The sequence below is a fragment of the Battus philenor genome, unplaced genomic scaffold, assembly GCF_028537555.1.
Source record: "Battus philenor isolate CCGP_79_NKW_IND1 unplaced genomic scaffold, ilBatPhil1.0.hap1 SCAF_18, whole genome shotgun sequence".
Lineage (NCBI taxonomy): Eukaryota > Metazoa > Arthropoda > Insecta > Lepidoptera > Papilionidae > Battus > Battus philenor.
This window is the reverse complement of record NW_027181680.1, coordinates 1,291,847-1,350,142: the sequence shown is the minus strand read 5'-3', so window position 1 is coordinate 1,350,142 and position 58,296 is coordinate 1,291,847. Positions and strand designations below refer to the sequence as shown.

At 33.8% G+C, this 58,296-nt stretch overlaps 3 protein-coding genes across 6 annotated transcripts; 1 reads left to right on the top strand and 2 right to left on the bottom strand.

Annotated features, from left to right (window-relative positions):
* Positions 1–10,946: 10,946 nt before the first annotated feature.
* UGP (UDP-glucose pyrophosphorylase) lies at positions 10,947–42,277 on the bottom strand. 4 transcript variants are annotated; one of them, XM_068763868.1, is made up of 7 exons: positions 42,170–42,277; positions 40,269–40,295; positions 18,902–19,088; positions 16,918–17,150; positions 15,428–15,633; positions 14,263–15,037; positions 10,947–12,857 (listed from the first exon to the last, which is right to left on the bottom strand). In XM_068763868.1, the coding sequence occupies exons 1-7, from the start codon at positions 42,197–42,199 to the stop codon at positions 12,750–12,752; spliced, it is 1,566 nt and encodes a 521-aa protein (XP_068619969.1). In that variant the 5' UTR covers positions 42,200–42,277; the 3' UTR covers positions 10,947–12,749. The 4 variants fall into 4 exon arrangements, with proteins under 4 accessions (XP_068619969.1, XP_068619971.1, XP_068619972.1 ...); XM_068763870.1 differs by lacking the exon at positions 40,269–40,295; XM_068763871.1 differs by lacking the exons at positions 40,269–40,295; positions 42,170–42,277 and adding an exon at positions 31,759–31,956.
* A 2,674-nt stretch (positions 42,278–44,951) lies between these two features.
* ATPsynB (ATP synthase subunit b, mitochondrial) lies at positions 44,952–52,119 on the bottom strand. Its single transcript, XM_068763458.1, has 5 exons — positions 52,006–52,119; positions 50,044–50,188; positions 48,609–48,807; positions 46,913–47,101; positions 44,952–45,229 (listed from the first exon to the last, which is right to left on the bottom strand). Exons 1-5 carry the CDS (start codon positions 52,031–52,033, stop codon positions 45,053–45,055), a joined length of 738 nt encoding a protein of 245 aa, XP_068619559.1. The 5' UTR covers positions 52,034–52,119; the 3' UTR covers positions 44,952–45,052.
* A 1,112-nt stretch (positions 52,120–53,231) lies between these two features.
* Positions 53,232–55,829, top strand: Svip (small VCP interacting protein). Its single transcript, XM_068763664.1, has 3 exons — positions 53,232–53,343; positions 54,448–54,612; positions 55,100–55,829. Exons 1-3 carry the CDS (start codon positions 53,284–53,286, stop codon positions 55,112–55,114), a joined length of 240 nt encoding a protein of 79 aa, XP_068619765.1. The 5' UTR covers positions 53,232–53,283; the 3' UTR covers positions 55,115–55,829.
* The last annotated feature ends 2,467 nt before the right edge of the window (positions 55,830–58,296 follow it).

Sequence of the window (58,296 nt, the reverse complement as noted above, 5' to 3'; positions counted from 1 at the left end):
TAGTAATCAAAATGAAAGTAATATATTTATGAATAATTATTATAACCAAAAAACTTTTATCAGCACAGTAATGTAGACTAACCAGACCTCTATCACATTAATTTAAATTATTTTGACTATTTTGTTGATTATTCTCAAGCAGAAGTCATTTTAAATTCGGTAAAACATTAGAAATAATGCTCTGTATTCATTAATTTTTTTTTTAAATTTAACAGACAAAAATGACCATTAATTAAAAAATTAACAGCAACAATGGTTATCGAAAAAAATTTTTGAGGAAAAATGACCATTTTTCGACAGAACCGAGGCAAAATGACCATTCATCAATAAATTTGAACTAAACCCGAATAATTCTTTTTTCAAATGCATATACACTTTATACACATATAACACTAGACATACACAATTTCATTTCACCGGTGGTAGGCCCCTGGCAACGGGCCGTCTAGGTAGGTACCACCGCGGCGTATATACACCGAAACACAGTATTATATATAACTGTGTTTCGTTTCAATCGCCGTAGCTAGTGTTAATACTGGGCCATCGAGACGCTCCATCTCAAGTCTCAAAATGACGTGTAAGACAGTATTTTGTATATTCACAAAATGCCGTCTACACATCTATGGATGTATTGTATTTTAAATGTCTCAACCTTATTTATGAATAATATTATATCTAGTTATATTTAAACAACAGTGAGAATGTGTGTGTGTTTTAACTGTTAATTGAAATTGTCTGCATGTTCCAAGTTCAAATTCGTAAATGGAATTGTTTGATTTTACTGGTAAGCGATCTGGCGTTCTTCGTGTCGGACTTCAACATCGATGATTTGTTTTATCCTGACTTGGAACATGCAGAAACACAGGAGTAGTATTATTGGCAGAGTTAGAGATAAGAGTTAATAAAAGTGTACACAATTATTTATTTATTTATGCAGCTACAAAGATATTGTAATGAAATTAGTTTTTGAACGGATTCTCTGGTTCTCTTTATCCAGTATATAAAAGTTCTTAACGAAGGACACAAAAAAAAACTACCAACGATAATCCGCCAAAAAATAATTTTATTACAATAATGTCACTATTTTAAAGACACTACACTAATTATTATTTTGTACCAGTAGTACACCTAGGCAGGTACATAACCAAATATGCTTGTACACATTACCACAGATTATAGATTTATAATTAGTTTACATAGATACAATCGTTGGAAAGGAATCGTCTGGAGGGTATGTTTCCAATTCTATATATAATCCATATAAAACGTGAGGATGTGGGTAAGTCAGGTAAAAACTATACAAATATATAAAATTAGTATACATACGGATAGGGAACACCAACATATATTATCTATGATTACATTAATGTCATAGATAATATAAACATTAAACCGTTGGTGTTAAATTCTATTATTGAATGTATATGTTTTATCGGTGTTAGGTATATAGGTGACAATTCACTATTGTCTTTATAATCATTATTAAATTAAGATATACCCGAATTTTAATCTAACGTCAATCTGACATTTGTGTTTGACGTATAACCTAAAAATTTTAAAAGCGTAACACTAAATCTAAATTATACCTTATCTATTAGATGTAGCATTCATAGTTCATAGATGATGTGGTGAAGTTCACAGTTACTGTAATTTGGAGCGCATAATTATCATCACATTTTAATATTGGTGTGACGCAATGTCTTCTGTTCTACCATAAACAAGCCTAGATATTAAATAGATGATCTAAAAGTAAGAAATATCGTCTCTGAGGCAAAAGGAATTTGTAAAACACATTTTTAATCCTTAATATATATAGATAATAAGTAGATTTCTGATTAATTATCATGGCAACATTGTTTTAAATGCAACCGCCACAGATATTTATTTCTAACATGTCATTTTTAAATTAAAAACCCAAAAAAATGAAATATAATTAACTATAATGCTTAAATCTAATTTGATTAACAAGACAGTTAGAAATTCTGGTATTTCAGTGTGGTCAGAGTTAGAAATTTTATAATTAAAATATTACCAAATTGTGGAGTGCGTATGAAAACAATGTTGCAAATATATTAGAAGGTTTCAGGTGTAAATCACCTGGCCAACGTCTATCTACACCTGTGTCGCTCACTGTACAGTTAACTATATTATATTTAAGGTTATATAAGGTCGCGTAGACCATTTCGATGTCACGTCACTTACTGTGCATATTTATCACACTGTATATAAATTTAATGTTTCCTATAACTCTCGGAGCATAGTTGTGGACATCAAATATAGTTTTCTTTTTTCCTATTTGTGCTTCTCTTTGACGTACAAATCGAGATTTCATATCTGTCTCTATCTAAAATCCATCCATGTTGTATTAGTCTTTCTCAATCGGCTCCTTGTATGGGTTCAGATTTATTGCTTCACACATGCTCCGAGATATCACTACGTGTATATTGGTGTTTAAATATGTATCTGGTTGTAAACTGTAATTAACTTAAGTAAGAATGGCAGCTCAACTTATTGTTTTATCAATATGTAATTGCTATCGGATGCTGTGGTCGACGATACCGAAAGATCTAAGATGGAAAAGCCGTTAAAACTTTACGTTTAATTCTTGCTCAGTTCTATATTTCCGTCCCTTATTTTTATTATTTGTTTATAGCTAATCGAATTATTAGATTATTTAATCTTAATAATTTTCGTATAACATGGTAACACTTGATATAAAAGCGTACGAACCGAAACTACATTCACGTAATTTTTTTTTTCACAATTATTTTGCATCAACATTGTCAAGCACACCCGAAATAAAACATTTTTATATAAACTACAGGATATTAGATATGTCTCTTTTAGATATTGTTGGGCTGTGATGAAAATTGTAGTACTAAAAAGTCTTTTCAGTAGATATTTTAAAGAAAATACAGACAGACATTATAACTCTACAGAAATATACCTAATAGTTAATACTGGCAACAATAATCAATATGTCAAAAGCTTCTGTCACCGCAGTGACAGCTAGTCGTTCGAAATTTAAATTTCACATTTAATATTGACGTCAATTATTTCATCCGTAACTATATCTATTGTTTTTTTTTTGTAAAATCGAACGCTAATCTACATCTCATGGATAAATCATAAATGTAATATTAATAAAAAAAAAAACGGTAAATTTAAAATACAATGAAAAATAAACTTGTATGTAATAAATTATTTATAATTTTTAACAGACGCAATCTGTATCAATTTTAAAGCTATTTATAAACAGTTTCAGTGTTGCCAACGCATAAATTTCAACATTGTAGTGAAATAAATGACCGTGAATTTTTATTGTTTAAACTTATATTCATATGTTTGTTTTGAAGGACTGAATTGATATGTGTAAAAGGGATTTTAATAAAATTATACCCACCTGAATGTGTTTTTTATTTAATAAATCTCTATCTCTATATTTATCATTACATCTTACGGAAGTCATTTCAGATTATTATATATTATTACAAAGAATTTCATTCATTAATTCCTGTATATAAAAGAATTATATTTTATGTTAAGTAACCTTATATTTTTACTTGTAGCTCCCATTCTTGAATATACCAAAAATCGACTACCAAATTTAATGCAAAGAAAAATAATTGTCTTTCTTACTACCGACGCTCTTCGAGTAAATTCTAGGTTACAACAGAAAGACGTTGACATCGTCACAACAAGACATTCATATGCTTTGCGATTGTATAACACTTCATGAAACATGCCGCAGGTTTAAATAACAATGTAATACTGTATAGACCAGTGATTCCCAAAGTGGTCTATATCGACCCCTAGGGGTCTATGACAACCTGCAAGGGGTCTACGTTAGCGAAAAAAATTTGGGGGTCCACGATAGTGGATCTCAACACATACACTGTATGATAGTACCTATTTACTTACATCATACTATCTTATAATATCAAAACATTTACATTATTTATAAAAGTACCTATGAAGTAAAAAAATATTATATATGTTTATAAAATTGTGTAAGTTGTAGGATGTCGGTATTCGCTTTGTGGTCGCAATACATTTTGAACTTGTAAAAACCTGAGAGTCGCAGCATAAATGTATAAATAAACATGTGTTTTTACGTTAAGTTTTTAACACTAAACTTCACTACAGCTAGAAATTTACAGGAAATCAATATCAGGTAAGTAGGGGGTCTACCCAACACGGATAAAACATGGCAAGGGGTCGCCCACACAAAAAGTTTGGGAAACTCTGGTATAGAAAATGCATTTCAAATGGAAAAGTCATGGGGTTTTTACTTCAAATAGTGTTTCATTTCAGTCAGGATAGAAAACATGTCTGTACTCCTGAAACTAAATTCTCCTAAGGAACTTTAAACACCTATGCCTTTATATCAAATACAAGTTTCCAGAGGATGGGCAGCAGCATTTTCTGCTTACAATAATACCACACTGCGATCGCTAAACACTACGCCCATAAATAAATAAAATGTACCTAGCCACCTTAGAGTAAGAAGATGATGGAAGAAAGGCGAGGAAAGAAAGAACGTATAAAAGAGCAAAACGAAAGCTATTGTGAAGGACAAAAGTAAAGAATGAAAGATATTGTGACGCATGAAAGAGAGTGATAAATAAAGAAAAGACTGAAAAAAAATTTATTGAACAATAAAGTCCCTAATCCCAAAAAGTTCGGGGTACGAGAGGCCCCCAATAGCAGGGCCCACGGACTTTTTTCTTTAGTACATAAACACTCGACTAGAATTCCTGGAACACAGTATTCACGCCATGAACCCTACTGTCCCTACAACTGTCGTTTCGTTGACGCCCCGAGAGGTCAACAATAACCAGGAAGGCAGAAGTTAGAGATTGCTTCTTAAATACCGCTGCCAGGTAATTTATAGACAGTTCGATATCTTTATGTGAGTCAAATAAACAAAATGGCCATTTTAATACAGAGCTGCTATTGTAATCCGTAATTTATTTAATATCAGCGCTTACCAGCTGTAGTGAAATGTATAAAGCAAGGGACATACAATAGATCCCGCATAATTTGCCTTAATTACCTCACCTGCACCTTACTGATGCTCACCGTCAGCCCCGATCGGCTCGGTTGCGGAATTCATCCTTTTTTCCCTGCGGTATCATCTGTGTCGAATAAACGAAAGTTTCAGTACTGCTCAGTTAATATCGGTACGTTGATAAATGGCTTGAGTCCATTCGGACAGTTGTTTTTATATGGAAAAGTTAATTGTTCTTTTATATGGCTTCCAATGAAGACGTAAGTTGATATGATTGAAATTTGTTTGTCGTGGAAAAATACTAAAGTTTGTTCTAAATTTTATTTTTTACAAAACTTTCTATTCCGACAGACTGTGTTGTTGAAATTTATTTTCCAGTGGTATTCCGGTAGTATAAAATAATTTATGGAATATATTTCAGAATGATAAAACTATTTATTGATTGAATATGAAATGAATAAACTAACTTTGTGTTAGATAAAGGACTATGTTTCTTTATTGACACGGTCCAAGTTCGATCCTGCATGGAGTACTGCAGTCACCTCTTGAACGGTGCAGCCAAATATCATCTGGAAGCTTTGGACTCAGTTGGCCGAAGAGCCCGTAGGTTAGTTAACAACGAAAAGCTCTCAAATAGCAATCTACACACCCTTGAGCATCGTCGTCGAGTTGCCAGCTTATCGGTTTTTTATAGGATACACTTTGGAGAGTGCTCGAGTGCTTTTTTCGAACTGATTGAGCCATCTCTATTCCTTTATCGGACTACTAGACAAAGGCAAAAGTTTCACTCATACATCGTTGACATACACAAAAGTCGAACTAAACTGACAGCTAGTTTTTGGTGAGAGTCGCCGAGATTTGGAACGACCTGCCTAGGTCTATTTTTACTGATTCGTCGAACTCTGGCGCCTTTAAGAGTAGAGTAAACAGGTTTCTTATGGATGGACGTGTACCACCTTCGTCTTCATCTGCACTTTCCATCAGGTGAGATGGAAGACAAACGCCTATTCTATTACAACTATGTAAATTTGAAGAATGAAATGTGAAATGCGCGAAGTTCTAGATTATTACTACATTTGATAGATGTTTCAAAAAAAATTTAAATACTATATATGCTAGGATCACATAACAATACCTAATTTATTATTCTTCTTTGAATATAACCTTTTTTACTGATAAGAATCCTAAATACAAAAACAACAAAACACTTTTAAAGTAATTGCGCAATTAAAATATTGAGTTTTATTATTTATCCATTTTTTATCGCCACCCGAATCCGATCAAGTATTGACCGAATCCATAAGCTTATTTTTAATTACAATTTTTATAACCCATCTTATACTTTAACCTTTTAATTTTGTCAATCTATATAATAGGTGGTGCAAAAGTAATGTCATAATTTAAATCAGCAGCCATTTTGTTACATACTAAAAAATTAACTCTATTATTTAAAAAAACGTACTTGAAAGTACAAAGTTTATAGCATTAATTCGAGAAAATGATAACACTCAGTAGATGCAAAATTGCATTCGACTTATGGCATAATGAATTGTTTCTCGCAATTCATCTGGCTACAAATTGGCTATATGTTCTTCAATGTTAGCTTTTAAGGCTTGTGATGTGTGAATTGTTTGGATACAGTTTACGTGAGGCCAAACGCGTGATAGCCCAGATAATAAAGCATGACGACAAAATTCACAGACTAAAAATTTCTCACATAAGCAGTAAACAATAATTTCAAGTTAAAATGTGTATCGCACTATTACATATAGACGACTAATTCTCTATATATCTACGTAACAAATATCAAAGCGCAGTGACGTTTGGCGCCATTTTGTAAAAATTAAGTCGCGTTCACATTATGACATTACTTTTGCGCCACCTGTTAAGTATTGTACTTAATTCTTATATTTCCAATACTTATATGATAAGCCGTACGGCTTTTATCGTTATTATTTTAGTCTCTCAATTTATTTACCCCGTGTGCGTGCCATCTATTTAATAAAAGATTGGAATTATACGCACACCTATTATATATCTAATTATTAGTTGACTGTTGAAAGCATACGTGTTAATAACCATTGCGTGTATCAAATAGAATACAGAACCAACCAACAGTAACCAACAAGCATTGTACAGCATTTAACTATGTTTTAAATTATTTATCTCGTGCAATTTAAAACCTGAGAAAAATAATTAAAAATATAAATATATATGGATGATTTTCTCCATATTTATTATTATTTACTTTATAAAAAAAAAACAGTAACATAAGGCAGTAAGAAAATACAAACTTAGCAATATAAAATTAGTTACAATTGTTACTTTATATTTGCGCTGATAAATGCGCAGGCGGCAAAAAATGCGAATTACACAACTACCACCGTTAAAACACTCAACACGTGTTTTATCTCTCCACGGGGCATCCTCAGGAGTAATGTTACACCGATTAGTGCCAAACACGTGTGTTTGGCACTCTCTCAGTGCTGGCGGGCGGTGCACTTTATTTCACGACTACTGCTGCATGGCGGAAGTCTATATATTGGTCTTTTTCTTACTATAAATAATTTATTTACGCAGTATTTTAATTATGACATTTTACCTTTTTTAAATCTAAATTTATTATCTTGAATGCAGGGAGCTCAAAACACTAGAACCTTAGAAGCAGAAGGTAAATCAGGTATTTGATAATATAGGTTGGTATGTTATGTTAGGTCAGGGATGAGCAACCTGCGGCCCGCGGGCCGCATGCGGCCCTCGAGGCAAGGAAATTTTTTTTGTATTTTTTAATCAAGGCTTTACAGATAATCAAAGTGTCTAATTAGTTGTAAATCGATTGATTACAAACATAAAATACGTTTAGAACATGGTTTGAATCTTGTATATATACTTTATTTCTTTTTCATGGCCCAATGTTTATGAAACCGCGGCCCTCCGACCAAAAAAGGTTGCTCACCCCTGTGTTAGGTAAATAAAATAAAAACTGAAAATTATGATAAATATGTATAATTCTTAATGAATTAACATATTAAATAATAATGTAAAATGTTTTGTGATATTGGAGGAACGAGGCGAACGAAGTAAAGCGATGAATGAACGGTAGTATGTATGAAAAAGAATGAAAAAAAAATTTGGAATGAAAGATAGATCAAAAGAAGAATGATTGAAGAATACAGAAATAGGAACAGTAGGATAGGAAAGGAAAAGTACAGATAAATGAAAAGATAATGGAAAATTCATTTAAGAACATTTGAATTGTCATTTCAGCTCATAGATGCCACTGACAAAGGCCTCCTAGAAGATATCTATGAGGTATATACTATAATCGCCACGGTTGATAGATGGATAGGCAATCGCAGTGTGGTATTATGGTACGTTTGAATTGTAATATTGTATCCCAGGAATCAAACCCGCTCAGTTCTTACCGCTGAGATACCATCGCCGCTGCATTCGAATAATAAAAGTAAACAGACAAGTGAAAAATGAATTCGGTAAAATATAAAAACTTTTTTGTTTTCGACCTACACAAATTAGTTTTCTCATTACGCACGCAGATAACAAAAAGACAGGCCACCATCATAATTGGACTCGGTCTCGCAAATTAAAACGAGAGGGGCTTCCTCATTTCTACAGACACGTATAAATACTCTCGCTGCCCGTTCTGGGACATCAGACGCTTCGTGTCATCAGTAACCACAAGTCACAAAATCTCCAGATCTTCGAAGCAACTGTAACTTCTAGCAAAATGTACAAAGTCGTCATCATCGTTCTCCTGGCCGCCTGCCTGTGCCTTTACACTGAGGCTCAGCTAACCTTCACGTCCAGCTGGGGCGGCAAGCGCTCCATGCTGAACCCCATGCCATGCAGAAACGACGAGGCCATCTCCAACATTTACAAAATGATTCAGGTACGAAGATCATCACAGATGATGGTAACTCTATAAATCATTATCACCAAATAGTGTGCAAATGTGAGCGGCATCATCTAAATCAGTTTTTCAATTTCAAATATTTAGCCACTTCCGCACATGCAATGGTAGTCGTGCAATAAAAAGCACCGCCCGCCAGCCCGCTGATAAATGTGTATGCGGCAAACAATGCGAATCACACAACCGCCACCGCTAAATTACTCAACACGTGTTTCACCCCTCCACGGGGCATCTTCAGGAGTTATGTTACACCGATTAGTGCCAAACACAGAGTCCCATTAAATACTTCAAACCTTTTGTCATGCCCCACCTTCTTTCTGAAATTCTTACATCTCCGTAAATAACGCATATTTTTTTCAATATTAAAGCGAAAGGATTGAACTCGTGTAGAGTGCACCTTCGAATAAATAATCAAATTGCCCACTTGTGGGTCGCGGGAGACACGTTGGGAAACTATTTTAAGCCATAAGACATCCACAGCTGGACATAGGGCTCCCTGGAGATCTCTAATAAGACCAGTTGGAAGTGGCCTACATCCGTTCATATGTTCAGCTTATAGGAAGGTGTTCACCGTTCCAAAACCATAAAGATCTGATGATCTCTCAAGTATCTGTTTTACGCACATGTATCATATTTCTTGGACTTCTTGTAACATTTATGTTACATTTTGTAATGGTAATAATTTCGTTTTTTTTTTCAGAATGAAGCCGAAAGACTACTTCTTTGCCAGAAGCCCTGAACAATCGAAACAATGATATAAATCTAGACAATGGCAACACTTGTAAATTAATCCAACACTTGCATCGTATCATTTCGCATTCCATTATATTGTTAATATTATAATGTATATTATTGAAAATAAAAGTTTATAAATAAAAATTTCGGTTTTTTATTTAGAATCTGGTTTTATTTTATATCTGTGTAATTCTTTCGGTTTTTAAAATTTTGTAATAGTATTATGAAACATAAACACGGTTTTATTTTAACAGTGAATTTTTATCAGAAAGCATCTACCTGTTTTAGGTTATTACACAAGTGAGGAATATTTGAATAACAATATTCTTCGGGATAATCCGATTGTGGCAACAATATATATATGTATACATAAATATATATATATACATATATATATATATATATATAACATATATATATATATATATATATATAACATATATATATATATAACATATATATACACACATATATAAATATATACATATATATACACATATATAACATATATATGTATATACACATATATATGTATATATATAGCGTATGAAAATAAATAATCGACGCATGAATATAATAATTAATAAAGTCAACAATTTATATTATTAATTATATTAATAATGTTATATGATTCTCTAATTATAGCCTGACTATAAAATTTAAAAATTTGACTGGTACAATTACAGGCATATATATATATATATATATGCACTTTATTAATTATTTAATTTATAGAAAGAGAAAGAAATATGAATAAAATTTAATAGTTTGTTACAAATTATTTATTTAAAAATAACAAGGGGATGATAAAACACGCTCTTTTTCTTATATTATTATAAGAAGATTGTGTGAAACAGTTAATAAATAAATTTTTTAGTTCAACTCAACAAAAACGTCTTTAATAAATTTAACTAAGACGAATGACTTCACAAAAAAGACACGGATTTGGTATAAAAAAGAAACAATTTTAATTATCAGAACATTTATTTCAACTTTTATATAAATACATACATTGTAAACATAAATTAATTTTTAAAATATTTACAAAACGTGTTTACTGTATTTCTTTTACAATGAACAAAGGCTATTTACATTTCGAAAAAAAAAACTGCAAAATAATTTTGAAAATCGTGTGTGAATTATAAATTAAGTATATTTATTCCAAATAGTGTTGCGTGGTAGTAACTTGATCCCTTTGATTAAATAGAAGATTTTCTATCTTTCTTCCATCGGACAACAAGATGCACGGATCCACGACATTTCTCCGAGTTGAAATGCCTTCTATCCCGTAAAAAGCCTTTTGATACTAACTCTTATATTGCGAACAGCCAAGTTACGGAACCTACTTACCGGCGTCATTGTTCCCAGCTAAGTATAACTTAGAAAGCTTTAAGTTAAGAATGAATAGGTGTCTATGCATATAGCATCGTAGACCCCGTCATCGCTTACCATCAGATGAAAGGTCAAATGCTTTGCCAATAACCAACAAAAAAAAATTAAACAAGCAAAATTTATTATCTATATTTTTTACATATATTTTGTGATGAATTTTTGTGCATTTAGACGTAGTATGTATAAATTAATATTAAAAGTGATGATACGTAAGAACGAATAGTCGCATGGATATATATTTAAAGTGTTGGCTTAATATGGAAAAAGCTTTCGGCAACGGCGACTTTGTAGCGATCCATTCGCGAAGCGATCGCTGGCACAGTGCCCTTCTCTGTCGCAATTCACACACGATACTGTCGCGATGCAGTGGCGCGTAGGCGTCACTACTGCAGCGCGTTGGCGTCGCAACTGCAGCGCCATGGCGTCGCTACTGCAGCGCGTTGGCGTCGCTACTGCAGCGCGTTGGCGTCGCAACTGCAGCGCCATGGCGTCGCTACTGCAGCGCGTTGGCGTCGCTACTCTAGCGCGTTGGCATCGCTACTGCAGCGTGTTGCAAATGCGACTAACACGTATATATAGCGTTTACTAAACGCGCGACAGCGTCGTTACAAAATGTCGCCGTGAAAATCCTAAGATGACAAACTACAAAATTCTACTGTGATCAAAAATTAAAGTGAAATTTTCATTTAATACTCCCGGCATTAGTAAGGTAGGTTTTTTTTGGTAAGTTGGTAGGATTGTCTAAAACATTTGCCAAGAGTCTGTTTGTTGGAATATGGGCTCTGCCCAAATAATTTTGAAGGATGCTTTATGTTTCAAACGCGTCAAGTTTTGATCGATCGATGTCATACTGCATTGGTTCTTCGCGACTTTTTTTTGCCAAAAATTTTTCTCATATCGTTCCGCAACCACTGTGTTCGGCTGATTTGACACCGTGCGACTTTTGATTGAGGAGATAAAAACCGAAAAGAAGGTTTTAAAGGCTTTAACGGAAAAATACTATTTCGACTGTTTGAAGGACTGGAAAAAACGTTGGAAAAAATGTGTTTTATCGGATGGGGATTACTTTGAAGGTGATGAAATTGATTTGGAAGAATAAATAAAGAATTTACATTTTATAAACAAATTCACCTTACTTTTTGATCACAGTATTACTTCTTATCTTCAATTTTGAAATAAAGCATTCTCCATACTATTTGGAATATATCTTTACATATACATGATTATTCGATCTCTGGATTATTGTATATTATTACAAAATAAAAAAATAATTACATAAAATTATTCAACATTTCAAATAATTTTTAAACTAAATCAAATCACAACAAATTACAAAAAACCTTGTACTATTAAAGGAATATATAAAAAAGTTAGACAAAAGAAAAAAATTGCCAAATATAAAAAATAAATAGGCGGATTTGAAAACGATCAAAACCATTTCAATAAATAATAACAAATAAATGTCAATACATATATTATTATTTTATATATTGCTTCATCATTTAATCTTATTTTATCAATAAAAAAATAAAAAAATGACTTTCGTGGCTCCATCTCAGCAAAACATAATTTAAAAAAAATTATTATTGACACATGCCATTCAATTGTACACCCTATGTTTATTGAGAGTTCCATTTCAAATTTTACTAACAATGTACATACGTTGATTAGAATTCAAAGGTACTAGTGATCCAGGATACGAAGGTTGCCGGAAACGATTTTGTTCTCCAGGACTGCACCCGAAGGAATATCAATGCGGTCGCCATGATTTGCGATTATAATAACGGTACCCTGTAATAGAGTGACAATTAAGAAAAATCTTTGGAGACTGTCTCTTGTAGTTTCGAAGATATTGTTACAAAGCACGAGTTACAGAACCCTCTAAACAATAAATATGGAACCCTAGGACCAAAAAGTGAAACACGCGTGACCTTTAAGTTATTTATAGATTTTTGTGTACGGGTCTCGGAAATTCTAACCGAGTACTAACTCGAACTTGCTAGAACCTTCTCCGTAGTATAAATAGGTGTACTCCCCATGTCGCCAGTTCAGTGTTGTTTTTCGAGATATAAGATTTAGATTTACGGTCGGTGATACAAAGTGACTATTTAGTAAGTTATTAGTAGATGTTACGTTGTGAATTTTATTTGACATGACTCTGTATTTATACCAAATCTTAAATTTACGCTAACAAATCCTAGAACAAACTTTATTCACATAACCAATCACAATGCCCACTTTACAACCAATCAAAGGTATCGTTTGTGCGAGAGCGACGGAAGATATGTGCGACAGAGAAAGGTATATATAACGGTTTATATAAATACTAGCTGATCCCGCAAACGTTATTTTGCGAAAAAAAGTTTTAAATTAACAAATAAAAAATAAGGGTTGATCGTAGAGGGTTGATGAGATCATAGGGTTGTTTGTATTTTTGTATGTTGTATTATAAAAAAATAATAACAAAAAGTTTCGTCAAAAAATTAAAAAAAAAAATTTAAGGATGAACAACCCTTATCACTAAGGGGTATGGAAAATAGATAGTAGCCGATTCTCAGACCTACTGAATACGTATATAAAATTTGGTAAAAAAATCGGTCAAGTCGTTTCGGAGGAGTACGGTAACTAACATTGTGATATGGAAATTTTATATATTAGAAGAACGCTCCTACTTTTCGTTCAAGTGCTACATGGCCCCAACCTCATGTGCTCCAAGCGATGCTCAAACAGAGGCGGCAAATCCTAAAGAGCGATGGTATGTTCCTATACTTATATAATCTATATTTATTTCTAATACACCAAAAATAGTCATTTGTTTAACAAAGAATGGATTAGGTCTCTTCGTCTTCGTCGTTGCAGCCCGTAGCATCTATCTAATGCAACGCATGGACTTCCTCTGAAGATATATCTATGGGAGAATATACCATATTCGCCACGCTTGACAGGCGGGTTGGCAATCGCAGTGTGGTACTATGGTACGCAGAGGATGCTGTTGCCCATTAGCTGGGAAGTTGTTTCTGAGCAGTGACAATCCCAGATAATTAATACATGAAGTGTGATACATAAAATTGTATCCCAGAAATCGAATCCGCGATCTACGATCGCAAATCTCTGACCTCCACCGCTGGCCCCATCAAAACGTATCAAATACGGTAAAATGTAAATTGAATTAAACAGGCTGTATTAAATGTCTCACCTTAAGCGAAACTCCTCTGCCGAAGGTAACATCTCCAGACACAGTAAGATGGTCCAATTCAATCAGGTCCGGGATCGTAGCGAATCGGTTCAAGAACTCCTTGACCTTCGCAAAGTGGTTATCACCAAGCTTCACCAACGGAGTGGAAGGGAACATCCTCTGAGGTGACATCACAAGAGAGCCGTGGGAGAGGCTGTAGAGGTTTGACATGACGAGCAGGAGATCCGAAGTTTTCTTCACTGGAAGGAACCGGCTTCGAGGTACATTAACACCAATGCCACCTTCAAAACACTTCATAGCAGCTCCAACGGCTGTCTCCAACTGTATGACATGCAGACCGTCTCCCAAATGTTTATTGTTCACTATTATTTCCATGTTCAATGAGCCTTGATCCACAACTCTTTGGATAGCGTCGAGCTTAGCCCACAAGTTGTTTGTGTTGAAGAACTTGAACTGACTAACAGACTTGAAATCGTCCACATGCTCTTTGGGAACCTGGGCAATCTCAAGCAACCTCAACTTATCCTCGTACTGGATAAGAGTTCCACCCTTCACATCAGCTCTGGTCTTGTCTGTAACTTCCATCACGAATTCGGAGACAGACTTCTGAGGATCTGGGTTAAGAAGCAAGTTGAGGATATTTAAATCTACTGTCGCGCCCAAGTTGTCTATGTTGCTGATGAAGCAATAGGTTCTGCCTTCTTTAATGAACTTCTGAAGGAGACCAGAGTTGTAGAACGACTCGTAGAAGTCACCGTGGCCTGGTGGGTACCAACTGCGAAATTGAATAAAGTCAACATTATACAAAATTTCCGAAAGTACATTTAATAATCATTATCTTCGTCATATTGCCGACTAAAAGTTATCGCCACAATCCCTCATCCCACTACCTCCAAAGGCTGCGATCGCCAGTCACGTCTTGTCTGCGTGCAGATTATGACTCCTCCCAAAGGTCACCACAATGACCGGTCTTACGCTACCAGCACCCAGCAATTTTCCGTGACCTTGATTATGCAGACGGTCCACCTAAGAAGCCTACCCACGCCGTGTCACATCTGCCGCCGCCTACTTTTCCCACTGACATCCCAACAGTAGTAAAATTACAAAGCTGCCGACATATGTGGAATCTGGCCATTGAAACAAACACAAAACCAAGATTACTCACGCTTCGATGTCAGAGTGCACGTTGCCCTCCTTCGCAATGGGCAGCAAGGACTCTCTGTTAATTCTTGGATGACAGGATTGGTTAAATGTATGGATGTCCAATTTCAATCCCATGTACTTCCTGATCACCTTCTGGGTGTCTTCATCGGTGTTGAAAGAGTTCATCAGAACAAGGGGTACATTGCATTTATATGTTTTGTTCAGATGCTGAAACAGATTATATAAGTAAGATATATAGTATATATTTAACTTCTTTTTTTATACCAGTCTTGTTTTTGGGAGACTGCTGTAGTTGAGTGAACTTTTTTCCATTTGAAGTTAAGACTCATTGGTCATTGGTAGAAAAATTTTTGCAAATAGCAACACTTGATTTCTCCAAAGTTTACTTAGTCGATTACAGGAGTGCCAACGGCGAGACGGAGCACATCTCGACCAAATAATTTTTAAAAAATAAATTTTAATAAATGATTATTACGGTAAATAAATCATAAACAAAATAGCATTTGTACTTTTATTTCTACACATGTTTCAAAAGTGCAAAAATTTATGGCCCACCCTATATATAACTCTTAGATCCTGGGTAAAAAAAAAACTTGACAAAGGTCCAGAAAGACCGCAGAATACCCAGAAACGTAAAAGTTCGACTCTTGAGAAACCAGGTCTTTCCGAATGATCTATACGGCCCTGAGACCTGGACGCTGAGGATTTTGGATAGTCGGAAAATTAATGCCCTGGAAACGGATGCCAAGAATCTCGTGGACGGCTGTCCAGGCCAACGTTTCGATCCTCAAAGAAGTCAACATAAAAAGAGGCGTTATCGTTAATTTTCCAAATAAAATTCTCAAGTTGTTTGTACATGTCATCCGCAATGAGGACTCAATGGAACATTTGGTGGTGCTAGGAAAATTGGAAGGCACGCGATCACGAGCACCCTCTCCAGCAAGATGGGACAGATCCCATCAAAACTCACTAAATAAATGCTCTCACTCCGTAAAACATTGAGCTACATGGCAACGTATAGCCAGCAATTGGGACATCAGAACCGACGGAGACATGAACACTGACAAGAATGGGAGACGTAGAAGAATATAGGAGAAGACGATTTGATTCTAGTTGTCTCAAATTGAGATTTACTAACACACTTCTTATGAGTGTTGTCACTGTATCTGATTGTACATGTTCATAAATAACTAACTACCTTGCAGCGACTGTAAATGAATATACGAGGACTAAAACAGAAGTTATTATCATAATCATCATCTCAGAACTAGGACGTCCGCTGCTAATGATAGGCGACTCTAATAAATTTCCAGTAGGAGCAGGCTATATCATCAGCTTCTTCTGATGAACTTAACAAGGTCGTCTGTCCTTGTGGGTGGTTGTCGTACGGTGCGTTTGCCGAACCGTGGTCTCCATTCCAGGCACTAACTGCCATCTGCTCTACACATTATGTTACCTGAATACAGAAATATTAATCTGAGATATAAATACCTCAATCTGCTGCACAGTCAGATCCAGGAATGTGAGCTCGTTCCTCACTTGGATGACAGATTTTGGACCCTTGCAACCCATCGATGTCCCCAGACCACCGTTAAGTTTCACCACAACCAGCTTATCCAGCATGTGGTGAATGTTGTCGGTTGTGGGTGTCTCTAGACTCGCGTAGTCGATCACAGCTCCCTCTGGAAGCTTCTCGATCTTCTCCCATGTCACAGAAGGTCCCTCTGGAGAAGAATTTTTACATTATTTCTTTAAATATGCCGTAATCACACTGTAGAAAACATAATCAAGTCAAGCTTCATGACTCAGAAATCAAGTAAGATCAAGGTTTTAAAAACATTCTTTGAATAATTGACATGGTGGTACAAGATTCAGAATGCAGACTGCTTCCAATCGGTCAAAGATGATCCCAGGGGCCTGGAGGTGCTGGATTAATGAAATGGAACTGCCAACATATCCACTGGCAAGGTGGATTGAAGAACTTTACAAGGTCGTTGGAATTAGCTTGAAAATTAAGGGGGAGGCCATTCTCTATTAGTGGACGTTCTAGGACCAAAACAGTTTAAAAGTGTATCTTGGAAACCGCTGTATATATTGGTAGGAAGATCTTTAAAAAAATTTCCAGTACTGATTTAGTACGGAAAATTCGTTGTCTAAAGATAGAGATGCCAATTCACTGCAAATCGGCCTCCATTGACTTCTCGATGGCGATAAAGTGGCTTACATTGCCGACGTCAATTGACAATTCATTTTATATGATGACGCTTGTTAGATCACGTGGTGAACCAAGTGACTACATCTCTCCTCGTCTTCTACATCACTTAAGATCGTGACCTTATAAGCCTTGGTAGAGCAGATGACCTTCCACAACACCCTGTCTTCTGAAGTAAACATGCTCTAGACCAGGATTCACTTAACCTCTGATGGTATTTTCAGCAGCTACTTCACGTTTCATTCATTTACAATGACCACATGTGTACATCACGTAAATACCAAGAGAGCAGGCCTTGATATAATCTAGAATCATATTGTTTCTCTATAATGGCATTCCTTAACTAAAGCTACGATAGTTCCAACCTTGCCTTGATCCGATCCGAGTACTAGTCACCTCCTATATTATCTGATCTGTTCTTAAATATCTCGTGTGCGTCTTGTCAACCGCGTCCTCCCCCACTCACGTACCTCAGGCAGTGTCCAGCAGATCCTTAGACATTATAGTCACCTTATGAAGTGTGTATACGGCATGACGAGGAAGATAGACATGAAGATGTCTGTTCTCAAATATCTCGTGTGCGTCTTGTCAATCGCGTCCTCCCCCCGCTCACATACCTCAGGCAGTGTCCAGCAGATCCTTAGCCATTATAGTCACCTTATGAAGTGTGTATACGGCAGGATGAGGAAGATAGATATGAAGATGTCTGTTCTCAAATATCTCGTGTGCGTCTTGTCAATCGCGTCCTCCCCCCACTCACGTACCTCAGGCAGTGTCCAGCAGATCCTTAGACATTATAGTCACCTTATGAAGTGTGTATACGGCATGACGAGGAAGATAGACATGAAGATGTCTGTTCTCAAATATCTCCTGTGCGTCTAGTCAATCACGTTTTCACCTTCGTATTTCCACGCGCACTATACCAGTTTATCATCTCAGTATACAGCTGCATAACTTGATACTAGTATCTATCAAACTGGGCTCTTTGACATTCTGCTGATATATAAGTGATGAATTAATCAAAGTGGTGATGAATAATAAACGAAGGTTTTTAAAACCTTGATCTTACTGGATTTCTATCCACCTTGTGGTTAGATATCTTAAACTGTGATGGTCAGTCCGTGATCATCACTCTTGAACTTTAAAGCCCAGGTCATGTGTTCTACGCGCTGCGTGGCCTGGTGCCGATTGGAAGCTTCCTGCTTCGAGTGTCTTCCATTTTTATAGCATTAACGTTTATAAAATGACGTTTTTAATACATACGTTCTGCTAGGAATCTTCCGAAGAGATTCTTGAAGCCCTGGAACTCCTTGATCATCTGGGGATGTCTGGTCGTAGGCACCGTCGTGAGGAGGCGCTCCAGCTCAACTTCGACCCTGGCGAGAGCATCGCGTTTGGTTGCCTCTTTGAAGTCCCGCGAGCCTGATGGAGTCCGCTGGTGACTCCGGATCTGAAGGCAACGATTTTATTTTATTAACAAAATCAACATAAAATATTGTTAAGGAGGTTTTCGCATGCATTCGTATCTGAGAAGTCATCATCATTATTTCAACTGTAGGATTTCCACAACGGGACTTAGGCCTCCCATACAGCATCTTCGAACGACTTTACCAAAAAAGGCCCCACAACGCTTCGTCCTAAGTCGGTGACCTTGATACTTGACATATCTCATGTTTACTGCAAATCAATTTCGGAGGAAAGCTTCGATCGTAGCCCTTTCCGTCGCTTCTTAGTGACCTCGTGCCTTCTTATATGGCCTATCATAAGCGACGTCTTCAGACATTGCGGTATTTTTAACACAGTAGAATATTACTTAAGGAATAAAATAAAATAGTAATAGACATAACTGCAGTGATTGATGATGGATGAATGGAAAGGAATGGAAGAGAAAGATAGATAGAACGTTAGAGTGAAAGAACGGAAAGATAATATGAAGTATGGAAGAAGAGAATAGAAATAAGAAACAGATGTGAAATAATTAACAAAGATATTTAAAACGCTGTCCGCACAAAAATGGGGGGCGAATGGAGAAGTCCCCAATAGCAGAGACAATAAAAAACACAGTAGAACAATAATGCTGTATAATCTCTAAAAACTCATGACACTGTAGTATATCGTGACGTATTTGAGAAACAGACGCGGGTAGATACAATATTACATCAGAAACTCAATAGATAACAAAAGAATTTCAGATATCATTCGTCACACTTAAACGAGCGCCAACCGTATGATTATCGATTTAAATTTACGCGTGGATTAGATTATAGAAACACCTTACTACTATGATTTACGTAGTTAAATCACATATCAATTTATTTGGATCTAGTTTTGATATAGAATCAAAAACTAGACAAACAGGCTAGACTTATAAGATACAGTAACCTTAAATCTACAGGTTGAACGTGTTTTACGCATTTTTGTACATTTACTGTCAATGTTTGGTACACAATATCCAAAAATTCAATGTAACTATGCAGTAAGAAAAATTTTATATTTCGAATTCGGATCTTGACGAAAGTATGCCAGATAACGCGGCGACTGCCCCATCTCGTTTCTCGTCCGTAGAGCGAGCGATATTTGGTGTAAAGTTTATTTAAATTTAAAACTATCATACAAGAAATACTAAAATTAAACTAAGATACAGAAGAAAACTCGGATTTGAAACAAGTCAACTTTCTTTTTTTATGCGCTGCACAAACTACGCAGTTTCATTGGACATATAGCTTTTTACTTTTATTAACTATCCGAAATAAGTTGCGCTTTTTATATATAAACATTATTAATATATTTAAATATAAAGACGTCGAGGAGGATCAATTTTATATCGTGGAACTGATTTATAGGATAAATCGCATTACTCCACTCCCGTTTTCAATGTATTAAAATTAATTATTGTTTAATATACCGGAAGGTTTCGTATTACCAGAAGCAATTGGTGTGTCGCATTCCAACAAGACGCATGTATAGCTCTTTTATAAGCAAAAAGTTTGCAAGCTACACCTATTTCCTATCACGCCTAATGATAACTCCAAAAAATGTTTACTGTTATTTATTTTTTTCTTTTCAGATGCGATGTTAGACTAGATATCGCCATGATTATTAAATATCTGATAGAAATAATCAATGTAATGATGACTGAAGGAGTACATTTTTGCAAGTAATGTAAAATTTCCGTTTTTAAAGACACACACCTCATCAGAGATAACAACTTTCTAATATTTACAAAAATTATCACACGGGAAAACCCAAGCGACTTTGTCGTTTTTCCATTAACCTATGTTTATTAAATCCGCGATATTTTTTATAACTTTAGATTCTAAAGTTGGAGACCCATTCGTCTTTTGTTTTTTTTTTTATATATGGCCCCGTTTTGTACACCCTTCGTACTTTCCCTGTTATGGGTACATAAGGACTGTTTCTAGACAGACTTTATTATTTGCGTTCTTATCTTTTTCCTGCTCAATTTCATTTATTCATTCATTCTTCTCTATTCCTTTTATTCTTAAACTGGCACTGCTTGACGATGCCCCGTAGAGGGGTGAAACAAGGGTTCAGTGAATTAACGGTGGTAGTTGTGTAATTCGCATTGTTTGCCGCATGCGCATTTTGCACTTCATTGCACTACTACTACTACTTCTACATAGCTAAAGTAGCTATATATTAGTCATTTTCTTACCTTTTATCATGAAAAGGATGAAAGAATTCGTGAAGAATAAAAGAGAAAGATAATGAATCAATGACATTAGGAAAGAAAAAAGGTGATAACGTAAATCAAGAAATCTGTGAAAAAAAATGATTTTGTAAAAATAGTCCCTTTGTACTCGAGGAAACGCAAATACGAGAGAGCCATAAAAATTTCGATGTACCAGCAGTACCTTTTATTTTTGTATTCTCATAATAATTTTCAAAGGTAAGATCTAAAAGCGAAGATGGTTTCCTCATGTAAATTGTATTTATATTCAACCGTGGCAGTACGTGTTCGCGCATAAATTACAGCTGCACTTCGCTTTTAAAATCTGCATATCTGGGTTATTGTGCAAGCTCCTATTGCATTTTATCTACCTTCGTTCTAATAAGACCTAAAATATCCGTAATTTTTAAATTATATATAAAACGTTGCCAAAAGTTTTTATCGCTTGCGGATAGAGAGGTAAAAGTTGAAACTGACCTGCATCCAGCGTGAAACAAGTGAAAAGTGACATATAACTTTGTAGGGACACCAAATTGTAAAGATGCGTTTACATGCGACTCCTTTATCATTTTAGCCCTAGCACATTTACTGCTGAACATAGAACCGGTTGGAAACTGACTTCTACACTTACCTAGCAGATCCGTGGTCTTCGCTCCAGGACCGTAAGGTTTCAGGAGCCATCCGTTCTACGCGCTATGTGATCCTTCAACTTGTTAATCCACTAGGCTTTGTCGTTTACTTTAGTTCTTCTACCAATATCATTCATGATTCAATATCGTAGAGTAAACAAAAATATCGACTGTTTGCGTTAAATTATATCTCACAAATGTTACAAGACACGAGTTACAGAACCATCTAAACAATAAACACGGAACCCTAGGATCAAAAAGTGCCACAAACACGAGTGACCTTGAAGTTATTTATAGATTTTTGTACGGTTTTTTTTTTAAATTCAAACCGAGTACTATCTCGAACTTACTAGAACCTCCTCCGTAGTATAAATAGGTGTACTCCCCATGTCGACAGTTCAGTATTGTTTTTCGGGTTCAGTGTTGTTATACAAAGTGACTATTTGGTGTGATTTCTTAAAGCGTAGTTTGGACTAGGCGAAAGTATACTTTGCGAGTAGGGTGACCACCTGGTTTGTGAATAAGATTCCTTGTAAACCAGTGGTGTTTCATTACGAGTCAGAACCCACAGTACGTAACACTAAATCTTTGATGATCTTCAGAAGCGATTCCGCGGATAAAAGTTAGTCTTGATAAAATACTAACGTCACGATTGTTTTGTATCTGACAGTAATGATGACTGGAGAAATTGAAGATACATAGAATTTTGCAAGTCATATGTTTAAGACAAACCTCTCATCAAAGATAAACGTATTTGCAATGATTTATCAAATTACTGTCAAAAAACCCGTCTCATATCGTTGTGGGTTGTTCTCAGATTAATACTCGCTTAACCCATTAACGCCCGAAATGAAACTGCAGTATATTTTTCTATCGTTTTTCTATTTATTAATCCATAAGGGATAAAATATGATATATAAGAAGATAAAATGAAAAAAATATATTTACATATCAAGTTTTAGGGGTGTACTCAGCCGTGTACAATGGGCGCTTTAGGAGTGAAATTGTTTGAAACAAGGTCGTTCAACACATAGCGTTTTCAAACATATTTCGCAACGCCAGCGAATTCTTTGGTGACAGATAACACATCGCAATGGGTTTTCCATCCGTTCAGGATTATGACCATTATTGTTCCGACCCCCTAGTGCCGCTGAGGATGACGGACGTCTCTTAGTTTCCGTTGGACGTAAATAAGACCGTGCAATAATTCGTCTGAAAGATAACTGGTCCATGTAAGTTATCTCTTGTTTAGTTTTACTGAGCAAAACATGTAGTCGCCAAGCATTTGATATCGCCATATCTAACAAATAGGTAAATATAACCCACCACCACTTTTTTCCTTTTATTGAAATCCGATAAAGGCTGATAGACTGATCCATTTGGTCAACTCCACCCATTCCTTTATTATAGTTGACAAACATTTTAGGTATATTTACGTCAACCTTTTGCTTTCTGGTGTTACACCATCGTTTGACTTTGCCCAGAGGCTCTATGTCATCAAAATTAGTTCCCATTGTAACGACATTATTGTCCTTCCAACGTACCATAGTTATCTCATTCTTTGTATCAAAACTATAATCATATTCCGCCCTAGGCTTCTTCTTCATATCATATCGGTAATTTCATAAGTAGAACTATAGGTTGGCTGAGTTTTCCTCCATACAGATAAATGTACATCACATTTTTTGGCACGTTTTGCAGGAATAGGTCTTAGCGGCTCATCATCACTGTCGCTCAATTCCGAAACATCGTAGTCAGGATGACCTACCTCAATAGTCCCTGGAACGTCCATAGGGAATCTTGAAGCCGCCAAATTATCTTCATTACCTTCTTCCTCATCACTCACCACAGCCGGATCTGGTGGCACTAATACCATATCGTACTCTTCATCATTGCTTTCATCAGCCATAATTGATTCCAAGGCTTCCTCCAGTCTCTTATAACTGGTAAATACGTTCCGATTTGCCATTTCAACTTATAAGTAATAGTGTAAACAAAACGAAATTTTAGTACGAATCTTCCCGCTGTACCCGCTTGTGTACAACAAATGAAACAAACCCTACTTTACAAGTTTTGTAATAAACTTTAATTCTTATGTTATTATTACCAACACAAATAAATAGACTCCATAAAAATAAAAAAAGAAGTTGAAATATTTCACTATTTTTGATAAAAACCAACAAAATAATCTTACCTTGTATGTCGTGTCTGGACTCCGTATTTTATAACAAAATAAGTGACATTTGTTTTCGCGCCACCGCCTATTTTTATTTATTATATGGTAACTAGTGTCAACTAGATTTGTAATTACTAACTACTTTCAACACTTACCACAGATAAAATACATAATTTATCGATTAAGTAGTTGTACCTGTGCAGGTACAGAGGGCGGTAATGGGTTAAAAGAGGAGTTCAAACTGATTCTAGTTTCAATCAAATTGCTCTTCTGTTTCTTCTATGTCGTACAAAAACGATCAATGATCCTAAGTGTTAAAAATTTGTAAATATGGAAATAAATATTCCTGGGTAGATTTCTAAAGGATCTATCCTACTGTTATCGTTAAAGATCGGACCTTTTAACCCTTTTCACTCCAAGGCTGTTATGTAGCATCGATAAAATTTAATTGAATTACAGTATCTTGCGATTCTAGATTATGTTTCATTCATTCGTAGTAACAAAAATCTTTCTTGTTTTAAAATTTTCCGCAAAAAGAAGTATTACACAATGTCGAGTATCACTCGTAAGTGGAGCTTGTATAACAAAATCAGTGTCGAGTGACACTCGACATTGGAGTGGAAAGGGTTAAAGCTACAACAAATTTTGATACACAAAATCAAGTTCGACACAGTTTTAAGTCAGACAGACAGCTTCCGGAGGCTAATACAGACTCGTTTTAGCAATTTCATAGCATATTGTTCCTTGGCATATTACACTAGGATGACACTGCAAATATCAATCCTTAAATGCATAATGATGAAAAACTGCAACATACCACTTTGAATATACAGTCTACAGTAAATTCAGTGTTGTATATTTGCAACATAAGGTTTTTTTTTAATAAATAGATATAAAAAGTATTATAATTTCTTTTTCTATTCTTTCCTGAATTGAAGTGTGCTTGTCTATCTGCAAGATATATTTTTTTAAAAGTATAAATACGAGTCACGCATTTAAGGGTTAAGTCAATATTTGTAATCGAAAAAAAGCAGTGCGTGCTATTCACTGTAAGGGATCTCTTTACTAGATGTTTTAAATAAAGCTGGTATTCTTACTTGCGTCACAATATATCTGTAAGTGTTCCGTTCTTCCGGTGAAACATTCATTCAACAGTCTAGAATATCCGGTAAATTTTTAAAGTATCTATCCTGTTGGTATCATCAAAGATCGGAATTTTCTTTGCAATGTTACATCAGATATTGATACACAAAATTAAAAATGACAGTTTGCAATCGTTTTGTATATTGCTATACCATGTCTAATTCAGCATTTAGAAATCTCAATGTAATTTACTTTTGGACTGAAAAATACGCTGTAGTTTTACTAATATAACAAGAAAGAACGTATCAATCACAAGTAAGAAAAGGACCAATATTTAGCCACTTTCGCACATGCAGTGGTAGTCGTGCAACAAAGTGCACCGCCCGCCAGCCCGCTGATAAATGCGTATGCGGCAAACAATGCGAACTACACAACCGCTACCGTTAAACCACTCAACACGTATTTCACCCCTCCACGGGGCATCTTCAGGAGTTATGTTACATGAACTGCATGTGCGGAAGTGGCTAAATATTGGTCCTTTTCTTACTTAGGATGGACTTCCGCAAGATAACGCCTGATTCCATTAAAGTATCAATCACAAATTAGAGAAATAGTGCAGTTATCATCCTTTCAGCGGCTGGAAGTCCACATCTGGGCGTAGGCTTTCTTAGAGGACCGGTAGAAGGCGCCCTGCATCCTGCAGTAGGAGGACCTGATGCAGTTTTAATACTGACTATAGGGCCTAGACATTGGTCGACTTTAAACACAGCTTTCATTGCAATGTTTGAAATGTTATCCGATGAGATTGAATTCCATCTTCATCCCTAGTATTTCACTGGACTAAATTACCCTGGCCTCTGTACCGAATGGTTCTCGTGTCGCTACCATGAGGCCTATGCCATGCTGTGGGAATCCATCGGCTGAAAAGAAATCATGGCTGGATCGGCTTTCGAGGAACTACGGCAAATCTTCTCTTCCAATATCTCTTAATGTTTTAACACAAAAGTAAGATTAATGTATACATCTACGGTACAGAAACGGAATTTCTCAATTCTGGGCTCTTTTCCAAGCTTACAGCTGCTGAAAGAGCCATGGAGGAGGTTATGCTCGGGATTTCTCCAAGAGGTTGAATCAATTGAGTAGACAAAGGGATATAACTGACATATCTCAGCGTGCAAATCTGCTGTTGATTGCCGCTGTGGTCTCAAAGTATATCCTCGTCGCCACTCAAGAATCTTTCGGCTCCAACAACCATCAATTGCACGAACGCATGACTATGACTACGTAACTAAAATAAGTTAAAGAAGAAACGAGAAGTCTTCAATACAAACCCAAGATCGGAGAAAATCAGTCTCACTCGGCATCGCTCGCAAGGCCCGTGGACTCGATTTCTGCGTCGATACACAATTAATGTCTAATTAAATCAATTATTTAGTATCATTGGTGCAACTAGTACTTGGGCGTGTGGCCGGACGAGAACTGAACTCAGCACGATAAAGCGTACGCTATACTGTATGTTATCACGGCCGCCTATCACACCGTAGCGTAAGCATTTAGATATTTTCTTTTAATCATCGTAAATAAACACTTCACCGAATGATATGAAAATGAGTATTAATGTCATTAAAATAACTATAGTATACATTTGTCAGCTAAAATCTTTGTAGCTTTTATATCTATTTCCTGTCACAGTTTGTGTGATCATAAATATTTTTATTAGGATCCATATTCCACATACATTAGCGACGGTGCTTTTGTTTTTACATTTCTTCTTCTTTTCATCAGATGGACGCTTGCCACGACTGGTCCTGCGCTGCTTGCATCCAGTCACTTCACGCGGCTTTGTTCTTGGTTCAACTAGTTTTTCTTTTTCATTTCTAAATTTTTCCAAAAAAAAATTGCTTAACTTTTTTCAAATGATAGCGTTTACTTAGATTTATAAATCAAACACTATTAAAAAATAATTTGAAGTAAAATAATCATTGGTATTTTGTTCGTTTTTCACAACGCCCTACCAATGTCCAGTTTTTAAAATTACACTTACAGTTTTTACAATTCGTTCGATCACTTTCCTCATCACTACTCCATATATAGGGTGGGCCGAAAATATTTGCAAATAGCATCACTTGATTCCTCAAAAACCGTGAGAGTAAGGGGCGCGCGGGTGGCGGGGAATTGTGCGTCGTTTAATGCAATTTTAGTCACGATGGAGCGCTTCACGGGACAACAGCGTGCTTTTTGCATAAAACTTAATTAATTAAAACGTAATTCAAAAGTGCAAAAATTTAGGGCCCACCCTGTAGTTGATTTTTTCTGTTGAAATACGCCAGGCCAATAACTTCAAGCAGCACGGAGTCTTCAGACACAGATTTTAAACAATTATTAATTTTAATATGTTGTAATTCGAAATTTAAAAACGTTCTCTCTTACCTACTATATTATCACAAAGTATATTTCTAAAACCGTTGATTTTTAGATAGGATGTACCGTACATTTATTGACAGCAAATTAACTATACCTTTACCCCTAAAACTTTCACACCTATAACTAACCACTCTGAAGTCTTGTTTGATATATTATTAAACACTACGGTGTAAATGCAGCTGTTACAACTCACCACGGAATTTACATTTGATAAACTAATTTATATTAATACATATACTTCAATGTACGTACATTAGAGTAATAATTTAATGCGATTACATTTAACCAGTGTTTACTCTAGTGTTGATAAATTTGTTTTATTTTCATGTTATATTTTTAAAATGTTTAATTTACTCACAATTGATAACAGCGACATCTAGTTAAAACAAACAATATTGGATGAATTTTTAAAAATGGAATTCCACCGAATGAGGACAATATAACCGATATAAATGAGATCAATTTAATTTGCTGTGGGCAGACCAAGGGAAGTAACAGATAGCAGCTGGGACCTTGAGGATTTGGAGTAGAGACCAGAGACCAACCAGCGTAAGACCACAAGGTGGACAGACGATCTTAAGGTCATCGTAAAAGGCTGGGGGGACAATCTTCTTCCAACCGGTCCTATTGTAAATCTATGAGGAAGCTTATAATCAGCAGTGGTAGCTCAGCGGTGGAGGACTGAGATTTGCGATCGTATGTAGCGATTTCGATTCCCGGTATACAATCTTAAAATTCACACTTTGTGCATTAATTATATAGGATTGCCACTGCTCACAAACATATTTCCATAGGATCGACAGCAGCGCCTTCTGCGTACCATAATAGCACAAAGCAATCGCCAACCCTTACGCCAAGCGCGGAGAAAATGGTACATCCCCCATGTCTATAGGCTTAAGAGAGATATCCATCATGGATATCTACGGTCGCAAGTAAACGCATGTTTACAATTTTGGACGCCTACATTTATAGGTCACTATTAGTTACAAAAGTACAAAATAAGACTGTTGTACAACTCTATTTGGCAACAATACGGACACGTATTCAAGAAATGAAACGTCAAATGTATAGTGAGATATAATAATTTTGAACCGGTACAACAATGGTCTCCTCCCTTGCGAAAGAATCAAGCCTGTTCACTACATTCTATAAAGGTTTAATAAGATTATTTTATATTCGTATATTTATATTTAATCTGTTTACACATATTTATATGTACAGTACAGAGAATTAAAAAAAAACTAAGATACATAAGAATTTACGGTTCTTTAAAATGAAAATATAATGAAAATAATTATATTTTTTTGTATCTTATTAAAACCGGTCAATTTAACTCATTGTTATTTAAAATTCTCTTATATTTAATCATCAATTTAATTCCGTAATTGTTTTAAATGATATACGTGAGACAAATTTACAAAAAAATGTAAAAATAAATTAACTGTTTTTGTTTTTATTCATCCGTACCGGCGATTTCGTCCACGTAGAATTAAAAAAAAATTACTTTATATAATAATTTTTATCGTTAAAGAATTTTTCTAAAATAAAAATAACCTAGTTACTCCTTATTACATCAGGTACCTGCCAGTATAAGTCCCGCCAAAGATTAGCCGGAACAAACAAACAGGAAGACAGAAAAAAAAATGTAATTTTGTTATGTATACATAAATATAATTATATGGATGTCGTAAAAAAAACGGTTATTTTAATATTACGAATAGACACTCTCAACTTTATTTATTTACAAAGTTGACAGTGGATGTCACTTTTTGGCGGGAAACGTGTGTTAAAATTTCGCGTTCAAATTAATTGCATAAATAATTTTAGCAATTTCGGTTTTTCAATTTATTTTTCTATATTTACATTGTGATATATTTTATAAAATATGAAAATAAATTTAAATATATTGATGTCAACAAAAACAGTGATTTTTCCGAGAAATACAGATTAAAAAATATATATATATATAAGACTTGACTTTCTCGAACTTGAAAATCATTTTATGAGCAGTGTATGTTATTTTAAAAGGGCAACCCTGAAGATGTTCACAAAGTGCAAATTTCTATATTCACAAAAAAAATGTCAAAGAACATTTTTATGTATATATTCACATTTTCACTACTTAAATGTTAATTATATTAATATATATATGTGTGTGTGTGTGTGAATATATATATATATATATATATATTATATATTAATAATGTATTATTATTAAAAATATACCGTTCGTCATACTATATCTAAAACATTTATAGTCCGAACAGATGCTAGCCTCATTTTGTCGTCAATAACATCCTGTCCATCATGTCCATCCTGTGTCATGTTTCAAGATTTATTATTTGATTTATTAACACGTTATCTTTAAATAAATATATACTTATTGCTTTTGTTGTTTCCTATAGCTTACTGCAAAAGGTCTCCCACTATAATATCTACGAAAGGATATAGCATAATAGCTACGCCGGGCAGACGGAAAGGCGATCGCAGTTTATTATTGTACGTAGATGACGCTGATGCAATCCTATATAATTAACGCACAAAGTTTAAATTATATAAAATTGAATTGAAATAGAACCCGCGACCAACGACCGCAATTCTCAAACCTCCACCGCTGGGCAACTACTGACTTTTGCATCATTTTCCGTTAATCACTGTACCCATTATTATAACAGTAACTATGACCTTCAACCTGGAACAAAGTATTGTATAGGATACGTTTTAAATCTGTCATGACATTCGTTTTTTAAAATGAAGCACAGATGCCTATGGAAGACCAGTATGCTACAGTTCTCCAGTGGTCTCAGGTTGAAGTCATACACACAAGCACACACATACATACACGCATGCAATATTTCGTTCGATACCAAGAAATGTATCTTTAAATTCCTCTTAAGTAAGAAAAGGAGACAGAGTCTCTGTTTTTGGCACTAATCGGTGTAACATAACTCCTGAAGATGCCCCGTGGAGGGGTGAAACACGTGTTGAGTGAATTAACGGTGGCATTTGTCGGCGGGCTGGCGGGCGGAGCACTTTGCTGCATGACTACCACTGCATGTGCGGAAGTTGCTAAATATTGGTCCTTTTCTTACTTAGGATGGACTTCCGCAAGGTAACGCTTGATTCCATTAAATAAATTCCTCTTTTTCTTAAAAAAAAAGTTTATTCTGATTTGATTCGTTTTAACCACCCACTGTAAGCCATAGGACTCCACTAAAGATATCTATGGGAGTTATACAACAATCGCCATGTTAAGCAGGCGGGTTGGCGATTGCAATATGATATTACGGTACGCAGAAGACGCTGCTGCCCATATTCTGGAAACTTATTTATAAGCAGTGGCAATCCTATATAATTAATGCACAAAGTGTGAATTATTTAAGATTGCATCCCAGAAATCGAACCGGCGACTTACCATGGCAAGTCAGTCTTCTACAGCAAGCACTTTGATTTGATTAAAGTGTTACATCTCTTTTATTATTACTGATTCTTCTTGAGTCTGAGTCTTTTGCGTGAAGTAAATATGTTATTTCTATATTTACAAGTTTAATTATTGCGACATAATTTCCGTCAAATGTTTTGGCATTAATATTTATTAACAGAAAGTTAATATTTAAATATCGAACATTGATTTCGTTACTTCAGGATAAACCGTGGTTAAAAGCAATATCTAAATAATGTCCTAAAAATGTATACGAGTTTGACCTACAGAGGTCAAGAATACTAGCCGTTATCATATGTAATATAATGTAGATATGTAAATTTAAAATCATTACGGGTCTCCGCTCTGTTCTCAAAACAAATTCAAATTCAGATTCTAAAATTCTTTATTCAAAATACGATTCATTACATTTGTTGTTGACGTCAATTTTTTTTTTAATAATATAAGGAGGCGAACACATTTGTCTTCTATGAAATAGAACTCGAAGTAAAAAAAATTAGCAAACATAACCTAACGTAAGCTAATAAATAAATAGTATATTTGTGTTCTGCATTTGTACAACCGTAATAAAACATAACACAAGTCTAAGTAAACTATGATTTTATCTACAACTGGGTCGTACCAATAAAAGCAATTAAGATAAATTATTACGTAAATATACATTTACATATTTACCTTATTCAGCATATCCATGGTGAGAATGATGGAATTAAACGCAAATTAAAAAAAAATATCAATTCCACTGCGTCACTATCGTAATGTCAAAATGTGGCGGGAAAATGAAGTGTCAGATGGAACGCTCGCGGGCGCGTGTCGCGTCGACTAAACAATAAAACGGTCGACGCAATTACTTTATACGTACGACCATATTCATTATCATCGAGTGAATTGTGCCCGGAGTGATTAGCTACTGTCATGACTGTGCATCACGACGTGTGTAATCCGTGTAATTATTTTTTTTAAACAACTAACGTATATACAAGACGTTTTGTTGTTCCAAATTTAATTTTAGGTGAGTTTTTTTTTTAAATCGACTGTAGACAAAGCATTAGACGTCTGCCTCGCCTGGTGTTTGATCTACGATGCTACATAATTCACATCTATTCACTTTTGAAGACTTCAAAGTTATAGTGACCTGGAAACTGATGCAGGTAAGTTGTTCCATGTAAGAAAAGGACCAATGTCCTTTAGGACTTCCAATAGGAAGTGGCTAAATATTGGATATTGATTGACTCTGTGCTTGGCACTAATCTGTGACACATAACTCCTGAAGATGTCCCGTGGAGGGGTGAAACACATGTTGAGTGATTTAACGGTGGCAGTTGTGTGATTCGCATTGTTTGCCGCATACGCATTTACTACCACTTGACTACCACTGCATGTGCGAAAGTGGCTAAATATTGGTCCTTATCTTACTCAGGATGGACTTCCGCAAGGTAACGCCTGATTCCATTAAATAAAAAAAGTTGTTCCATACCTTAGCTGTTCGTAACATATAAGTACGTGAACACGTGCATCTTGTTCGATGTAAGAAACAACACATACAGTTTTTTTTTTAATTTTGTTTATTATGAATCATTATTATTTCACCACTAAACTGCACAGACTATATATTGAAGGTCTCGGGATGTCGCCATCACCGCATGATTGATCATCTTTGCTATTTCAAGGAGAAAGCCTTAACAGGCGTTTGTCAGACATGATAATAATAAATTATATTTGTGCTAATATTTTATATAAATCGCTCTAAGATAATCTTATACATAAAAGGATTAATATTGTTTGACTCTGTGTTTGGCACTAATCGGTGTAACGTAACTCCTGAATATGCCCCGTGGAGGGATGAAACACGTGTTGAGTAATTTGGCGATGGCGGTTGTGTGATTCGCATTGTTTGCCGCATACGCATTTATCAGCGGGCTGGCGGGCGGTGCACTTTGTTGCACGACTACCACTGCATGTGCGGAAGTGGCTAAATATTCGTCCTTTTCTTACGTATTAACTAGAATTTTTAGTTCAGTAGGTATATACAAAATTGATTTCTATTCCTAATTTAAATTTATATATTTAACAACGACAAAGTATTATCTTATTTATAACAACATAGTATACAACATTTTAATAAATATATTAAAACGTCATATATTTGACACGGCATATTCAAATCACATTTACCACTGCCTACCAAGATAGTTATGGACTATGAGATTTTACCATGCCTCACCTACGGATGCCAAACCTGGAAGTTTGATCTGAAGACTAGAAACAAAATACAAACCACTCAGATAAGAATGTAGAGAAGCAACTTGGATAACAAATTAAAATGCAAAATAAGGAACGCAGCCAAAAAAAAACGTGTAAAGCAGATGCACTTACCTATTCCTTCCAACGAAAGAGGAGCTGGGCAGATCACGAGGCAAGGTTCGGTGATAACAGGTGGATACAAAGGGTTATAAAATGGACGGAACCATGAGGTACCAGAGCAGGAAGAAGACCTAATGCCAGATGGGCTGACGAGATCGTGGCTACGGCAGGTCAAGGGTAGCTCATAGTTGCCAAAGACAGAGACAAATGTAAAGCTTTGGAGGAAGCTTTTACCCTGAGGGGGTCCATACAAACTTAGTACGAAATTATCAAAATTTCGATCGATACTGGTGGCTTCAAGTTGCCAAAGATAGAGAAAAATGAAAAGCTTTGGAGAAGGCATTTACCCCGGTCCATAAAAACTATGTACAAAAATATTAAAACTACTATTTAAAACTACTAATTTTAAGTCATTTGTATGAAATGAAATAAAGATTTATTATTATTTTTATTATATTTATAACTCTTGTACTAATAAATGTAATAATTTTCTTTCTATAAATATTTACGTAATATTTATTTCATTATTACTTCCTTTGCACGAGTTTTTAATGCCATTTTCTTGCACGCTTTTCTAAAAAACATACCTACGATATAGATTCGAAAAAGTTGGCTTTCCATATGTTTTATATAGAATTACTTTTTCATTGTCGATATATATCAAAAGTATATCAAAACATATATATATATTGGAACTCTCAGAGAGCTGTGGTACCTCAGTGGTAGAGAACTGATACTTGCGATCGTAGGTTGCGATTTCGATTCCTGGTATACAATCATATATAATGTACACTGTGCATTAATTATATAGGATTTTCCTTATGAGTAATATCACACTGCGATCACCAACTGGGCGTGTCTTTTATCTATCCAGAAGATTTAACCCCCCCCCCCCCCCTCCATAGATATATTTGTAAGAAGCCTTAAGAATCCATGAAAATTAATTCTTAAAAAATCATTGATGTACTTAATTTTTTTTATCTATTATTGCACAATTTCTAACAGTATGTTACAACATATGTCTCTTATCGCATCGCTATGTACTTATAACAAATGCAAATAATCATGACTCGACTATATTGGTAAACAATTATTATTTACGAGGGTGAATCAAAAAATTCTTGGAATCAATATTAAAAAATGCAAAGACTTAAATAATAATATTTTATTTTTCTACATATTCTCCCTCCAATGCAATGCATTTAGAATAACGCGTTTCTAACTTCCTTATTCCTTGTGAAAAAAAAAAATTATTTTCTTGACTCTCGAAAAACTCCTCTACGGCAGCTATAACCGCGTCATTATCGTGAAATTTTGTTCCACGAATTTCCTCTTTTAATTTAAGAAATAAGTGAAAATCAATTGGGGCTAAGTCCGGAGAATATAGTGGGTGGTCAAGGAGATTGAAGCCAGCACAGCGGATTGCGTTGAGCGCAACTTCTGATCGATGAGCAGGAGCGTTATCTTGAAGGAACAACACGCCCAACGACAGTTTTCCACGACGTTTTTCTTTAATCGCTTCACGCACTTTCGGGATTAAATTTGCATAATAGGGTCCAGTAATCGTCTGGCCTTTTGGCATGTAATCAATAAAAAGGATTCCTTCACTGTCCCAGAACACAGAGGCCATAACTTTGCCAGCGGTAGGAGCAACTCGAAATTTCTTAATGGATGGAGAGGATGGTCGTTTCCAAGACATGCTTTGTCTTTTAGTTTCAGGATCAAAATGGTGGACCCACGTTTCATCCATGGTGACAAGACGAGGGCAAAAGTTATCCGAATCACGCTGGAACATTTCGAGATTACGCTTGGAAATTTCCAAACGTCGCTTTTTGTTTTCGTCGGTTAACATTCGTGGCACCCATCTTGCAGACACTTTTTTGAACCCCAGTGAATCAATTAAAATGGATTGAACGCTACCAAAAGATATCTTTAGCATCTCAGATATATGTTTTATAGTCATTCTTCGTCTTCCAAAACCAGATTCTCAACCTTTTTGACATTTTCTTCTGTAACGGAGGTTGAAGGCCGCCCAGAACGCGGGTCATCTTTACAGCTTGATCTACCTCTTTTAAATTCAGCCACCCAGTACGCAACCGTAGAATAGGGTACAGCATCACCCCCTAATGTCTGCTGAATGTCCAAAAAAATTTCCTTCGTAGACATTTTTTTCAAACTGAGATATTTTATCACCGCACGTAACTCACTTTTATCCATAATTTTGACTTTTTAGCAACTCGTTGCACAAAAAATTAATTACATGCGAACGAACTGACAAAAACAAGTGACAGTCTGCATAAATATAGTGTGATAGACACTCTTTGATTTGAATATCGCACTTGATCCAAAAAGGTTTCATATATATGCACTTCTAAGAACTTTTTGATTCACCCTCGTATATAAGTGTTCCAATACTCTGTTACCTCAACGGACTATATAAAAAAACAATAACACTACTCTGAGAAAACACACAGAGACTCAAGGCTAATAAAATAAATATATTACCTGTTTATGGAATAAAAATAATATATTTTTAATCTGTAATAATATATTTATGACAATAATGCTACTGTTATATAGTCTGTGGTTTAAGTCGCCGCTTCAACCTATAGACGCCCATATGCCTCCCCAAAAGATATCTATGAGGAGATATACCATAATCGCCACACTTGGGAGGAAGGTTGGCAATCGCAGTGTGGTATTACTTGTGAATTATGTAAGGCTGCATCCTGGGAATCTAAGCAGCGACTTACGATCGCAAGTTTCAGTTCTCTGGTTGGTTCTTCAGGCTGATCATCAAACATTACTTAAGTAAGAAAGTGATTAATATATAGCTACTTCCGCTATGCAGCAGTAGTCGTACAATGAAGTGCACCGCCCGCCAGCTCGCATAGCCATAGTCCCATAAAAAAAAAAGTTAATTACATTCGATATTTAAAAATAAATATGTTTTACATACGGAAATCGCTACGCCGACAAAGTCAATGAAAACCGAGATACAAGGAATAATTACACCAATGATCAAATAACGTAATACGATACGAGCATAGTATATGTTTGTATATTTCATACATCCTTTTAAATACATATTACAAACCATTTATACCTCTGGTTAACCACAGACTATATTACAAAAATGTCAGATAAGTTGACATATATAGTGAATTTAAAACTCATTTTGATGTCAATAAATTTATGTTACATCCTATGTTTACATATAACGCATTGGCTACGGTTTCGGTGCAGACACAGGTAGACACGTTTCACGAGATATCTTAGACCTCTCATTTCATAGTTTCAAATTTAGAATTAAAATTATATTATTAAATAAATTTACATGTTTTTTTTTCTTTTTTATGGTTCCCGCTATTGGGGACCTGTCGTTTCAATTCCCGTGTGGGACAGGGACTTTTTATTTCTAATAATTTATTCATATATTTTTTTATTATTATCATTCTCCTCTTTCGTGTATCATATTATCTATCGTACTGTTTCTTTCGTTCTACAATTTTCCCAGTCTTTCTCTTTCATTCCATTAGTCATACATCCATCCTCAACCACTACATTCTAGGTTTCCTTACTATTTTATTTTGCAAAAATTTACATGTTTAATATTATAATGAATACACGTAATATTTTTTTAATTCATATTAAAGAGCAACTGTTGAGTTTTTGGCAGATTCATATATCAGCTTTTCGAACCGGTGGTAGCTTACTACGACATTTCAAAAGTACCTGTGAAAGCCTGTTTGAATAAAGGTATTTTGAATTTAAATTTGGATTAAATTTTCTCCATATATTGCCTAGTTCTGAATTCAAAATTATAAAATAGTGCTCGGAGCATATTTTCGTGCGGAAATTCATTAATTTCTAACGCTCCGATTGCTATCGGTTCGACCAATTAATAAACACGTTCGGAAATATTAACCGTTAAAATCGTAAAAAATTTTAAGATTTTTTTTAAAAAATCACACTTATCGTTTGATACGTGTGATTTTTTAACCAATTTTAACCAATTTACCAATTGTTTAATTGGTAATGGGAAAAGAATATTAGTTTTTACGATATGGATATAGAATTTTGTCTAAAACGTCTTCGTTTGAAAACATTAATAAAAAATCAAATGACCATGTAGCAGACACTTGAACTATATATTTCGTATATGGAATCTCACTCTGTGTTTGACACTGGTCAGTCTAACATCTCCTGAGGATGCCCCGTGGAGGGGTGAAACACGTGTAGAGTAGATTAACGGTGGTAGTTGTGTTTCGCATTGTTTGCCGCGCGCGCATTTATCAGCGGGCTGGCGGGCGGTGCACTTTGTTGCACGACTACTGCTGCATAGCTGAAGTAGCTGCATATTAGTCCCTTTCTTAGTTATATATCGATTTGCTAACTTCGAGTTCTGACCGACGTCACACTTAAAAGTTAAATTTGGACAATCGTTTTGTTACTTAGTTTTTGTTGAAGTTGATGCTGTTAGCCCGGGGGCTTTTACAGTTTCATCGGAACTAAGTTCACGGAGCGGAAGGGTCCGTGAACTTAAAAATAAAACAGAAGCTGGACAGACGCGTTCCAGTTGTACGATGACGTTCGCACGTAGTGAACCGCTCTACCCGAGTAGAGCTGTGTAGTGTTGATGTTGTGTATGCGGCTTGGGACGGCAGCGTGGACCACAGGCGAGCCAAGGATGGATCTAGATCCAACCTCGGTTCGCCCATGCTGTTAGCGGTTGGGGAGCGGACAGCCGCAACTAAGAACGGGTGTTATGGTTTGATGAGTTGTTTCGTTCTATTGTGAATGACGCGATGTCCTGTGCAGAGTGTCGCAGGTGAAGTGGTTGCTGGTGGTATACGGTTACCGCTTGCAGCGTTGTGAGTGTCTACAGCAGGTGTTGTGTTCAGTGAGAACCTTGTGGTGGGCGTGAGGAGTACGCCTTTGTGACATCTCTTGGCCTTTGCTAAGATACGGGGGAAGTAGCGAAAAGCATGAGAGAGTTTGGGTGAAAGACCGACTTAAAATAAGTCTCTGAGCGTGCCTTAAACAATTCTCGTACCGTTAAGAGTTTGTGGTCGCTATGAAGCTCTACATTACTGATGCCACTTCGCCCCGGTGGCTATGATGCGATTTTGGGGCGTAGAAAATGTTCACCTCGTTCATCATTCTCGTTGCCCGAGCCGAAGCGATGAGGTAATCTAACAGGTGGCGCAAAAGTAATGTCATAATGTGAACGCGCCTAAATTTTTTCAAATGGCGCCCAATGTCACTGCACTTTGACATTTATAACGTAGATATATAGAGAATTAGTTGTTAATACGCAATGGAGCGATACACGTCCACGTGAAATTATTGTTAATGCTTATTCGACAAATTTTTAGTTTGATTTTCGATGTCGAACTCCATGTACTTGAACAATCAAGCGTATGGCCGAGCCACATGCGAAGTGGATCTAAACACACCAAGACTTGTACCTTGAAAGCTAACATTGAAAAAAAGATACCGTTGCTTTTTGCTTTTACTCGGTTGAAGTTAATGCTGTTAGACCTAAGGCTTTTACGGCTTCATCAGAACTGAGTTCACGGAGCGGAAAGGTCCGTGAACTAAAAACTAAAGCTGGTAGGACGCCTACCAGTTGCACGGTGATGTTCGCACGTTACTAAAGCTCTTCGCGAATAGAGCTTTGAAGGGGTGTGTTGCTGGAGTGAGCTTGCGGGTTGGGACGGCAGCGTGGACTACAGGTGAGCAGAGGAGGGATCCGGATCCAACCACGATCCACCCACGCTGTTCGCGGTTAGAAGGCGGGCAGCCGCTCTAAAAAAACGGGTGGCTGTGTAAAACGCAGCGACCTGTGTGAAGTGTTGCAGGTGCAGTGGTTGCATCATCAGATGCCGAATGATTTGCAGTGTTGTGAATGTTTGCAACGGGTGTGGTGTGTGTTCTGTGGGAACCCTCTGATGGGCGTGAGGAGTACGTCTTTAGGACGCCTCTTGGTCTTAATTGAGGTGAAATATATAGTTAATTTCGAACTTCATATTTATACATTTTACATTATATCTAGTTTTAGCATTTCGCCGCTAAAGGTGCAGTCAGTCCGTTGCTCGAAGCATTACCTTAGGGAGAGCCGCCGCGGTGGTTGGTATATGGTCCGAGCAATACCTTAAAGAGAGCCGCGGTGCTATTTGTACGACAAAAGTCCCGTCCATCAAACGTACAGTAAAAAGTGAAATTGTAAAATAGTAAACGAATTTCACTACAAAAAGAAAACAAACATATAAGCCACATGTCTCCACTTAAGTTTTCATTTCGTTACATTTTATTCTAAAACATGCTCTAAAGCAATGGTTCCCAAACTTTTTTTTTATCCACGGACCCCTTTGTTTTCTAATAAACTGACTCATACATATATTAAGAATTTTAGAAATAATTATTTTTAATTAAAAACTGCATACTTTTTATTCATTTTTTATTTTATAAATAAACTGGTATCTCTATTATATTTATTTATTAAGCCTTGCAACACTCTCATATCCAAATAATTCTTTTATACTCTCAACATATTACATTATGATGGTCTGTAGAAAAAACTTTGGGAACCACTGCTAGAAACAATTCAAATTATCGACAATAAAAATAAAATAAACACATTAAGACACATGTTTAAAAACAAATAAACACCTGACAAAAAGTTAAAAGATACACCTTCACCATTTCTTCACCATTTGAAAACAAAAAAAAAAACCATATACCCATCAACCTTATTTTATATCATAATGAAATGAATTTTATCTACAACATATACTATATATGAAAATTTAGCTTACCCCTGGCCTCAGTCTGTTGTCAAAGGCCTGCAATATACAATTTTATTCTTATTTGCCAATTTTGATTTTATTTCCCAATAAAACAATATACAGGATGATTGGTTATGTGTCAAAACTTTTGAGGATTTATATACTACTTTTGCTGTCAAATAAATATGGTATTATTTATCCAAAACTCAACAGTTTCAGAAATAATAATATAGTTAGAATAATCAATTTCAAAATTTTTAATAAATACATATTAAAATTAATTATTGTTTACTATATCTGCAGACTTACTGCCAGAAATAATTAGTCTTCCTGTGTATTTTAAAGTGATCACTTTATACATGGTGATTAGAAACAGGTGTGAAATCTCAAAAGCTTTTTGATGACAACTGAGCTATACTTCTATTTAAAACTTTTATACCAATAACAAATCACCCTGTATAGTTTACACTAGACCAAATTTTTAATCCAGACAACATAGTTGAAATAAGTTTATTAATCTGAAATATCCTCAAAACTAAATTTCAATTTTGATTTCTTATGTAACTGTGAAGATCAGAAAATTAAAATCTATCCATATTAAGCAAACACAAACTTTAGGAAAATATCGATTGGAATATGTGATCATATGATAAATTTAAGATAAAAATTTAATAATCAATTAACAGTAAAGATTTATCTTATCTATAGATATAAGAAATTAAATTATAAATTAAAAACATATTTTTTAAATTTAGGAATAATATATTACACCCTTATTTTAAGGAATTGTAGACATGCATTCAGGAATTTAGTTTATTACTGTTCTAAAAGATAACAATTTTTAATGAAAGAAAGCACAAAAAGCTTCCCAAGTGTTTGTGCTAGTAAAATTGATGTTAAGAATAAATAATTTTAAAAATTTTGTGAATCCATGACAATGAGTGAGGATATCTCTGGTTGGAGTAACAGACTATGTATGTATGTACCTTTATTTTTTTTATATACTTAGGACATAACAATCATCTGTAAGTCCACTTGTCAGTGATAGAAACTATGGCTCACAATGATGTCTTTGTTCTGTATATTTAAACCACTGGTACTTCATCTCCTTTATAAACTAATGAATTATTTAAACAATTTTTATTACGAATATCATATTAAATTATGTTATGATAGTAGCAATTTTGACACAAAAATACATGAAAGTCCCTAAAAAAAAAGTTATATTTTTTTAATATGTATATTATCTGATTGCACATAAAATGTAGTCAAAAAATTATAGGTATAAATCTACTATACCAGCAACTACAAAATGGTGATATTTTTGGCATTGGATTGCCATGTATTAGTGACCAATAATATAATACAAAATGAAAAATAATGTGAATAAATAAATGAATCTATAGGTAAAATTAAAAAAAAATACTCTCAGTGGGTAGCTAAAATAATTTTTCACAATTACTTTACAAGTCTATTACTAGAATGATATTGATAATCTAAATAAATTTAAAAACAAAACAGAATTATATAATTACATTAAAAGATTAGATGTATACTTAAATACAGTAGCCAATTAATAATTAATGAGGGTAGAAAAACGTAATGTTTATGTACTTATAGTAATTATATAATATAATTGCGTCGTTTTAAAATGATACGTAGTTAAAACAAAATAAATAAATACATCGTCTATCAAATAAAGGTGTGTTCACGCACGTAATAATTGCGTGTCGGTCTAATAATGAAGATCAAACCTCTAATAAACAGAGCAATTTAAATGGTAAAATATCAACTGCTTTAGTAATAAGGGGTCTAAATGACCTCTACAATAAGTCAAGGTCGAAGAGATAACGAAGATATCTCATTATTGACAGTAAATTGATAACTGTAGAAGGGGTTCATGCACTCAATGTGATAATAATTCTCATTACCTTTTTATCTCCTTCCCGGCTATCAACCATTGCTGTTAGCAGTTAGTAGTTAAAACTATTTAGATAAATATTAATATAACAATAAAACAGTATAGACGCCGCTCGATGTATATTTGACAATCAGATGGCTGTCATAATGAAGTTTTCCCGCTAATTGCGTTTATGAGGCCTTATTTTCATTACTACTAAAAACATACGCAAATGTATTAATATTTAACAAAATAAATAATTTTAATAATATACATAAATAGCCATATTTATTTTATGTGTAAAATAAATAAATTATATATAGTTTTTGCAAGAATTTTTTGGCAAATGGTATGTCGTCTCTTCACAATCCGGCTTATTGATAATAGCAAAGTAAACATTGACAAATTGTTTTCTTTATACCTTGAAAAGCAATAGTTTTAAAAGTTTCACGTTTATGACTAGTGTTACTCATAACCAGAGATCGGAATAATAAATATGAGTTATTAAGAGAATAATTAATAAATGATACTGTTTATAGAATATACCTGCGCAGAAACAGGTGTGATTTGTCGTTGAACACTGGTAATGCACGTTCGAAATAAACTTCCTTACCTTACTTACCTTAGCTTAACGTCCTAAATACATTACTTTTAACATACAGACAGATCATACAACAACCAGTAAATATATTCTAGTAATGATAAGAACAAATCAAAGTTTACCGAGAGATATATAATTAAATATATGTAAGTTAATAGAAAACAGCAATAAAAATCAATACGAAAGAAAGATTAATAAAAAAAATAGATTTTTGACAATAATTATTGAGTATTTATTATTTTTATTGTATGTTAGCTGTGCCTGCTGTATCGTCCGTGTGGTATTTAATAAAAAAAATATTTATATATTTTCGTCTAAGATTTTTTTTTTAATAAAAGTGGCTTTAAGTTACTTTTTCTGACACCAGCTAACTGCTAGTATAAGTTCCATTAAAACCGATCCTGCCATTTCAGAGATTAGCCGGAACAAACAGACAGACAGACAGAGAAAATTTAAAAAAAAATTACATTTTAGTATATGTATATTCATGTGCATGTTGTAAAAAGCGATTATTATAATATTAAAAAGAATCTAAATTTGTTTATTGGTATAAATGAAATATTACAATATTAACGAAGCAATAAGAAAAAATCTATTTTCTACAGATCTATGAGAACTGCAAGTAAATAGACAGGCGATTGTTTATTTGTCATTAAAAAAGCTACAAAGTTACTTGGAGATATAACATAGCAGAGAATTGTTAGAAATATCATTTATATGCAATACATTCTTTAATATGAACATTATAACGGTGGTAAAAAATTATTTCGTAACTAAAAATGAGCGTTGTACTTCGTATAGTATATATTAGATCAGAAAGGCGTGCAAATTTCAATTTTATGTAACTTTTTATTTCCGCATAATTTTGAAGCATAATAATAGCAAGTCTGGGTTCCAACAAGATGGCGCGACATCTCATCCATTGCATTGAGCCTTTCGTTTGAAACGAAATGTTTAGTGATAAACTGATATCAGATATATATATATATATATATATATATATATATATATAGAGAATTTTTAAAGCAGAGTTTTTAATCGACGAGGATTGACCAACTCAGAAACATTAGCGAATAAATGTATACGTGGGATAACATGAGCGATGTACCATGGAGTTTTCACCAATTTGAAGTCTTGATTTAAGTATGCTTTTGATGGCACAGGCCTGTGACGTATTTTTTTTTTAAAAGAAATTAAAATCACTATGTTTTTATTATATTATAAACAATACTTTTACCTTCTAAGCTTGTAGTTTTTTTTATCTATGGTTTTTTAAAATTCGCACATCTTAATGGCTGTATAAATAAAAAAGTAACTATATCTCGAAAAACTAAGGATTTATTTATTACGTAAATGAAGTTTAGGTATATATATAGAATAATAGACATAGGCCACATCGGCAAATTTTTAAAGCCAGTAAAATTTTTTTACCTTAAACTTAACAGGGTTATATAAAGAATTTTTGTTTTCGCTCACATTTATATGAGCAGTACAGAAGCCAATGCCAAAGTCCAAAACACAAGAATTGAGAAAATTAATATTGTTTGATACATTAGTTTTTGAAATTCTTGGTTTATTAATTTAATTAGAAAAGTGTTCAGTCTTTTTTCGAGGTGTATACTGCAAAAAAACAAGACATGTAAAGGTTGTGTAAATAAAAACGTAAGTATTTATTGAAATAATGACAGCATCTTAAACATTTTAGGTCATACCTTTTTGCATCTGAAAAATATAAGAAATTTATGTAAAAAAATATTGATAAAAGGTTAACTTGTCCCTAATGACTTCTGAAATGATTATATAATATATTCAGAAACTATTAAAAAAGGCTTGTCTAACCTGGAGAAAAGTAACCAACAAATAAATCCTTTAATAACTAAGATAATTATTTATTTCATCAAAATTTCCAAAAATCAGATGATATAAAAAAATGGCTAACTATATTGACTTCTAAGCGGCTGTTATGCAAATTAAAAACATTTGATAAGATTTTAACATTAGCTATTTTCTATCAGACTTCAGTGTTATTATTGCAAAGAAAGGGAGATGTTGATGTGTGTTTATAGGTAAGTGGTTTTAAATAAATAAACACATATTCATTTCTGAATTAGAGGGAAATGTTTTAGGCCAAAGGCGACAAATTCGTAAATTCGGTTTCCTATAAATATATATGTCGGAAAATCCTGATGATGATATAAGACAAACACAAATAAAAAGGTTCATAATAAAATGAAATATAATATATCTACATCAACGTAACCATGATCACTTTATTATAATTTATCATTACACATGTATTCTAAAATTGCTTGTTCACTGTTTAGCAGCAAGAGCGGAAAGATCAGCAATGCACTGGTCCAAGGTCTGCTTCTCCAGTTGTGGGGTGATGGCGGAAGATACGTTTCTTACTATCCAGTCCACCACGTGCCTCTGGGACAGGCGACGTTCAAGGTTTGTCTTCTCCAATTGGAAGTCGAGACGGCGCTTGACCTGCGAAGCAAGTTTTAAATCATAATACAATAATGAAAATATACAAAACATGGCGTTTTTAAGAGAGCACTTGGGTATGATATTTCAAATATAATCAGTTCCAACTAGTTCTACTGGAGTTCTGTGGGGAAGCCTAGGTCCAACAGTGTACACAGCTGATAAACAGCTATGTCATTTCATTTGGCACATTATGGAAGAGTCAACCAGGTGCAGATCAGTTGCTTCTGGTTAGTAGATTGTCAGAAATAATGCTCTACAAAACCTAATCTAGCTGCATCTCATTTACGCCGTGCCTATTCATATGTCGGATATTTTATTAAACTTACATTTTAGTGTTAATTGACACTCAACATATTGATTTGTTGAAAGGCCAAAAAATAATTTTACTGTGGGATCTTGAATATCACCACTCACCACCAAGCACCTAAAGACAAAAGTCATCACTAAATTTGATCACAGTCTATGTGGTAACTATAAAAAAGTCAAATCTAAACCATTACCAGGTATTATTTCCATGGACAAAATTGACTTTAAACTAATTTACCACAAGGGTTATGTATTATTAGACTAAAAAGTATAATACTTAATACTGTGATGAAAAAGTAAGGTAAATTTGTTAATAAAATGTAAGTTCTTTATTTATTCTTTTAAATCAAATTCATAGCCAAAGTAATCCCCAAATGATAAGATTCACTTTTGCCCAAGCTTTTTCCAGTCAGAATAATCTATTCCGTCACAACCTTCAAGACCTGCAATTCGGATTTTATCACCTCAATCATGTCAAAACGGCCTCTCCACATTGGTTTTGTAGTAGTATGGAGCCAAGTCAGGCATATATGATGTTTGCAAAACGATTAACAGAAAATTAGCATTTGTGAAGTACCAATGTAGTATGACTTCGACCAATCAAGACTTGATATACAAAACATTCTTCAAAATGGTTTAGACTAAGCCAAATGATATTCAAACTTTTTACAATCAGACGCTTGGCAAAAGTTACATAGACAGTCCTACCAACCTGGAAAAAAAATTACATGCTATACTACCCTAGGAGTTTTAAACCACCTTACTTTTTTAATCATATTATAGTAAGATGTTTTATTAATACCTGTTAGATAATTAAGAATGCTCCCATATTTAAGTATTATGTGTATTGACAAAAATATAAATAGTAGCAACACTTTCCACTTTTGTCATATTATATATATCTCATTATATATTTCATTTTTTATGCAATATACAAACTTGCATTTTTCAAGATCAATTCATTTCATTATTTCAACCACCCCAAAATAATTCAAAGCATTTCCTAGTAATTTCGTAAGAAATTATTTTATACATCAGAATTTTTGATGATATTCCTTCTGGAAGCTTTTTATACTTTATTTTATAGTTAAAGTTTAAGTCAAACATCGCACTGTTATAAATAAACATACAACATAACATGATGTGAATTACACCAGTCTTGTCATTATCATCACCATGTAATCCGATAAACACCCACTGTAAGGTATAAGTCTCCCCCCAAAGTTCGACTCGATGACTGATATTATGCTACCCATATCCAGCTACTTCCCTGGACCTTGATTAAGTCAGTCTACCTAGTGAGGGGCTTACTCACACCAGGCTTCTTTTTTTAAGCAGTTCTTCGAGCAATGTTAATGCATTCCAATAGTTACAAACCTCAGTGTAAGCATGCATCAATCGCTCTCTGTATGCCGCCTCAAGTTGTAGCAGAACATTTTCCTTCTTCGCTTGGATGAGCAGCTCCTGTCCCTCAGCGCGCCACTGCGCCTTCTTCTCATCCTCAATAGCCTCCTCCAAAGCCTTTACACTTTGTACACGACCTTCATTCCAGTTTTCTTCTACGGCCTGAAAAATAAGATTGGAATTACAAGATTTAAGTTAGTAACATTGTAACCATCAGGTTGTCCATCCACAAGGAAGAAATATGACCTTGTGAAAATTTATGGGTGAGGCCTATGTCCAGCTGTGGATGTCCTATGGTAAAATGATAACGATAATAATGCTTATTTAACATGTATTAAACAAACTTTTACAGCTAAATTGTTGATCCAGGGTACAAAAATGTTTTTATTTAACAAAACACACTAGGCACTACCAGTTCGAGATTGAATTATGGAAAAGTAAAGTATTGAACTGAAATGCAAATACTAAAAAAGGTTACTCTAGGTATAAGTAAAAACTAATATAGTACGGGAACCAGAAAGTAATGTCGTTTCTGTTGTCATATTTTACATTTTGTACACTAGTTAGCAAAAGGTTGTTGATAATAAAGGTGAATATATTGTTGATTAGAAATAAAAACTTGTTAAAAATGTAGTCTTGGAATTTTAACTTAAGAAAGCGACATTACTTTTTGGTCACTAATATATAAACAATTATAATAATCCATCTTTTATGAATTAGGTTAAGATGTACCATATTTCAAAAACTTCATACACTGATAATATATTATAGATAGGGCATGACATTAACAATTTAAAATTTTATATTTATACATTAAAGATTGGCCAAGCTCTTTGAAAGTTGGATGCATTGTTCTAAATTTAAAATTTTTCATTTCATATATATATAATGATAATAAATATGGGACGTCCATAGAGTATTTACCAAGGCTGTGAAAAAATTTCTTTGCTAAAGTTTCAACTGCAAAGTCTCTAATAAATTTATAATAAACAGAATCAGATTTTTCAATAAAATAATACAAAAAATTATTGGACTACCATTTACTAAATCATAAATGCATATTGAAAGTGAATTGACGGAAAAGTTTGTTATTCAATAAAGGAATAATTAAATGATAAGAATCCCTGGAAGTGATGTCACTTGATTATTTTGATTTAATTTAGGCTATATCTGATGAAGTTCATATGTATAAATCTGTATTAAACTTTATTAAAATGTGTTGTTGTTGAGTTTATTTCTGCTTCTCCTCCACAATTATAACACCTTGAAGAAGCAGCATAAAAGTAAAAATAAATAAATAATTAGTTGACAATCAATAGTTTCTTAAAAGTTCCAATGTTGAATAATCAATTTTAACTTTAATTTTTTTTATCTTTAGCACTTTCGCTATTTCTTTTACTTGCCAGTTAATACTGGCAGGTATACTAATTTCAAAAATGTTAGTGAAATTAAATATTTCCTGTAAATATTTTGTTCTGTATGTTGAAATAATATGGAGAGTCAGCCTCAAAGAATAAGGATAACACGCTCTAGGTGATTTTCCACATGTGTATATGAGTGTTTAGCAAAATATAGGCCTTTTGGATGATGCCATTCTTGTCTTTCCCTGAACAAATACTTGTGACCAATTAATTACTACTACTAAAGAAATTAAATTACCAATACTTACATCAACTTCTTTGTCGAGCCATGCAGCAATTTTAGGTCCAAATCTAGTGGTGGCATAGTAGACCATCACGAAAATCGAGAGACCAGTATAATACTCATGTTCCATAACATAGATTTCCTTGCTGAACATGTATGTGGCTAGACCAACACCAAAAGTGTACGGGCCAGTCACACCTGTCTTTGAGTGGAAGAACTGGAACCTGTCAAATATCATTTATTTCTTATATTTAAACTTTACAAAATGAATACAGCGTGTTTAACTCTAACAAGAACTACCTCAGATGCACTTTCGTCCTATTTCTATACAGGATCTATGTAAACTGAGACATGCATCTGCAAGTGTCAAGTTCAATTTGGAATACAATCATAAATAATTCACACTTTGTTCTTTAATTATAAAAGATTGCCATTACACATTTCCAGAAGATGGGCAGCAGCATCCTATATGTACCATAATACCACATTAAAATAGCCAAACTGCTTGCCCAATGTGACCCATAGATATCTTTGAAGAAGGCCTGTACCTTGCAGTGGGCGTTTTTTAGCTAAAAAAGAGTAGTAAAGAGACAACACAAAATAATTAATTAAAATTGTATTACATGTGATATGTTTTAACCTAATATTTTTGAAACCAGCAATCATTTAAATATAGAACCTTTATTCAATTTATTTCTTCTTCAACAGAGCATCATTACTTCAGTTGTTAGATATCCATTGCTGGATGTAGATGTCTCCCAGATACTTCCAATAGAACTGGTTGGAAGCAGCCTGAACCCAGTGTCTTCTAATTACTTTAACCCTTTGCAGTCAACTACATTTTCGACCGAGTGAGGTGGCAAGTTGTCGTGATTTTCGCGAATGTGTCAGGCACATTGTAGGTACAATAAAATTACGAACCATCAACAGATTAGGAATCTTCTCAAGTACCAGTAAGGCATTCCTATCGCTTGGAACAAAGGTAAAGTTACATAAACACTAGTGTTCACGCGCTATCCTACCTGCGACTCAAATAGCCAAGGCCCTAGAGAGGCGCATTCCGACCCCAAAGCGTTAACATGGTGGTCTGACCATCTTCTAGAAGAACCTGTTATCTGAGCTTGCCACTCAGTCATAATTACTACTCATCACTAATTATTTAAAATTGTACTGATCAACATAAGTGGAGGTAAACAAGTCATATGCTACGAAGCAAAAATAAGAAATGAACCAAAAGGGTGTCCATTTGATATCCCAGTCATGGTCGCTAGAAGACAAGGTAAAAAAAAAGCTGAGGGTAACAGCTGATCAGAGACAATATAAGATGTTCGAGAAAGCCTTTGCCAATGGCTCACTGAAATGAGATACTTTAATGTACACTAAATTGCTTAGAAAACAAAATGGTCGGAAGTAAAGGGTGCTATCATTATTATATTTATTTAAATAATAATGGTACTTACCATTCTTCTGGTACAAATCCGAGTCTGACTTTGCCGGGTTCTCCACGGACTGGACGTGGGAAGTTCTTCTCATCACGCACACCAGCAGCATCCGAAGCAGAGGTACGGGCTACTAATGCATTAGTAGCAGTCTGCCGAGCTGCAACTTTTATCACAAATAAACTTTAAAATGTGCATGTTACTTACATTTGAAATCTATTATTACTTATAAACTACCATCTGTTTTAAATATTACTCTCATATGTTTTTAATACTATTTCTAAATATAGTTACATACATGTGAGATGGCAGCATTGAAACTATAGGTGAATAATCACTAGTTTATCAATTAAAATATCTAGCACAAACAAAATGTGTCTACACTTTTTTAGTATATGTTTTTTGACAATTCTTAATCTGTCATAAAAGGGTGCCTAACATTAAAAAAAAAAGTAGGCAAAGGCAACATACTATCCAGCCTCATCCCACATATATTTTATATTACATGTAACATAACTAACATATAATTAGTGATCTGTAATTACATAAAGTAAATATCAATGATGATGATGAATTACAAATAATAAATATCAATTAAGATTTATGTTGTAGAAGTTCAGGAATTTTGGGATTGATAGATGTAATACTCCAAAAAATACATTAAATTAATATAGTGTGGTGGAAGAAGGAGTGAGAGATATAATAACAAAATCTTTATAACTTTCTGAAGGATTTAGGTGGTGGTCAGAGTGAATATCAAATAATTTCTGGAATAGGTTTCTAAAGATTGGTAGGACATTAATCATTCAGATAGTTTGTCAGGAGATGAGTCTGGTAGATAAAGTGGAAAACTGATTCATTGCATGGAAGCCTTCTTAAACCTATGTGGGTCGAGATCACCATATCCAGCCTGCCCTTACAATGAGATAGATCCAGGACCCACATGGTGAAACCATAGAATATTAGGAAGATATGTATATAATAATATCATAGATGTTGAACTAAGTAACACACTTTTGTATCAAAAAAAGGAGTTTATTATCAAAATTTTTGGAATATAAAAGTTGGTTTTCACTGTGTGCTTCAAAGTGTTCAAGACAAGTGGTTGAGGAATATGAATAACTGTACTTGTTTGAGAAAGTTGTATGAAAAACTACCCTGATATTTTTTAAATCCTAGGATTAAGGAGCCATCTCCATAATTTCCTGTATAAAATAAATTTAAGCAAGTTTTTATCAGATTACAAAACGCTGATCATAAACACTGGGTGGACCAAGGACTTGGTCAAACTAATCAGTAGTCATTGCTTACAGGCAGCGCAAGTTGCTTTCTTGCAGTCACCTTTTCAGGGTAGCCTATGTTTTGCAGATAGAGTCTGTGAGCTAACATAGAGATGATCGTAAACAACACTCTATTGCTAACTAGTTAAATTACTAAATTTAGTTTATTAAATATGAAACATATGTGACTAAATAACATTGAAAATATATTAAATAGGTGAAGAGCAAACATGCCTGTATGGCTTCTTCAGTTTCCTTTCGTATTGTAGATAATATTCAAGAAATTTACTAAAAAAATAAAAATAATTATTTATAAAAAAAGAGTTAAAACTTTTAATGTAGTCCAGTCATAAAATATACATTGTTAGTTGTTAGAAAATATCTACTCTTATTTAACATTCATCTGGCGTTATAGCCTTTTTTTCATGTTTGAAAAAATCCTAGTAACTACATATTCTTTTCATACTATAAATATTTTACGTTTTACCCATTATTCTACCAATCCTTTCTAAATCATTTATAAGGATTATATTTCTCATGAGAATATTAATACCCGTAAAAATTTATTATTAAGATGATATCTGATAGGAACTTACATGTTCTTGTCAAATCGGTGATTACATAAACCCATAAGATCAAGGTTATGAGATTTTTTGGAAAGCATATAAAAGTATATTAGGGTTAGAATAAAGTTCTTACATACCTGAACGCAAAGCGACGCGAGATAACATTTTAAAACTGCAATTTATTAATAATTTTTCAGTTCGCGACGGCCACTATGGAAGTGTACTTTGTGTTAGAGATGTGCCTTATACGTTAGTGGAATAATCGATAACGTTAGTGAGGAACAACCAGCTAAAGTCGATATTTATATCCATAGCTCCGGCATAAAAAATGTACAAATAACTATTTTAAATTTTATACTTTTTTGAATTTTCATATACAATGTTATTTGTGTCTAGTGGATACTAAATTATAGCTGAAAATAGAGTTATGCAATGGTTGTTATTGCAAATACGAGCTATTATTTTTAATGCTCTTCTCTTTTCCTAATTAAATTTTTAAAATTTAAGTATTAAAAACTGTTATTTGAGTCTTTTTATCAAAATTGACGTTAATTTACATCAGTTTCATCATCAAACATCGAAAATAACATTATCATAGAAATATTAAAAAACCTAAAATATAAGAAATAAATTAAAAGTTCCCAATTATGTATATAGCTAAAAAAATATCAAGTGTTTTTATATAAAGGTAGTAAATATTTTAGTAAATTTTACAATACTGCCACACTTGTGGCCTATTTTTTGTTAGTTGGTCATATTTTCAGTTATCGATCGACTCTTATCATAATAAACAGGGACTCTAAGCTTGTTTCCGTGTAATATTTATTAAAAGCATCAGTTAAACTCCCTTTTAAGTGCAATGGCGAATATAAATACGATACTTTGGAAAAGAATGGTTAGTAATTCTTTTAAATAATAATGATAATGATAATAAATGTATCGTGTATTTGTGGATATACATTTTAAGTGTTTGAATTTAATTTAAACCAATGTAAATACTATTTTTAAGTTAAAACGAAGATATTATTAGAAGAACAAAAAAAAAAATGAAAAAATTTTGTTTCTGAATAAATAATCAATGATGTTTTAAAGTTATGAACGCAACTTATCGGTGTTGCTCGTTTATTATTTTCTAGAAATAAATGAAGCGGTAGTTTTGTATAAAGTGTTGTAGATTGCATTTTACTTTTTTCTTGTTTTGATTAAACCTTTATTTATTCTAGCTTAAAATTTTAGTTTTTAGTTAATATGTACCATATTTTATTTAATCGTGATTTTAATTATAAGATTTAGTAGAAAACTAAAATATGTTCTGGTATCACAGAAATTGAATTGTTGATGTCTAGTTTTCATTGATCGATTATTTTGATTGAACAGTTATGGCTATACGAAGAGATATGTTCTATTAAAAAAAAATGGGGATTTTTATGTCCTGTTGTAGACCATCGGCCTCGGATGTTATTACTCCAGATGCTGTAAGTCACACTTCACAACATTTTTCTGTTAATTTTTTATACAGTGCTTCGTAATAAATTTTTAAAAAATTCGTCGTAGTTATTTTACGCAAGGTGTATATTACTTGAAAAATATTGAATAAGGTTTAAAAGTTAACTTTATTTCTTTAGATATAATCAAATGTATTGCGAATTTATTGTAAGTGTAATTATTTCTTTTATAAGTCTTATACACTACCTTCAACGTTACACTTAATAATTGTAATATAACTTACGATAATTATAACTCATGATTAATAAACTTTATTACAAATCTGCACAATAACTTTTAATATTTATCGTTATTGTTTCAATCTTTATTTTAAATATATTATTTGCAACATTATTCAGTGTGTACAATGTGTGTGTGGCTGCTGCTGTCACAAAAGCCTTGCCTATATTTGATGAGTTTACGTGCTATTAGCCTTTCTGGGTTTTACAGCTACATTGGACTTAGAGCTCATGGAGCTCCCACCTGCTCTCTTGGCTATATTAAATATAGCTTGATAGTTGTTGATATATTCATAAATTTTCCTACATAATTAAACATAATCCGAGATGTTTGTTAGTCACTTTTATATGTCAGAAAAGTCCAATTTGATGTACGCTGGATTGATATTATTTGTCCTTCTTATTCCATCTTTAAAAATTAAAATTGCCAGTCAAGCCTTCCAAGGTTCTTTGCAAGTTTTGCTAACTCAAAAGAGATCAATGTTTATGGTGTGATGGTCATCTACATTTTGGCCCAACTAAAAATTTGCTTCTTATAGCAAATGTTATTTTTTATTACTATTACATCATTTCATTACAACTATTTGCCAGACTTGGCTTTCTTCAAAATTTCTCCTCAGACATTATGACTTATTATATTCTTGTTCTGACTGTAACTTTTCCTATTCTTAGATCTTCTATACTATATATTCCACTATTCTTTAACCTACTCTTTGGTCCTCAATCAGACATATCTAGTTAAAGCATTTTAGGCTCCAGTATCGCCCTGTCTTTTCAAATGGTCTTATCTAATAGACAATGAAACTTACAGATCTCAATGGACGTTTCTAGATAAATTTATTCTCTTATTAACAGGAGACCCGACGCAGGCAGCAGGTGGAGGCTGCTGAGAAAAGACGCGCCGAAGAGGCCGCACGTGGCGTTAAGGATCCAGAGAAGGTGAAGAAGATGCAGCAGAGGGCTGAGGAAATGGAGCGCAGGGAGCAGGAGCTGCAGAGGGATGGGGGAGCAACATTAAAGGTTGGGACCTGTTACAATAAAACAAATGTTTTAAACTCTTTAGTTTGGCATTATGACTTATTCCTAAACCATAAGTCATCCACTACAGTACATAGACCTCTCTATAGATTTCCAACAGGATCAGTTGGAAGCAGCACGCACCATTTGTAACATTATATTTATTTGGAAGGACTTAAATAAAGATTTATTAAAATTTGCCATCTTGTACAATGCCCAGCGATAAATATTGCACATTGACCTTTGGAAAGAGACAACTGGCTGATTTCCGCTTCTTAGAGCATTATCTCTGTCGCATGAAATTCAACGACTGACAAAACGTCACATAGGTGTTGTGGGACAGAGATAGTGCTCTATAAAGCCGAAATTAGCCAATTGTCTCTTTCCAAAGGTTGATGTGCATTAGTGCCTTGCTATTGCAATATACACATTTATTCATTTAAAAATAAAATACAATTTCTTTAATATTTTTTTTATTTTATTTCACCAGTGGACGGCCGACTGAGATGAGGCCCAAGGCGCGAGTGGGAGTCAGCAAACAAAAATCGATAAATACAAATATAAGAACTAACGCTATATGGTCACACTGTAATGAACTGCTGTTTATATCTTATTTGTACTTTGCTATATTGTGTTAAAGCATATTAGTTATTAAGTTAATGCAATCTATTTTATTGTTATATATTTATGTGATAATTGCCTAATATATTATGTTAATTTCTATAGATATTTATTGTTACTCATATATTTGATTCTGTATGCTACATATCTTGCAAGCTTTGAATTTATTTATGAATTACCACATATATATTTGGTAAGTTAATGATTTCGAAATGTTATATTCGGAAGTATTAGTTATTAAAAAATATGTGGCAGAATATGTGTCCTTTGCCCATATTAGCTTCATTTAAAGAGTGGGGATTTTGACAGTTGGTTAAAAGATGGTGAAAAATTTGTAACATTTTTCTGCAATGTCTTAAAATTGGATAGGCATGATTTGTTAATAAAAACTCATTAATTTCAAATCAAATACGTCTTTGTTTGTTAAATCAAATCTAATAATATGAATTTTCAAAGTTTTAAAAGAATAAATTGTTCTTTAAAATTAACTTCGAGAAGTTTCGAAATTGTATTTTGAAATTAAGTCATAGATTGAAATCAAAATACGCATTTTTTTCGTATTATAAAACATGACGGTAATTTTTAAGTTGTAATATATTAATAATATTTCCGGCGGTTTCTTAATGCCAGATTTCGATATATGAAGAAGTGTTTTAAAAGAATAATTATAATTTGTCACTAGTTTCGACAAATTTCTAAATTGTATTTAGAAATTAATTAAGTCATGTATATATCATTGATTTAATTTTCGATATTAATTTTATAGTTATTTTAAAACACGGTTATAATATATAAAATATAAATACATATGTTTTTTTTTTAATTTAATGGCGTCTGTATTGTCGAAATTGTCTAATAAAGTTATGACATAAAAATAACCTCAAAAAGCATTCGAATGTTTTTGTTTAGATGTGTTAACAATAATAATATATTAAATATTTTGAACAGTTTTTAAGTGAACGCGCTTAAAAATGTTCTTTTTCCATATTTAAAATTAAAATATATTTAATTCTATTACGTCGTTGGCGGATGTACTTTTATAGCCGTAAGCTTTCATCTACATAAATACCGTAATAATTATAATGATATATTTAAATATATATAAAAAATAATAAAAAAGAACTTTCTTTACAAAATATAAACTATGTAATCGTAATAATTTTGATGGATGTTTACTATTTATATTGGTAGAATAAATTAATGAATATTAAATAGCATTGTACAATTGGAATTTCCTCTCGCTGTCAAAAACAAAAATGTCGGTAGTTGAAATGTAAAAACTGTAGTGATTTTTTCATAAAATTTATAGTTTCGAAACTTTTTCTTCCTACAATGGACTTTTGTAAAATATTTCATCTAAATGTAAACACTAATATTATATTTACTTGATATATACGGATGCTAATCCGTTAGCCGGGCGCAAAAGGCGTAAATTTTGAAACGTCGAACAGAGAATATTGATCTTTATTCGAGTGTTGCTATATTAAAATAGCATGTTGAATTTCTTGTCAGTACAGTTTCCTTAGAATTTAAACAGAGCATTTTTCAATTAATTATATCCAACAATATAATCTATTTCTACAGAAAATTATATTGACGAAAAAAACTAAAAAATGTGCTGGTTTAATTTTTTTTTCTGAGAATAAAAGAAATATTTATCTTATGATAAGAAATTTAGCGGAATTACACTTTAACAGTTTTTAGCTTGCGTCCGGCTAACGGAAAAGTATAAGATAGTCCTGGTCAACCCAAGTCTCTGCGGGTTGCATTTTATATTCATATCATATATTTTAATCCAATAAGACCAGATGCGAATGTATCTTAACAAGATCTGTTCACCTCGCTTCCACGCCAGGATCTAAAATTTCAGCGATCATGTCCTTCGTGTTAAAAAATCCTTTAAAGCAGGATTTTAGTAATAATTTACTTCGATGAAATTATTAAATAGTTCAATTGTTTTGCGAACCGTTAGTTCGACAACCCTATGTAAGAAAATATTTAGTCATTCATAGCTATGTTCCGAACTAATTTGTAAAAGATTATAACATACAGGGTGTTATAAATTTCCTCTAAATGTTTTCTATTCAATGAGCTAAGCAAATTAAACATAAGTAATTGACCATGTTTACAGTATGTCGCTTAGAACGATAAAAATCATTTGTAAATGATTATTTTAAATCTTGGAAAAAACTGTACTGAATTTAAATGTGTAAACTTTCTTATAAAGACATATAGCATATATATCATTGTATACTTCTTACTATATTAATTTTATATGAATATAAATGTTAGATGTGTAAGCAACAATAACTTATCTATGCCAGTTTTTTTTTAAATACAATGACATCTTTACGCACTGCCTAAGTAAAGTCTGCTTGTCTATGGACCAATTATTTTTGTCTATAAATGATTATTTTTAATTTTAAATCTTTTATCTAAGAATTTTAAATCCGTACCGTTTTGGGATTCACTTTTGCTGCTTAAAAAACTAAAAAAAAAGAGTATTATCTATGGTGTCTAATCGTGAAAAAAATATTTATGCATGTTTGTTGTATTAAATGTTGTATGGATAAATACTGGTTTTTGGTTTATTTATATAACCCTCAATTCCAATATCACCACTACTTGAGTTGTAAGATGTTCACAGCTGGACATAGGATTTCCAATAAGTGGTTGGATATTTCTCAATCGATTTCCAATAATTGGTTGGAAGCTGCGTCAAGTGTACAAGGTGGGTCGCGCCTTGTAGGCTATATTTGCTTTGCGTAAGCTACGAAGGAGAATTCAGTCCATAGACACATGTTCATAGAAGTATGTTAAAAGTACAAAGTCAGTTCACTCGATACACCAGTACTGCACGGCATAGACCTGTTCCAAAGATCACCACGAAGACTGGTCTGACGACCATGATATCTTCTCGGTTCATTAGTAGGTTCGCGGTCGGCGTTCTAGAAGCATCCGACTCAATTCTACACTTTCACTTCAGACGAGCTATTATTAAGACTGTGTTTAGTACTAATAAGTGTAACATAACTCCTGAAGATGCCCCGTGGAGGGGTGAAACAA

Bases quoted from the DNA above. Each gene is read 5' to 3' on its own strand.
- UGP (XM_068763868.1), bottom strand. From the start codon at position 42,199: ATGGTTGATAGCCGGGAAGGAGATAAAAAG. The intron at 19,089-40,268 runs GTAAGCTAAATT...CGTTGCCTTCAG, and splicing joins ACAACAGACTGAGGCCAGGG to ATCCGGAGTCACCAGCGGAC. The intron at 17,151-18,901 runs GTATGTATTAAA...ATTCTTCTCCAG, and splicing joins CGGAAGATTCCTAGCAGAAC to AGGGACCTTCTGTGACATGG.
- ATPsynB (XM_068763458.1), bottom strand. From the start codon at position 52,033: ATGTTATCTCGCGTCGCTTTGCGTTCAG. The intron at 50,189-52,005 runs GTATGTAAGAAC...TTGTGATAAAAG, and splicing joins TCGCGTCGCTTTGCGTTCAG to TTGCAGCTCGGCAGACTGCT. The intron at 45,230-46,912 runs GTTTGTAACTAT...CTTGCTTCGCAG, and splicing joins TGATGCATGCTTACACTGAG to GTCAAGCGCCGTCTCGACTT.
- Svip (XM_068763664.1), top strand. From the start codon at position 53,284: ATGGGGATTTTTATGTCCTGTTGTAGACCATCGGCCTCGGATGTTATT. The intron at 53,344-54,447 runs GTAAGTCACACT...TCTTATTAACAG, and splicing joins ATGTTATTACTCCAGATGCT to GAGACCCGACGCAGGCAGCA.